The following is a 72,089-nucleotide window of genomic DNA, read 5'->3' on the forward strand; positions in this document are numbered from 1 at the left end:
GGAAGGGACCTTGAGAAGTCATCTAGTCCAGCCCCCTGTGCTTAGGCAGGACCTAACCTAGACCCTACTTGGTAGGTGTTTGTCCAACCTTCTTTTTAAAAACCTGCAATAATGGGGGATTCCACAACCTCCCTTGGAAGCCTATTACAGACCTTAACTAACCTTACAGTTAGAAAGCTTTTCCTAATATTTAACTTAAATCTCTCTTGCTGCAGATTAAGCCCATTACTGCTTGTCCTACCTTCAGTGTACATGGAGAACAACTGACCACCACCCTCTTTATACTTTCCCTTAGTCTGAGGCAGACAGATTAAGAGACTTGCCAAGGGCACACAGGGAGTCAGGGCAGAGGTAGGAAGTAACACAGATCTTCCAAATCCCATCAGTGTATTGACCATAAGTCTCCAGCCCCTGTATTTTAAGATATGTAATAAAAATCTTCAAAGAATACATATGCTGCCTAGGGTACAGGCACAAAATATGGTCAACTGACAAAACTTGCTGTATCCGGTGCATTTTTCTGTATGCTTTAAGTAATTAGAGTGCATCTACTGAGCTATAATTACAGATGAAGAAAAAAATGCAACTTGTCTAAAAAATCATTAGTGAAGCCTTTTCTCTGACTGCTGAATGTTATCTCTTACTGTTTTTCATAGATCTAAGGCTATTGTGATTGTCCAGTCTGACTTCCTGTATAGCACAGGCCATAGAACCTCCCCAAAATAATTCCTACAGCAGATCTTTCAGGGGGGAAAAAATCCAACCTTGACTTAAAATTGTCAGTGATGGAGAATCCACCAAGACACTAGTAAATTATTCCAATGGTTAATTACTTTCACTGTTCAAAATTTACTCCTTACTTCCAGTCTGAATTTGCCTAGCTTCAACTTCCAGCCACTGGATCGCATTATACCTTTCTCTGCTAGATTGAAGAGCCCATTATTAAATATTTTCCCCATGTAGATATTTATAGATTATAATCAAGTCAGCCCTTAACGTTCTTCTTGTTAAGCTAAATAGATTGAGCTCCTTGCATCTTTCACTAGAAGGCATGTTTTCTAATCTTTTAAGCGTTCTTGTGGCTTTTCTCTGAACCCTCTCAACATCCTTCTTGAATTGTGTACAACAGAACAGTATTGCAGCAGCAGTCACACCAATGCTAAACATAGAGGTGAAATAACCTCTCTACTCCTACTTGAGATCCCCCCTTTTCTTGCATCTAAAGATCACATTTGCTCTTTTGGCCATAGTGTTAACCTGGGAGCTTATGTTTAGCTTGTATTCCACCATGATCTCCAAAGCTTTACCAGAGTCACTGCTTTCCAGGAGAGAGATCCCCCACCGTGGACATATGGCCTTCATTCTTTGTTGCTATTTGTATAAACAATTACATTATTCATATTAAAACACAGTATTTGTTTGAACCCAGTTTACCAAGAGATCCAGACCACTGTGCTCTTCATTATTTACCACTCCCCCAGTTTGTGCCATCTGAAAACTTTATCAAGGATGATTTTATGATTTCTTCCATGTCATTGATAAAAATGTTAAATAGTGTAAGGTTAAAGAATCAAACCCTGTGAGACCCACTGGAGGCACACCTTCTCAAGGATGATTTTCCATTTCCATTTTCATTTTGAGACCTATCAGGTGTCCAGTTTGTATTGTGTCCTATGTTAATTTTATATCATTAGTTTTTAAATTAAAACATCATGTGGCATTAAGTCAAACATCTTAGAGAAGTCTAAGTATATTACATCAGCATTATTACCTTTATCCGCCAAACTTGTAATCTCATCAGAAAAAGGTATTAAGTTATGGTGACAGGGTCTATTTTCCATAAAACCATGTTGATTTGCATTAATTATATTACCCTCCTTTAGGTCATTATGAATCAATTCCCACATCAGCTGCTCCATTATCAATGTCAGGCTAATGGGTCTGTAATTACCCAGGTTATCCCATTTACGATTCTTAAAAACTGGCAAAAAATTAGCCTTCTTCCATTCTTCTGGAACTCCTCCAGTGCTCCAAGACTTGTCGAAAATCAACATTAATGATAGTTAGCTTCTTAGCCAGTTCTTTTAAAACTCTTGGATGCAAGTTATCTGGACCTGCTGATCTAAAAATGTCTAACGTTAGTAGATTCTCTTTAACATTATCCAGAGATCCTAGTTTAATAGAAAGAATGTTATCACCATCGTATGATGAGACTGCATCATCTGTTTTTTTCCCAAATACAGAATAAAAATATTTTTGAACACCTCTCTTTTTTGCATTATTATTGATAATTATATCATTTCCATCTAGTAGTGGACTAATCTCATTGTCATGATTCTTTTTGTTTCTAATATATTTTAAAAACTGCTTCTTATTGTCATTAACTTTGTTATTGAACACGTAAGGATATGACAGGGCCCTGTACTCACTCACCTCCAGTCATCAGTGTCCAGGCAGTAAGCAATACAAGTCTAGATGAAGGACACTCAGCCCTCCAGCTGGGTGTGGCTGGAGTTCACCATTCTGGGGTCATTAAAGGTACTCCAGAAAGGGGAGAGGAAGGAAACAAATGAACAGATCACTTGATTAGCTTTTGATAGGTTGTAGTCCCACTCAATATTTGTAGGCAAGTCACTAGAAAGAGTTCCAAGGTAACAGCCCAGAGTCCTGTCCACCTTCCTCTCAGCGGGCTCACACTGGCTGTGAAGCAGCCCCTGTCCTCAGCCATACTTCTCCACAAGAGCTAAGGATTGGAAATCTGTTCTCCTTCCAGGGCTGCTGCTCACTGAACTGGGCTTTGCAACTTTAAGGCCCTTGGTTGAGGCCTGATATGCCTTGCAGATATGGCAGGGTGGGGCTCCTTGAGCCCATAACAGCTCTTTAAACCCTTCTTATCTGGAGTAGAGGTTGAATACTCCATCACACTCCACTAAAGGAGATATATAAATAATGTGCATGAGAGAGAGGCTAGAGAACACCACAAGTGCGGGCTCCAGATGGGGAGGTGCAGTTATCCATCACAAACTTTTGCAATCATTCAGAGTGGAATGATCTGATCTAATTCTGTGAGCTTCTCCTCTTCCATGTCAAGACGTGCTACATAGGTAGCATGCTATGATCCTTGTGGTGAACACAGCTTAGAGATCCTACATTAGAAGTATTATAATGTGTCTATTGTTCATAGCCAGTAAATATGTAATGGGAACAGAAATTGCCCACTATGTGTGTGCAAAATCTTGATCTCAACCCTATTTGCGAATGATCTATACTATGTGAAATTAGTTGATGTATCACCTTGCTTTACAGTTCCAGTTGTATGATATGTGGATTATACGTAAGATCATAACAAAGAAAGAAAAATAAAATAATCATATACGAAAGGCCCCTCTGCCATCTGCCTGCTTATTTATTTTTCCAGTTTTGTTTATCAGAGCTTATATTTCTTTTCACTTTTGGCATTTTATTTACTTGAATTTCAAAGATGTATGGAATAATTTGAAATGTAATATTGACAAAAACAAAATATACTGTCCAAAATGGATGGAAGAGGATGTCTTAAAAGTATCAAAATCATATGTAGATGGTCAATTTTCAGCTTTTGCAGACCTACGCTTTGAGAGGGAATCAGAAAGGACAGAATATATAAAGTTAAGAAATTTATTTCCATGAGAACAATACCCGTGGAACTGTGAGCTTAAAAATATAAGGAACTTGCAATTTCACATTTGTATTGTGTCCCACCTTCCATCCCAAAAAAACTAAAACTCCAGCAAGCATTTGTGTTTGTTTAGGAAAGATGTTTTACAGATGCACATATGTGAACCAAAGGCAGAGTAGGCCTGGTCTTGACAGAATAAGAATGCACCAGGTATTGTCTAACCAAGTAAGAACATTCCTGACGAAAGACGATGGTGCAAATACACACAGATCTCTCAATAACTATCTAAACTCATTCTTAAGAGATGGTACAGGAATACACCGACCCCGTGTAAGATGAGGATAATGGAAACGGATGTTTTGTTTGAACTAGCAGGTACAAGATAATGGTGGTAACTAATAACATCTGGAGTGTAATACATAACTTGTTTGTATCAATGTATAAAAGGAGATGTCATAGGAGGGACATCTTTGTACTTGCAGAGGAGATGGCATCCTGGTGTGCTGACTGAGCAGGTATCATTGTCATGGGCATATATGTGTTATCGTATATGTAACCATTGAGACGTGGCGCTAGTACCATGCTTCATCAACAATAAACCTGCTGGAGCGCCTTTACCACCAAACCGGGCTTGTGGTCTTTCTTTATGAGCAGCATCAAGGTTTGCTGAATTAACATGTTGCACTATCTGTCAGTGCAGCTGACATCGGAGCTCCAAGAACAGCAACACCGGCAGAAGTAACAACTTAGCAGCCTTAACAACTCTCTGCAGCGTTAACCACAGTAGATTGAGAAACTACTTGGTTCTGTTAACAAGAAAGAATTTGGAGTATCTTTGTGGAGGTTGGAGGAAAGTCAAATTGTTTTTAGATAAAAGATCCTATGAAATAATGTCATTCTGCATAGCCTTATTGCAACCTCACCAGAAACACTTCATGTAGTTCTGATCCCTGCAGGTAAAGAAGATTAAATGTTTACTGATCTTTAGAACCTTGTATGAAAACGTATTAGTGAAAAATTGGACACACAAAAATCAGGTTTTGTCACTGCCCTCCAAGCAAGCAGTGGTCCATCCTAAATGACAATAGGCTAAGGTCTGATATGTTCATCTGAAAATCTCCAGTGAAAGCAAACATAGAAATTTGGTGCTAGCTCAGAAAATTCCCCTTAGCTCCCTCATTGGCCTCAATATTTCAAGGGCGGACCCAGGAAGAAAAGCCAACTCCCCAAAAATCTGCAGCAGGGGAAGGATGGTCCCAGCATTTTCTAAACCATCCCTGAATTTTCCTGCTCTAGAGGGAAGGACGTCAGAAAAGACTTCACAGCTTGCATCCCATATTCCGTCCATCACAAAACTACTCATATTGTAGTATTGCCTGTGGCCACCTACATGTAGGGTTTTGACTAATGATGCCACACTCAAGGGCTCAGTGGCTTCACTTCTGCCATGCTCTTATCCTGTCATCTCCCAAAATGATGGTGGAACAATCAGCCTGCAAGGAGCTTTGAACCATGTAGGTTGTCAGAACCCCCTTACGCAGGCTTTCCTTGACCTCCCCATGCAGGTAACCACTGCACAGCTTTTTGGGCCCTATGGTGTGTCTACACAGCTGCTGGGGGTGAGTCTCACAGCCCACATTGACAGACCTGGGGGAGGGGGCTCTCATCAGTGCACTAAAGGTACCAGTGTGGGCAATCGGGCACCGACTGGAGCTTGTCCTCTGAAGCCTAGGGAGGGGGATGGGCTTCAGTGCCTAAGCTCCAGCCTGAGCTGGAACAGCCGCATCACTATTTTTAGCACACTAGCATGAGCCTCCCCTCCCTCCCCCCACCACTAACACCAGTCTGTGGATCTGGGCTGCGAGATTTGCGCCCAACAACTGTGTAGACATACTCTATCCCTATGTGTGCAGAGGGGCAGTGTGGGAAGGCAATATTTGCTTCTTCGTCCACTGCAATGAGAGAGCAATGTCTGGTCCTCTGGTATTAAAATAAACGACTCGCTGTGCAACTCATTCAGTCAAGGACATTCAAATCATATCACATACCACTGCTCACTCTTGTTGTGTCCATTGTACAGGATACAACAGGATTTCAGAATGTTACCAAGCAACGCATTTCTTGGATTATGCTGTTAATAATGAAAGTAAAAAATGGCCTTGCCAAAGCACTGAAAAGTTGAGACAAAGCGCACAGAATGAGAATGGATTTCAGGGTTAACAGAGGCATTATCACATGAGAGAATTATTTATAGACTACAAAATAACGATAATAAATTTGAAGAGATCTGAGGACCATTTGGGGAATTTATCACATCTTGAAAATAGGCCATCTTTGTAAGCAACAAAAGATTAATACAGTCCAACCCTGGCCTCTGCCTCTCTCATTTTTTTCTTCGTGACATTATTATTATTTTGCGCAGAAGGTAGAAAAAAAGACAGAGAGTCAAAATTTAAAGAGTTCATTTTCAATACAAATAGGAAAAAGTAAATAACCATCTGTGTAATACTTCTGTGAAGAATTAGGTCTTGCCTTTAGGTTAATGCAAATGTTTCTGTATTTATGATTTCAACATTTATGACTATCATTTGTTTCACGGGTCTCTTGCTTACGTAATAGAAGCAGTCAAATGAATTAGAACTTACCACAGAGAGCTAATTGTTGGGTGATTAGCCAATGGGTTCCCCACCCCTGCTCTCACTGTGGTTTCTGCTGTGTGGGGAGCATTAGGCTAGAGCGTCATTGATAGAAGCTGCTGAGGGATGCCCTGATGCCCCTCAGCCACATTCTCAGCTAACACCTCTCACATTTGGGGTGTCATAAATTCCAGTGTCCCTCGGGTGGAGGGGAAATGGTGTCATGTGGGCTTTGTACTACTGTGGAATTTCCTTTATACTTCCTCCTTTATACTTCCCTTTCTGCCACCAAGTGAGATAACTTAGCTGACATGACATGAGCAGGCCCAAGTTAAGACAAGACTAGCCTGAACAAGTAAACTGCTGAACATGCCCAAATAAGTAATTGCTGAAACAAGTAACTTTTTTTTGAATATGTAATATATATTGTGACAGGGCCAGACCGCAGGGCTATGAAAGGGTACTGGAAGGCATGTATATTAGCCCCAGGCTCCATAAAGCCCTCTTCCCTGGGTAACCCAGCTGGGGCTAATTGAAGACAGTTGGGCCAATTAGGCCACCTGGAGCCTATCAAAGAAGCTGCCCCGGCAGTTAAAAGCCTCCATTTCAGGCAGGCCAGGTAGGCTGAAAGGGAGTTAACAGCCAGAGGAGAGGAGGCAGAGCAAAGCAAAACAAAGCAAGCAAAGCAGAGCGAAGAGGAGTGAAGTGAAGCGAAGCAAAGCGGAGCGGAGCGGAGAGGAGCTGCCCTGCCCTGCCCTGCCCTGCTGCCACTATAGCTGCAGGGCTTGGGACTATCATCCACGGCCGCTACCATACCGAGACAGAGAGGCTCCAGCCGGGGAAGACACCACAACCCTTCACGCCGGTACGAGGGAGCAGTCTACAGGCCGGGGGGGCCACGGACAGGCGGCCCAGGGAAGGTAGTAGGTCTCCAGGACTAAGCAGGGTGAGACCACTCCTTACAGGGTCCCTGGGTCGGGGGCCCGGGGAAGAGGGCGGGACCGGGTCCCCCCTCCCCCTGCACTCCCCTCCCCGCCGCACCACTGGCACAGCCGCTGAAGCGCAGGATCCACAGGGCAGGACAGGCGCACCCTGCCACACTGGTGTCAGAAGTGGGATTCAGCATGCGCAGCGGCTAGAGAGAGGGAGAAGGAGAGAGAAAAAAAAAAAAAAAAAAAAAAAAAACCCCAGGAGGGTGGGGGACTTTTCCTTTCTTCCCCTCCTCACCACAATGGACGACGTGGTAAAGGCACTCATACAAGCCACGGCGGCCCAGCAGGAGGCCACCCGGGCCCAGATGGCCACCCAGCAAGAATCACTGCGGCTTCAGCAAGAGACTAATCAGTTGTTGATCAGCCAGGCCAACCAGGACCGGGCCCTTTTGCGAGAAGTAGTGGCCCAGCTGAGGACCCTGGCTTCTCAAACCACAGGGCCGGATGGGGCGCGAACACTACGTGCCACCGGCTATCTGCAGAAGATGACTGGGGAGGACGATTTGGAGGCGTACCTCCTTACTTTTGAGCGGGTCGCCGCACGTGAGGCTTGGCCCCAGGCTCAGTGGGCTGGTATTCTCGCCCCCTTCCTGAGTGGAGAAGCCCAGAAGGCCTATTATGACCTACCCGCGGCGGCGGCGGCGGACTATGCCCAGTTAAAAGCAGAAATCCTGGCTCGGTCGGGGGTAACGACAGCCGTGCGGGCCCAGAGGTACCACGACTGGAGATTCCAGGAGGGCAAGGCTCCGCGGTCGCAACTATTTGACCTCGTCCACCTCGCCCAGAAGTGGCTGCAACCAGAGGTCCACCGGCCGGAGAAGGTCCTGGAGATCCTGGTTATCGACCGGTATATGAGGGGGTTGCCGGCCGACCTCCGCGCTTGGGTAGGGCAGAATGACCCCTCATCTTATGACGACTTGGTTGCACTAGTAGAGAGGCAGGTAACGGCCAGGGGTCTCACCCGGCCAGTCGGAGGGGACTTGCCCCGGGTCAGACGACCCGCCCCAGTTCTGGGGGTCCGGACGCCCGAGAACCCGGCAGGGACCAGGTGGAAAGCGAAGGGGACTGAGGGCCCACCGGAGGCCACCAAGGGACGGGGTGATGCGGGCAAGGAGGACAGAGCTAGACCCCCTAGCCCAAAGAACAAAGGGGTGTCTAGAGCCCCCTACCGCTGCTATGCGTGTGGGGAGTGGGGACACATAGCTGCCCAATGTCCCAACACCGAAGAACCCATGCAGTGCAACCTGGGAACCTGGCCGGACTCCTGTAGCCTAATCCACCTCGTAGGGGTTGCCCTAACCCCCCACAGATACACGAGGCCGGTGAAGCTGAACGGAGTCAAGACCCTGGCACTGGTGGATTCTGGGAGTGCCATTACGCTCATCTCGGGAAGATTGGTGAAGCACAGCCAATTAGCACAAGCTAAACGCACGGGGGTGACATGTGTCCATGGGTCCGTAAGCTACTACCCCACCATCCCAGTGAACATTGAAGTTCAGGGGGGTGTCACCAGAGTGACAGCAGGAGTGGTCCCTAGGCTCCCATACCCAGTTCTTATAGGAAGAGACTTTCCGGGCTTTGGGACCCTCCTTCCCCCAGAGGGGCCCGGGGGAGGGGAGGAACCTGAAACCCCCGGGCGGGCCCTCCCCTGTGAGGACCACCCCCCGATGTTCTCTGAGATCGCCCAGGATCTATTTCTAGCCCCAGGGAAGGGCCGAAAGACCCGGGCCGAAAGGAGGGCGGCTAAGGCTTTGGGCACAAGAATCCTGGCCCAGGGGCTAAAGCCCGCCATGGTAGGCAGACAGACCCGGGCGACAGCTAGAGAAACAGCCCAGAGCGAAGAAGGCCCTGAAGCGGACACTGAGCCGAGTCGCACAGAACCGGAAGCTGGGGTAGAAACCGGTCCCTTGGAGCTGGGACAACTAGGAACAGTGCGAGAGAACTTCGGTCGAGACCAGGCCGGTGACCCAAGATATGTCAACGCCAGGACAGAAGTGGCCGAGATCGATGGAGTCCCAGTGGAGGGAAGAGCTCGAGGCCCGGGGCCATACTTTCTGGTAAAGGGGGACCTGCTGTATAGGGCCACGGAGATAAGCGGGGAGCGGGTGTTACAGCTCCTGGTGCCGCGGAAGCATCAAAATGCCGTGCTGAGCTTAGCCCACAGCCACCTCTTTGGGGGGCACTTGGGTGTAGAAAAGACCCTGGCCCGAATCCTGAGGAGGTTCTTTTGGCCAGGTATACACGAGGAAGTTCGGCGCTATTGCGCCACCTGCCCCGAATGCCAATTACACAGCCCCCAGCCTCATTTGCGGGCCCCTTTAGTGCCCCTACCCATCATTGAAATCCCATTCGAGCGTATTGCTATGGACCTAGTGGGGCCCTTGGAGAAAACAGCCAGGGGGCACCAACACATACTCGTTGTCCTCGATTATGCTACCAGGTATCCAGAAGCCGTTCCCTTGCGGAATACCACTTCTAAAGCGATCGCAACAGAGTTAGTGAAGATTTTCGCCCGGGTGGGGCTGCCCAAAGAGATACTAACGGATCAAGGGACCCCATTTATGTCGAAGCTAATGAAGGACTTGTGCACTCTCCTACGGGTGCGGGCCCTACGGACCTCCGTCTATCACCCCCAGACGGATGGTCTGGTGGAGAGGTTTAATAGGACTCTCAAGGCCATGATCAAGAAGGTGGTGAGCCGAGATGGCAAGGACTGGGATACCCTGTTGCCGTACCTTATGTTCGCCATTCGCGAGGTTCCCCAGGCCTCCACGGGGTTCTCCCCCTTTGAACTACTGTACGGGCGTCACCCCCGGGGCATCTTGGACATAGCCAGAGAAACCTGGGAGGAGGAGCCCACCCCGGGAAGGAATGTTATTGATCATGTACTCCAGATGAGGGATCGGATAGCCCGAGTGACCCCCATTGTGCGGGAACATTTAGAGAAAGCCCAGAGGGCCCAACAGGTCCACTATAATCGCCACGCCATGGTTCGACGATTCCAGCCAGGAGACCAGGTGATGATCCTCGTACCTACCGCTGAGAGCAAACTGTTGGCCCAGTGGCAGGGGCCCTATGAGGTGGTCGAGCCTGTGGGAGAGACCAACTATAAAGTACGGCAACCAGGGCGCCGGAAGCAAGAGCAGATCTACCACATTAACTTATTAAAACCATGGAGGGCCCGAGAAGCATGTATGACCTTCACCCAGGAGGTAAGCGCGCCTGAACAAGTGAAGATATCCCCTGATCTAACGCCAAACCAAAAGGCCGAGGCAGCAGAGATGGTAGCCCGGAACCAAGATGTCTTCACGACTAGCCCAGGCCGAACAACGGAGGTCTTTCACCACATCGTCACCAGCCCTGGGGCGAGGGTTACGATGAGACCCTATCGAGTACCCGAGGCCAAAAGAAAGGAGATTAAGGCTGAGGTCAAAAAGATGTTGGAGATGGGGGTCATAGAAGAGTCCCATAGTCAGTGGTGTAGCCCAATTGTGCTAGTACCGAAGCCAGACGGCACTACGAGATTCTGCAACGACTTCCGCCGGCTAAACGAGGTATCTCGGTTCGACGCATACCCCATGCCTCGTATAGATGAGCTTGTGGACCAAGTGGGCAAGGCCCGATTTCTGACTACCCTAGATCTGACCAAGGGATACTGGCAAATCCCACTAGCTACAGAGGCAAAGGAAAAGACGGCATTTTCAACACCAGATGGATTGTTCCAGTATACGGTCCTTCCCTTCGGATTACATGGGGCCCCAGCCACCTTCCAGCGCCTAATGGACAAGCTGTTACGCCCTCATGCTGACTATGCCGCTGCGTATCTGGACGACATAGTCATTCATACCCCAGATTGGGAGACACATCTGAGGAAGGTGGAAGGGGTACTGCACACTTTGAGGCGGGCTGGCCTCACCGCAAATCCCGCCAAGTGTGCCATTGGTCTAGCCGAGGCTAGATACCTCGGATACATCGTAGGGCGGGGCACAGTAAGACCCCAGCTCAACAAACTGGAAGCCATCCAGGATTGGCCTCGGCCCAACCGAAAGAAGCAGGTCCGAGCATTTTTAGGGGTGGTAGGGTACTACCGACGGTTCATCCCCCATTTCGCCTCCAGAGCCAGCCCCCTGACGGACCTTATCAAGGCCCGGGGCCCGGACATGGTACGATGGACCGCAGGGGCAGAGGAAGCCTTCGCAGACTTACGGACGGCCCTCTGCAATAACCCCGTACTCCTTGCTCCTGACTTTACAAAGGAATTTATTCTGCAGACCGACGCCTCAGAAGTGGGGCTGGGGGCGGTCCTGTCGCAGATGGTAGGTGACGAAGAACATCCCATTATGTACCTCAGTAGGAAGCTCCTCCCAAGGGAGCAGAGGTATGCAGTAGTGGAGAGGGAGTGCCTCGCCGTCAAGTGGGCTATGGAGGCACTCCGTTACTACCTGCTGGGACGCCACTTTACGCTGGTGACCGATCACGCGCCCCTCCAGTGGATGCAGCGGAACAGGGAGAAAAATGCGCGGGTGACCCGGTGGTTCTTGTCCCTCCAACCTTTCCGGTTCACCATACAGCACAGGGCAGGACGTCGCCACGGGAATGCTGATGGTCTGTCCCGGGTCCACTGTCTGACGTCCCAAGTTGCCCAAACCTGGGGGCTTGAGCAGGGGGAGGATGTGTGACAGGGCCAGACCGCAGGGCTATGAAAGGGTACTGGAAGGCATGTATATTAGCCCCAGGCTCCATAAAGCCCTCTTCCCTGGGTAACCCAGCTGGGGCTAATTGAAGACAGTTGGGCCAATTAGGCCACCTGGAGCCTATCAAAGAAGCTGCCCCGGCAGTTAAAAGCCTCCATTTCAGGCAGGCCAGGTAGGCTGAAAGGGAGTTAACAGCCAGAGGAGAGGAGGCAGAGCAAAGCAAAACAAAGCAAGCAAAGCAGAGCGAAGAGGAGTGAAGTGAAGCGAAGCAAAGCGGAGCGGAGCGGAGAGGAGCTGCCCTGCCCTGCCCTGCCCTGCTGCCACTATAGCTGCAGGGCTTGGGACTATCATCCACGGCCGCTACCATACCGAGACAGAGAGGCTCCAGCCGGGGAAGACACCACAACCCTTCACGCCGGTACGAGGGAGCAGTCTACAGGCCGGGGGGGCCACGGACAGGCGGCCCAGGGAAGGTAGTAGGTCTCCAGGACTAAGCAGGGTGAGACCACTCCTTACAGGGTCCCTGGGTCGGGGGCCCGGGGAAGAGGGCGGGACCGGGTCCCCCCCCCCCCTGCACTCCCCTCCCCGCCGCACCACTGGCACAGCCGCTGAAGCGCAGGATCCACAGGGCAGGACAGGCGCACCCTGCCACAATATATATATATATTATAGTAAAGAAGGGAGGCTGTAACTAACAAAGCTAACTACTATGAGTATGTTTATAGTAAACGAAGTAGGCAGAAACACCCTGAGCTGATAAGCTTGCCTAACACAATCAGCAAAGCGACTGATCCTTACATGAAAGTATAGATGTTAGTAGGTAGGAAAGATGCATATACACTGTGTAGTGTGTGATATGTACTGGAATTGTGGTATCACCCTGTAGCTAAATCCACTATATTTGGGCTTGGCCAGCATAGGCAAAAAGCTACTATATGCCTAGTAAAGTAACCTGAGTAATGACCAGGAGTTGACCTGAGTTTTTTGGAGCCCAGAGATCTGGATGAAGTTTTCTTCCAGGACTGAACAAAGTGTTATGGAAAAGCCCAGTAGAAAGGTCTCAGAGAGAATCCCAATACCGTTGACCTGAGCCTGGGTTGACATCAGCAGATGAGAGCATAAAGCCAGTCCTCAGTCAATGATCTTCAGTACATTCACCCAACAAGCTCAAAAAGATCATATCAAAACAAAAAACTCTGTTTGCCCCATTCCCACAGTTGCATCACCAAATTTCACACACCTGTCATGCATCTGTACCCTCTCTTGATAAAATATCATACCCATCCATGGTATATCTTGTTATTTTGAACAATTATAGTACTGCCCATTGAGAAACCATTTCCAGAATTACACTCAGACATAGATAGAATTTAGTAGTGGAAAATGCATTCCCCTCCATGAGGATCAGATAGAGTTTTGGATGAAGTTTCATACTGATGAGATTTTTTTTTGACCGAACTACTTTGTCTATCCATATTATTAAAATTAGTTAATTGTTCAAGGTGCTGTAGGGGTATCTAGCCTTTAAAGAACTACATATAAGACACAGTCTCCGCCACAAAAAGCCTATAGTCTAATTTGTTTTTATACTGCAGCCCTATTGGTTAAGAAGCTCCATGTCATACAAGTGACATCCCAGTCACAATTTTAATATGAAAAGTATGAAATGAGGTTTTTTGGTGATATTACAGCAATAAAATATGTTGTATGAGGTCAACCACTACCAAATACCTCACATTTTGCAGCTATTTATATACTTACTGAAGTAGCTATTCTAAGGGACAATTTTAACAAAGGCTCCCAGCTGGTAGCATTATGTACTTTTCCTCTTACACTCATAATATACTGTCACAACAAAATGGCCATTGTCTATGGGCACACAGAATTGCAAGGCAACAGCAGGATTGGAACTGATATTCCCCTGTGCCAAAAGTGTAGGTCCTTACCATTTGAGCCATAGGAGAATCTCTGTTAGGTGTATAGGATCAATAATGTACAGCCAAGTGACTCTTCTATCCAAAAGAGGGCTTCAGTACACAAACATAGTTCATTATAGTAAACATTACATTTTCCCAAGTCCATCTGAATCCATTACTGGAAAAAGATTGAGCTTTTAATCTACTGGTTTCTATGTGGATGGTGTAATTTGAAATCTAAATACCTGTGCTTGTGCAATAGGTTGCTTTTATTAAGTGAGTCAGCGTCCTACTGACCTCAGTGTGTGCTCTCTTCCTCTCTCTTGACACCTTATTTGAACATTCATTTCATTTCAAGAAATAAGAATGCAGTATGCCAATGACTCTATGGGGATTTTGATGGTTGCCTGAGTTTCTTCTCTTGCCTCATAATGTCACTTCTCAACTATGTGTTAACCAACATTCTGTTCATAAAGCAGCAGTGAACAGAAACAATAATAGAAGGGACAATGTGATAGGGGATGAGTAAATAAGTGGAGAATGGATAAAAGACATGAAACAGGGAGGGACAGCTCATGCCAGAAGGGGTGAAATTCTGACTCTATTTCAGCCAAAGGGAGTTTTGCCATTAAATTGCAAAGATTTCATCCTAGGAAAAGGGGCCAGAGTGAGAGGGAGAGAACTACCTGAGGCGATGTGGAGAGTAGGAGAGGAAAGATGCTATAGATTAAAATTGCACTGATTTTGCTCATCATGGGGTGGATTACTGGGATTATTTTAGCCATCTATTACTGGGTTTCATTAAATGTGCCTTTCCCTTCATTGCTGCTTGTGATAGAGTGTCCACTCAGTGGGCAGGCCTGGTTCCCCTACAGGCTATTAAGAAAGTAGCACAGACTTGAAAGTGGATCAAAAGACTGCCAGAGACTGCAAACGGACAGTTTTGCCAGTGGGACTTTGAAATCCCCTGAAGGAGAGGACTATAGTTATTTGGCCAGAAGGCCAAGTCATGAAGAGTGAGCACCCCAAGTCCAGAGAGACTCCATGGGTTGAGCAATGGAAAGAGAGGGCACCAGTCCAGGTGAGAAATTATCCCTTGACTGAGGCATAAGGAGATGCACCAACAGTGAGGGAGCTCTCTTACCCTGCTCTATTTGCTTTGCATAGTGTCACTGAGAATGAATACTCTATGAACAGAATAGAATGGGGAGTAATGTTGGATAAGATTTGGGATATGTTTATTGTCTTCTCTTCCATCGATGATAGCAGTTTGAGAGTCTCCTGGGTAGACTTATATTGATGATGTTGAATATTTTCAGGAAATTAGTCTTCAAATCTGTAAATCCATCACAAATCATTAAAAATTAAAGCAATCAGGACAAGTTCTAGGAGAGCAGATGCAGCTAAAAAAAGAATGAGAGGGCAATTAGGAAAAAAAAAAAGGGAAAATTTCAGTTCTAGTGTTATCACCTAGCTTCTCTTTGTATAAGAACAACCTTGATATTACTAGGGTTTTTATACATAGGTATATACATAGGTGCAGAATTATGTAAATAACAAGTTAAGGAAAACCATTTGCAACAGAATTACCAGTTAAAGGAGGAACAGAGAACCACCAGGAAAGTTAGTGCTGTGGAAGGCCTCTTGGTAACCTGTCCTAATTTGAAAAAGTCACAAAAAGCAAAACAACCAGATCACTGATTCATTCCAGCTGAGGATCTGACCCACACAATCCAAAGAACACATGTGCCAGGTATGCACTGGTGTATGCTACTGATACTCTGGCACAGTCTGCTGCATGCTTGTTATTTTGCTTAAGGTCAGTTGGGAGAAATTCCCTATTTTCATTTTGTACCTTAGAAACTAAGGTCTAAAAGTTTATAGAAATGGGGCAATATTCTTTCCAATAGTTTGCGAGTCTACTAGTGGCCCTTACTGTCTTCTGAGTCGCAGAAGCCATTAGAACCCTGGGCAAGCAGCAGTGTATCTATATAGTTAGTAAACAATTATTAACAACTAAACAATGATTAACAACAACTATGCCTATGTTGTTCCTTCATATTACATATGTTGTAGAAAGTGCAAAAGACAATAGTTCTGTATAGAAAGGAAGATGACCACACTTACACTAAGGTATAACCACTGATGTATCATCACTGTTGCACAATTGTGATAAACCTTATACAAAGTATGCCTTGTAAGGCATCATTGGAAAAGTTATGATCTGTTGAACAATGTTATCCTGTTTATGTGCATGTATTATCATTTTATATGAAGTTATGAATCTTTGCTATGTGTTTGTATCTGAAACATGTTATGTTCCTGGGACACACCCACAAGAGATTTACATCCAACCAATCAGCCAAATTGATGGGCCATGAAGGAAAATCAACTCTTCCAGTGGGCCCCTCCCAAGGATGCCTCAGAAAGCATATGGACAGTGGAGGCCCAGTGACTCAGCAGGCCACAAAGAACATGTGATCTCTGACTCCTTGTATGAGATAGTACCTTTCCATGCACATGGGCTGAGGATATAAATTGAAGACTGTGACATCACCTTCTTACCTTTTTCCTGCTCCACAGCTCTGGACTATGATTTCTAACAAAGGGAAGCTTTGAACAATGGACTGAAGAACCCCCCACCCCCCGCCAATCTTTTGGGTGATACAGAGAGATTTACTACAAGCTAGTATCCTGATCTACAAACTCTGAAATGAACTGTAATGTATGTGATTCATTTTAACCTTTTAATAACTTTCTTCTTGTTTTATATTAATAAACTTTTAGTGTTAGTGGCTATCAGCATGGTTTTTGGGTAAGATCTGAAGTATATTTTGACCTTGGTTCTTTGAAACTGGAAGAACCTACTATTTGTGACTTCTGTGATAAATTATTATTAAAACCAGAAGTCTGGTTTGTCTGGGTAGTGCATGATGGGCTAGAGGGCTGAAGGGGACTATCTGTGGATACCTAAAACCTAATATAATATTTTGGAAACACACATTTGTTACTGGCTTGAAGAAATCTAATTACAGAGTATACTACCAACCTGGGTGTATAAGCCCTATATTCTGGGAGTCTGACCTGAGACTGGCACTCTTAGCTGTGTCCCATGCCAGGCAGCTTGACTAATCCACTAAACTGTGTTGCATGGATAGGCTGATTGGCTAGGATTCAGAGGCTCTCACAGACATTGACAATATATGCCAGTAACTGTTCAAGTACTCTCCTCCCTTATTGCTTTCACTAGTGATGAGAGACACTGGTTAGTTTTATAGGTCATGGAATCTTACAGTGTGAGAGCAGATCAACGGAACAAGGCATCTTTACAGGAACATACAGTAAGGTTTGACTGCAGCCTGAAGGAGGTAATGGTCTGATTGTGAAAAGAATGATCCTCACAAGCCCAGCTCCATTTTAATACCTAAAATGAAAATCAGTATGCCTACTGACGAGTCATTGTTTGGGATGGAGACTGCCAGAATCCTTACACATCCTCAGTTCAAGGTCAGAGAAGATACTGCATACACAATAAATACTTTTGTTATACAATCCTTGTCTAGCCTCCAGCTAACAACTCTACTGGGAATGGGGTGAGGAATGAATTTGTAAAAGGGAAACAAGAGTTCACATGAGGGAAAAATGCTTCTAAGTGTGGGGCCCAATTCAGCTCCTATTAAAGTTCATAATAATACTTCCACTGACTTCAATGTCCTTGTATCCCACAATCATTTTCCACTGTTTTTATATTTGCTTTAGACAGGTGACTTTGAGAGTATTACTTGTTAGCTAAATTAACTATCCCAAGGGGCAGCTTTAGCAACAATTCCCACTGGCAGCTGTGAGTTCTTTTACTCTTGCAACCACATTGTTTGTTTGACATCATAGGACACAAAAAAAAAAAAAAGAGAGAGAGAGAGAGAGAGAGAGAGAGAGAGAGAGAGCGCATTCACCAGGATAGAACTGAATACATCAGGTGAAAAGTATGGATTAAAATAAAAATCCTCACAATAAAGCTTAATGAAGTTTTCCAAATATAGGTCTCATCAGCAGAATACAAAGTATATAAAGTAAAAAGAAAAGTGCAACTGTGGTATATATTGTACATGTAATCAAAGATATTAATGTTTATTGTGTTATCAGTCCTGCATGTTACACTGGAGGTTATCCACCTCTATGTTCACACTCTCTCTCTTCCACACACACACACACACACACACGCACACACACACACACGGTAATAATCAACAGCATTGGGAAATATCTAGAATATTAGGTAGGCTGAGTGTGTTATTAATGCTTTAATACCATGGTGAGTGTGCAGCTGCAGTTTGTATAATTCTGCTCTCCACAAAAATAGTCAAACATATCTTGCAGAAACAATGGTAGTTTGTTTATATTCTTGGTTAATTACCATGTTCATCTGCATAGCAACCAAATTAATGTTTGGAATTATAAAGTCTAACAACGCAATCAAGTTGAAGATCTGCCAATAATCTTCCAGTAAATCTAAAGAAGAATCCCACTGTCTCAGGTTCTATTTTAGTAGGAAAGAATCTCACTTTTAAATGACTCATTTGTATAATATCTTAACCACAAATGTACTTTCCAATCAATACTGTTTGAAATTAACAAACTTTAATACCAGGATTCCTTAACTTTCTTTACCCCTGAGTATATATTTTAATTATTTAACAAGTAGTTACTTCCTGTTTTAATGGGCACTCCAAAGGATGAAAGTTTGGAGAAGCCTAAGTTGACTGACCTTCTGCAGCTGATATTATGAAACTCCTTTACGAGATCAAACTCCAGTTTTCTTGCTGCTTATTCTAATTCCCAAAAGTCAGGTATCACTCCAAGTCAGGAGCAGTCAAAGAACTTGTTAACATTACAGAGTGGAGTCTTGAATGAAAGAGAAGGGTGTAACGGGAGAAAAAGCACAGCTAAAACGTAATGCAACTCTGTTTATCATACAATGCACTGCCAAAACACATTTATCAAAAACAACATGTTGGACACAATTCTCTATTGGCCTCCCATCTCAGCTGGGCTCCCAACTATCTGAATGGAATGTGTAAATTCACAATGTGACTGTTGGCATGCACAAATATGAGTTATACACAGGCAGAATATGAAGGCTGGTTGCCCTGTTTAGGACATTTGAGGTCAAGAAAAATAAACATCATGTTTAAAACCATTTTTTCAACTCAATTTGTACTGAATTTCTCTCAGTTAACCTCTCCTCTTTAAAATAAGATAGATGAAGAGTACATGTAGGTCACAGCTACTGCATGAAAACAGATTATTTCTTAGTTCACACAGGCATCTACTTCCAGAGGGATATTAAAAACAATGTGAATTATTAGTAAATATTAATAATAAATTGAGGAAATATTAATTGGCTCAATTGTTTTTATTGGCATTCATTTAGAAGAGTTATAAAATGTAATGATAGCTGAAACTAAAGACTGTAGGATTTACACCTTACGTGAGTCTATTCATGGCTATAGGTTTTCTGATTTTTCAGAGGTGCTGATATCAATGCAGATGTGGGTGCTCAATACCTTTTAAAAATAGGCACAAGGCCTTTCATGTGGGATACCCAACAACTGGGCAACAAAAATCGCAGACACTTCAGAATATTTTGGCCTTTGTGGCTTGCAAGTTTTGGCAAAGTTGGAGTAGATGGGTTGATGATAATGAAGAGGCTGGTCCACTAGCTATTACTGCAGCTGATTTAGTTGGTGCCTTGGTTTGCTCTGACAATAACGAGTATCTTCAAAGAGTTTTGCTACACCATTTTTTTTATTCATTGCTGATAATTATACAATAGTTTGACTGGCAGCTATATTTTCCCCATGTTGTGTATGAATATTACAAAACTTTAAGTTAGAGCAGCTTTTAAATATGTTTTGTTCCCAACTTGTGTTTCTTCATCAGCCTGTTCATCATAATGTAGATCAACTTTTTTGGTATATGCTTCCAAACCCTTTGTAGAAAATATTATTTATCTTAGGATATGACTTGATTCTGCAGAATCATAAGGTACTTCCAAGGAGCCTCATTGCTTAGCTATTAAGGTATGTCTGCACTATGGAACCCATGGCAGTTTAGCTATGCTGGCATAGCTCCTTAGTGCAGATGCAGCCTACGCCAACAGAAGGAGCTTTTTCATCAGTGTAGGAACACCATTTCTATAATCATCTTTAGCTGTTTTAACAGAAGCACTCTTCCATTGTCATAGCTGCATTTACAATGGGGGATTTTGTCAGCATAACTGCATTAGTCAGGGTGTGGTTTTTCTCATAACTCTGATTGATGTAGCTATGCTAATATAACTTTTAGGTACAGAACAAACCAGAGTCTGACTGCTCTACTTGGTGTACATATTTATATGTTTTTGAGTCCAGCACACTCCACTAAAATGTTGTTGAATATTTTATCTTACTGCTCTGTACACATGCATGACTAAAGATGTCTCATATGGAAATTTCCTAGCACTTGCATATTACATTAGTAGCAAGTGATGTCTCCACATCACCTAATAGAGTGGAAAGCACTAGTGCACTGTAAAATTAGATTTTTTTAAAAGATCAATACCATGCTGATTCCACATAAGATCTAGTAGAAGAATAAATGAAGAATGGGTTTTTGGATATGAAAGTTAACATCCTTGTTGTGAACAGATTAGGTATGTCTACACTGCACACTAAACCTGTCTGTGGAAGGATCTGTGGCACCTGGGCTTGTGGATTTGGTATATCCAAAGCCATGCTTGAGTGCCCAAACTGCGCTGTAAACCTGGGCTTACAACTGTAGGACCCAGAGCTCACAGCCACGCTAACATGTCCAGCCTGCACTCTTAAGACTCACTCATGACTGCTTATGCTGCATGAACACTGCAAAATAACAAGGCTTGGACCCAAGTCACAGCAAGACTTGTGCTCTGACTCACCCCCTTAGCAGGACCCTGGCGTTCAGGTCCTCAGTGCTTGCTGACCTGAGACAGACTGTGTATGTGGATGGGAAGAGGGCTTGGGCTCAAACCTGAGTCAGAGCTCTGGCTTAGGGTGCAGTGCAGACATACCCAGAATGAAGGTGCTTCTGATGCAGGTAAATTGTGTCAGTGTACTTAATATTATACCATTAGTCCTGGTGTTTGGTTTTAATATACCATTTATGTAGCTATGATTGGTGCAAATATGCTTCACAGAAATGTTAAGCCAACGTTTATAGAAGCAGCTAGAAAATGAAATGCCATTATCTTCAGGTCTTTCTCTAACTGGTCTTCAAGTGAAACCATCTGCAAAGAACATATCTCTAATAAAGGCTTTTGTGATGCATACAAATAAGATTAGATTTAGTAGATCACAAACTGCTTGATCTAATTTTAGTGCAAAGAGATATATAGCTAGTGATTGAGAGATGAGTCATCCAACCAAACCACCATGTAGTTGTCACACAATATTGGTCAATTTATCTGGCCATCCAAAACATTTTTTCTGGAACCATCAAAGACCAGAACAACTGACCTGTTTACATCAGGTTTACATATACCACATATGAGTCTTCATTTTGTTCCCTGGGTTTTTAATGCGATTGTCGAGCAAAAATCCTGAGACACTGATATGCTGTGATTGAAAACCACATTGTAACATGGGAGTAAGGTGTCTATATTATGTTCCAGCAATTGGCTGGAAAGCACTTGACTATATTTTTGCCTGCACTTGCAGTAAAGAAATATTTTTGTAAAAATTACTATCATTTGCAGTCTCTTTCACTTCTGGATGGGAACATGTAAGCTGTTGTGCTTCTTTCTTGTCCTAGCTATTATAGAGTAATTAGAATCAGTTAGTATATTAGCCACATGTATAGGTTTCAAAATAATCTTTACTGTTTCTCACTGCTACCAGGGCTTGTGAACCACTTCACAAGTAAGAGGTGTATTGCAATAATTCTGTATCCTTTCACAGGGGAAGTCAGTTCTCTGTGATAATAGATTTATGATTAAGGGTGGCAAAATGTTTAAACTTTTGAAGCTAGATGGAACTTTATCAGTATTAAACAAATTACTTTGATCCAGCCTATACAGAGGTTCATTTATCATCTTTGGCAGACCAAACACATTTTTATGCGCTTCAGAGAACTTTTTCTCATTGTAGTTTGTCTGGTTTTCAGTCCCCCAGTATACCTTGCATATACCTGAATTCAGTTTGAATTCACTTTGAAATTCTCTATTAGAGTTGCATCTTATCTACAGATTTTTGGTCATTCAGGACAGATATGTATGCTTGGTCTAGAGAAGGTGTCTAACGGCCAAATAATTTACAAAAAGTCAATCTTGGCTCTAGTGTTTCTTAAAGCCAAATCTTTCAACTATTGATGGGTATATATGTTCATGAAGTTATAATTCCCAGGTCCCCTTTAACTCTTTTTTTTCTTTCCAAAAAGAAGTGGAGATGGCCTTTTCCCACTAACCCCATTTTAGTGGGGCTGTAAGGTCAATAATAAAACATGAAAGCTCTTGAGCCAATTCTAAATTGAAGTCTGCTCATCTCTTAAACAATATTTGGGTCCTTAATTTTGTTTCTTTGATTCATTGACCACATATTTTGGATTCCCTCCACTCCTATTATAATAGTTGAATTAAACAAGGATTGGACTCTTTCTTATAGGCCTGCTATAGACCATTGTCAAGTTGCAGCTAGCTGGGTTATCCCTAAATAGAGAAATTGGGTTATCCAGAGGTGCTGCCTGTTTCCCGCACTATCCTCTAGTTGACATTCAACACCATCTGAAGAGGATCACCTAGTTGTAATATTTGTGACTATTACCATGTGCAAACAACTAATTGGAACTACTAGCGAATGCTGTGCAATTCCTAGAGGATCAATATTGCAAAGTACTGCAAATTCCAAACTTCAGAGAAAATTTCAATTTAAAATCAGATTTTCAGAGGGAAAAGGGAACAAAAAAATTGAATTGTTTTTTACTGGAAAATTTAGGGTTTTGTGATGAGTTATAGAGTTAGTCAAAATATTTCATCAATAATTTTGACAATGATTCTTTTTTGAAAATTCAAAAACTAGTAACTCTTTTTCTGAAAATTTCCTATAAAATACTATGTTACTATTGTAAAATCATGCATGGACTGCATGCTGCTATTTATATCCAAAGGGACTCCCTCTTCAGCTATGTAATTGTGCCCATTTTTCTATAATACAGTCTAGAAAAAGGATATTAAATATAAAAATGAGAAGCAAAGTGAAGTCAACAACATTTCAAATTAGATTCTTCCATTATCTTTTTTTACCCATAGGGCTGTGGAAAGCAAAATTCTCACTAGGGACTGTGGTGACTGGATGACCCTATTTGGGTTAAAATAAGGTTGGATAGATGCACATCATCCTCACTAGCCCTGAAATTTTTTTTGGAGCCTTCTGTGGTGGGAATGCTCCTTTTAAAAGGGTTCCAGGGGCAGATGTGTCCAGAGAAGTCCCTTTAGAGCCACATTGTCAGGATGTAGCGGTGGGAACATCAGAGTTCCAGAGCTGGAGCAAAGATTGCAGATGGTTATGGCATCCTGGGATCTGCATGCTTATAGGTAGACTCAGAGTTCAGATCTTTTAAAGGAGGGTGAGGTGGGGCCAAACCTGGCTCCTTTGACCCAATGAAGGAACAATATGGGAAAAACTCCAAAAGAAGAACCTCCCATTAGTATTCTTCCCTTAAGCCACCTCCCCTGGATTTTACCAAAGTAAATCCAGCCTTTTGACACTAATTTAAATAAAAATAACAAGGCTGCCAGCAGCACTATTTTGATATTTTTCAGTGTCATATAGAGGTTAATCATTTTTACCAAGTGAAGGTCATATTCTTATGTCAGTTATAGCAGTGTAAATTTGATGTAATTACATGTAGCCATAACCTACCTAGGAGACACTGTAAGTAACAGAGTTTAGCAGAGTCTGGGAATTTGCCACACTGGAACAGGATTGTTGCTTTTGCTAGATCATTGACAATAAAGTGACAGAAGAGAGCTCTCTAGCTGCGTAGGAGAATATCAGGATGGCTTTTCATGTGGGGCAATAAGATTCTGTCTACACTGCTAAAAACTCTGGAGCAGCGAGTCTCCGAGCCTGCATTAACTGCATTAACAGGTTTGTGCTATGGGGCTAAAAATAGCAGTGTAGATGGTGCTGCTTGGTGTCTGACCCACTTCCCTTGTGGGGCTTCAGAGCCTGAGATCCAGTCCAAGCAGAATGTCTGCACTGCAAGCCCCACAGCGCGAGCCCAAGTCAGTTTATCTGGGCTCTGAGACTCGCTGCTAAGGGTCTTTTTCTTTGCAGTGTAGACAGACCCTGAGACTTCTGGTCAAATGTAAGTAATTCCTGTGGTGCTGGAATAATTTGTATAGTGAAGGCGTTGAGAGCCATTGAACCAAACTGTAAACCCTGTATATTATGGAAACCACTTCAAGCCAGGGGATGCGGTAGCACCCCTAATTCCAATACCTGTGAGTAACCCATCTTTGTATGCAAGCTAAAGACTTTTGTGCAATAGCTGATCCACTTGAGGAACTGATATGGGAAAAGATACAATCAGATAATGCACATTTATCTAAGAACATTTACCAACAGTGATAAAAAATTACAGGGTAAACGGATGGAAAAGATTATTTACAGTTTCAGAGCAGTTCAAGAAACAAAGTGAGAATTACCAGAAAAGGGTATGAAAAACGCAGAGGAAATTGTCCTTATTTCACCCCACCCCTTTCACTACCAAGCTACCAAATATCTTTCCAAACCTGATTCTAATTTTGCTGATTTTTCACATATTCTGCACAGGTATTTCCTCTCTGTAGTGTATACATTCCATCAAAACTGTGTACAGTAGCATTAACTCAATGTACACCTTTACACAAGAAAGTTAAGTATGTACATTAAACTGCTGTTACTGTTTTTCTTAGTCCCATCATAACAATAATTACCACCTAATATTTTCAAAGTACTGTATATTAACTAATGAATCCTCTTACTCTCCCTGTGAGATGAGTAAATATTATCATCTCTATTTTACAGATGAGGAATCCAAGACATATATCAAGAGCCAGATTTTGATCTCACATGGTTTTTAAAATGAGATCAATGAAATTACTGCTGAATTACACCAGCATAACTGAAATCAGAATCTGGCCCCAATTGACTTGCACAAAGATACACAGTGAGTCAATGGCAAAACTGGGATTAAGATTCTGACTCCCATTCTGGGCACTCATCCTCTCTGATATGCAAGGCTATCTTAGTCACCATTAAAAGGTTAATTCTAACTAGCAAAATGTCTAAATACAGCATCAGCACTCCCCCCACAACTTCCATCCCATAATGACTAACGAAGCCTAACAGTGAAATAATTGGCGATGAAATACACCTTGCAGGGGAATAAAAAATGTCTTCAGATTTTATAGGCATCTGACAAGTTGCAATAAACAAAAGCGCAAATGTATGATGTTCGATGTTGTATTATAATTAAATGAAGCACAAATAGCTGCCTCGGCTGCAAGCTTAATTCATTTCAAACATTAGCTGCAATTTTTTAGAGCTTTTTGCCTTTTCAGGGTATGTGTACAATGTAGTCTTCCTACTGCAAGTCTGTGGTTTAGTAGCCTGTTTCTCCTCTGCATGCAAGGAATTATTTCTTCCTTGTGCACCTGTGCTTTGAAGAGGGGGCAGAGTCAGCAGAAAAAAAAGTATGCCCTGCAGGTTTAGCTTGTACTTTTGACATTTACACAGTATTCTACTCTAGCATTTATTCCAATATTAAAAAAAAACCAACAAAATCCCCAGCACTGCTTGACACATATACATACCGCTGAAAGATAAAATACTTAAACCCATGCATGTCAGAGGACAACTGTCTGAAATAAATGTTTGAAATATTTTAAATAAGCTATTGATTTTTTTTTCAGTTTAACTTACAACACAGGAGAGCGGGGAAAAGTGGGTAGGCTTCTTTCTGTTCTTTCTTTCTCCAAGGGGTAGGCTTCTTTCTGTTTTGAGTTAGGAAGTATCATAAACCTTCAAGATTTCTTACCCAATGTTTCCTCTACTGTTGTCATTATATCATGCCCATGACATACGCATGGTTAAGTTTTATGCAGCAGAAAGTATATGTTTTTCCATTAGGTGGCTCACATTTGCTTTCCCTGTCATCCTTAAATTGTTACAATTATAGCTTCACATTTTCCATCACGACATAAGGCCATTGATCATCCCGAGGTCAGATTCTACATATGAGCAAAAAGTTGGCAATGGAATGTACCATTGGCAAAATGGAAGGTACAGAATTGGCAATGGAATGTACTTCAGGAATGTACCAGTTCTTTGGCATGGAGTGGCAGAGCAATTCTGAGCCCTGCACTGCAAACATGCATTGGTTCCTAGGGCTCAGTGGGCTGGATCACAAATCGAAAACAAATTAATGATTTATGCCAATCAGCATCAGACTTATGGTTCCCTGTGCTGCCATTGTTGCTTCCCTGTAAACTTATCAGATTTTCACATCCAACTGTATGTTCACCCAACTCTGCCTCATTCCCTCTACATAAAAGAGTAATGAAGGCATTTCTATTTTTGAATCTGGCAGCCCTGATTCACACTGACTCCTGTGTAAAAGTTTCATGGGAAAATCGAAGAGTGGCTGCATAACTCATTTTTTTATGAATATTGCGCTATCTGTGCAATGCATAACTGGCTTATTCTATTGTACAAAAAAGTCATTTATTTATGCAGAGGCAATGCACCTACTTGATTAAGTGCTGCCCCAAATCTATTACCATGAATTATATTTAAATTCGTAGCAGTTTTTTCCCCTCTTCAAGGTAACATGGTTGACTCTATGAATACATAAAAGAAAGACATAAAAGCAGCTTAGTCAGCAATTATTAAGGAAAAAAGGTCTGCTAGCCTCACTCTTTTTAGGCATTTCTAGGCACTTCCAGCTTGTTAGAAGTGAAAAAAGCTCATTAAGCTAAATTTTGTTTCATTTTGAGAGCAGTATAAATCTATTCCCATTATACTATATTTCATAGGGCAGGAAGATATATAAAAAAAGTTATTTGCTGAATCCTTTTATGAGAATACCATTCTCTAGATATCTCAGACTTCAATCAGCAGTACTTAACCTAGTTCTAGATGGTCTTATTGAAACTTACAGCTTCTGGATGATTGGATGTTACTGCAACAAACAGACTCCCCATGAATGCACTGTAAGTACTATATATGCATCCTCAATATAAGGCTGGGCTATGAGGCAACACTTACTTGCAAAGCTCCTGCAGTTTCGTCAATCAAACATCCTCATTTTACCCTAGGTCAGAGGGATAGTCAATGGAGGCCAGGACCCAATTATCAATAGGAGGTGGGAGGAGTGTGTGGCCTAGCCACAGGTATAAATTTAGAGGCCGCCTGAGAGAGCCTTTTCTCAAGTAGAGAAGTTCCATGACAAATTGAGAAAGCACAGAAAATATCATAATACCACTATGTAAATCCATAGTGCACTCACCTCTTGAATACTATGTCCAGTCCATCTCACAAAGGATATAGTGGAACTCAAAAAGGTCCAGGAAAGGGCAAAAAAGATGGTCAAGGCTATGCAAAGCTTGCATATGAGAAGAGACTAAAAAGACTTTGACTGTTCATCTTAGAAAGATGGGGGGAGGAAGGAGGGGGGTATGATAGAGGTTTACAAAATCATGAATGGTATGGAAAAAGTGAGCAGAAAAGTTTTGTCTATCCTTTTACACAATAGAAAAACCAGGGTTCACTGGATGAAATTAATAAGTAGCAGGTTTAATACAAACAAGAGGAAATACTTTTTTCACACAATGCACAACTAACTGAAGAACTCACTGCCGTAGGAAGTTGTGTTGACCAACAGTACACCTGGGTTCAAAAGAAGAACTGGCTAAGTTCATGGAGGATAGGTCCATCAATATCTTTTAGCCAAGAGGTCAGGGATGCAACTCTAAGCCTCTGACTATCAGAAGCTGGGAGTGGATCACTCCATAATTGCCCTGTTCCATACACTCATGCAAAGCTCTGGTATAGGCCACTGTTGGAGACAGGATATTGGGCAAGATGGTCCATGGTCTGACTCAGTATGTCAGCTCTTAAGTTCTTATATATTGGACCCAAAGCCCATTGATAAAAATTGGAATCTTCTTATTGATTTCTCTGGGCTTTGGATCAGGTCCTATATTAAACATACATTAATGACCTGTTTCTGAGGTACTGAACACCTGCTGCTCACACCGAAGCCAATAAAAAGCAGGCAATAAGCCCCTGACTTCCAAGAACAGCCTTATAAAGAAGGTGAATTATTTAAAGCTGAAATGGCTGCTAACATGTAAGCGAAACAATATTTGTAGTCAAATCCACAATTACAGAGGTTTTGCTTATACCAATTCTATATAAATCCTGACTTGTTTTCACTTGCAGGAATGTGGATCAATAGAAAGGCATGTCATGAATCAATATTTTCCATGGAAAAGAGATTCTAAGCAACTGCTTAACCTGTTTTCTCTGAAGGTTGTTCCTCTCAAACCAGTGGTGAACACCAGCAAAGTGAATTGAAACTGCATTAAGAATAAAAAGAACTACTGTTCTTATTGAAAACAAGACCTTAGAGTGACCTCTGGAAATACAATCACTCCAGGTGCAATCAGTTCAAACAACATAAAAAGCCAATGTACATTTTCCATTGAACAAAATTAAGGTTTTAAGTGTCAAGAAAACAACTTTGCTTAGGGATTATTCTGAGAAACAGCAACAGAGAAGAGATCCTCATTAACAATATTGCAGGACGGAACATAAAAAGACTGTCCAGACAGTCAATCTGCAGCTCTGGAGCTGTAAGAATATAATCAGGTCTTTTTATCTTTAATTCTTCCTCACTGTCCTGCCTATTATATTTTGAAATGCAGCTAAAAAGAATTGAAGGTTTGGGGGTTTGAATCAGTAACTCAGATGATTTCTGAATATAAACACTCAATGTATGCTTCTCCGATACATGCTGCCCCAGTCATTTCCTAGAACTGAGTTTGGAAACAGCCCTATTATTGCTCATTTCTCACTGCTAAAACTCAATGAAATTCAATTATCACAAAAACAGTCAGTAGACTTCAATTTTGCATCTCCTGTTACTTTTTAAATTTGGAGTGCCTTCCAATTGCTGTCACAGCTATTGCATTGTCTAAATCAATTGCCATGGCATGCTCACTAAATTGAGAAATGTTGTTGTGAATGCATAAGAAGTCTCAAGTATCAACAGGACCAATTACAAACAGGGAGAAAATAAAAGGTAGGGGAATTTCTCATCTGCTGCAAAACTTTTTATTCCTTTGTCTGATTTCCTTTGAGGATTCACTAAGAGACAAATAATACTTCACCCCTTCTACCATGGCAATACTGCATGTTTGTTTCAAAGCTTCTTAAGCAGGCAAAAATACTTTTAAAAAAGTAATTCAAAGAAAGAGGGCTATACATGCAATTTTCATGGCTCCAGGCCTGAAAAGTTCTCTTCTAAGTGAAAAAATTAACCCTTTTTTTTCAGAGTTTATTTACAAAGACATGTCTTCAGGTCCAGATCGAGCCTGACGCTTATGCAGGTGTGGGGTCGGGAAAGCACAAAGTATAAGGATCAGGAACAAGGGCACTTGCACTCAAGGACTGCTCCCACTCTACAATCCTCAAAGAGGGTGAAAGAGGGCTGGTGAGGGGAGGAGATGGGACAGCAGCTCTGTCCCCACTATACAGCAGCTAGTGAAGCTGTCTGTCCATCTGTGATAGAGTAGAAAGCTACACCTCACAAAAGGCACTGATTCCAAATGCAAGACCCTCAGGAAACAGCCTGGTTCCTAGTGCTCCCTCTGGAATGGAGCAGCTCTGCATTTCCCTGCCTTGGCATAATCTATCCTCTTTTGAGATTAATTTGTTTGATGAATACGTCATGAGGTGTTGTTTCTGTTTCCTGATTGGGTAAGTGTGCATACTATTCTAGAATGAATTCTTTTACAGGTGAATGTAAAATCCACTGTCCACAAAAACCCACATGCAGGACTTTGCTGTTCTCTTTCCAAGAACTAGTGAAACTCAGTTACAGAACTAACTGCAGAAAATGAACAGAAAGGGGGTGCAAACAGGGATGAAATAAATTCATTAAAAAAAAAAAACTATTTGAAGAAAAAATTCTGCATTATTCATTCCCTTGTGTAGAGTTGGCTGAAATTTTACAAATTATTTTTCCAATTTTTTTTTAGATAAATATTTTGTATTAAAATGTTGATGAAAAACCTTCCTGGTATTGGAACAGCCTTTTCTCTGTCTTCCCTCTACTTTTGCACATTCTCTTACTATCTCCCTCCTTCTGTTATTCTCTCGTATTCCTTCCCTATTCTTCCCAAGTTCTTTCATCTTTCTATTTAGGTTTTTAATACCACTAGGAGAAGTATCTGAGTACCATTTTCTTTATTTCTCATCCATGCTGATAATGCTTTCCAGTCACCTCGATCTTCCAATCAATATTATGCTCATACATCTACTGTTACATACATGTTTTTTCAAGCATTTCCCAAAACTGTCCCTTTAGGAAAGGATAAGAGAAAATTTCATATTGCCTCTTTATAAATCCATGGTACTCCCACATCTTGAATACTGCGTGAAGATCTGGCTGCCTCATCTCAAAAAAGATATATCAGAATTAGAAAAGGTACAGTAAAGGGCAACAAAAATTATTGGGGTTATGGAAAAGCTTCCATATGACAAGAGATTAATAAGACTGGGACTTTTCAGCTTGGAAAAAGGATAGCTAAGGTGGGATACGATGGAGGTCTATAAAATCATGACTGGTGTGGAGAAAGTAAATAAGGAATTGTTTTTTACTCCTTCCATAACACAAGAACTAGGAGTCCCCAAATGAAATTAATAAGCAGCAGGTTTAAAATGAACAAAAGGAAATATTTCCTTTTCCACACAACACACAATCAACCTGTTACGGTAATCATTGCCAGAGTATGTTGTGAAGGCCAAGACTATACCAGGGTTAAAAAACACCCCAGATACATTCATGGAGAGAAAGTCCATCGGTGGCTATTAGGCAAATGGGCAGAGACTGTTGTTTGCCAGAAGCTGGGAATGGCCAACGGGATGAATTACTTGATGAATTACCTGTTCTGTTCATTCCTTCTGAAGCACCTGGCATTGGCCGCTGTTGGAAGACAGGATACTGGGCTAAATGGATCATTCTTATGTTATGTTCTTTCCATGTAGCCACAAAAGAAATACACATACTCCTTGTATCAGCCCTGCCATAGACACACAGAGATACTCCGTAAATCTTCCTCCCCAACACATATCTATACATATCATATATAAATCTACCAAGTTCTTGTGTATACAAACACACTTTATACATCTTCTCTGTAGCCCCTTTACCAGTGTTGCGTTCGAGGGTGCTTGAGAGCCCTTTTTAAAAGTTTGAACAAATACAATAAAGGGAGGTTTGGGATGATTGCCTTTCCCTTTCTCTGGATATTGCTAAATTCTTCTCCATCTGTGTATGCATTTCTAATATGCTCACCACCATAGTACGTAGGCACCACCAATAAAATTGGCATAACTTCTGTTTAAGAAGGGCCAGATTCTCTGGCAGAGACTGCTTTTACCGTGGGGTCTCACAAAAATACTTCTGAAGAGCAAAGCTTGTAAAACCCACTTAGATCTACTTTTCACATAACACCAACAAAGAATAAACTGTCCCCACTACAAATAAATAAAATGAATGAGCCCCCACAAACTCCAGTCCCTGAAGACTGAAAGGAAGAGAGAAAGAGGTTAAAGTGTTCCCTTTTTAAAAGGCTGAGGTGTGCAGATACCCAATGACTGCTGCTGTATAAAAATCTAGATAGCTATGAAATAACCAGATTTTGAAATGAAATAACCAAACAGCAGATTTTTTGTGAAAAAACCTCACACATTTGATCCTTCCCCTTCCAATCAAGGATTTCACACCCTCATCTATTTAAAATTATACAATTTGGACACCATGCTGCAGTATCAATATAATCAGCATGTTTTGGGGACAAAGCATAGGCTTTCTCCAACAGAGGTCAGCTTAAACATTCAGTCATGGTGGTGCTTCTTATTTGGTTTTGAGGTTTTCTTGGTTTTTTTTTTTTTTAATTTTTAGGGCCCCAGTCAAGGCCGTAGTCAATATTGGATCCCTATTGTGTTTGGTGGTGAATAAACAAACACTTAGCATGACACAGACCCTGTTTTGAAGATTTTATGACCTATAGAACATATTTAACCACAATGAATAATCCTTTTGATTTCAGTGAAACTACTCAGATCACTACAGTTAAGCTACACAACACAACACTATAGGTAATTGTTGGCAGACTCAGGGCCTATCTTTAAGGTAACAATAACAAGTGGGCAGGAGGGTAAGGCTACCAGGTAATAAGGTTATGTAGGTTAGCGAGTTGGTCAAGTTATATATTTGAAAAATAGCTGTTTGCACATGCTCACTAGAGGCTTCCTACAGCTTTGCAGTTAAATTCCTCAGAGATTCTATCTGCACTGAGCATGCACAAGGCTCAGCAGGATTTTCATTCAGTTGCAGAGGGCTGGGTCAGAGCTGCGCAATGGAACTGAAAGCAGGGCGATTGTCTGTACTGTGCTCTGAGTGATCCCTCCCACAGTGCGGCGCTTCCTGATATAGATGCAGAGGGGATGAGAGCTGGACCTGGGGGTGGTGGGGAGTAAACTGGGACAAAGAGTCTGGAAGAATAAGACTAGGACTGGAGGCTAGCAAGGGAAGCCTGAACAAAGACACTGGGATTGAGAGCCGGGGAATGGGACTGATGGGGTGAGGAGGCTAGAACTGGATACGGAAGGGCTGGGACTGGCTGGGCAAGGAAACTGGTATTTGGAACCAGTAGAGCAGGGGAAAGGAGAATGGGGGTAGGGGAGACAGGGTGTGGAGAAGAACTGGGAACTGATGGGCAAGAAGCCTGAACGAGCAGGGAAACTGAGAAAGTGGTATACTGTGGGTCTCTGGTACCCAAGGGCCAAGCCTGCATTTGTGTCCCCCCAGGCCTCACACACACCCTGCCCCATGCAGGACAGGAGGGTCCCTGACTCCCACCAGACAGCACCACCCCTAGATGCCCCATGGAGGGGGATCTGTACCTGTGGGGGAGACACATCATTTACCTTCTCCTGCTTGGGGAGCTTTCTGGTTCTCATTGTGGTGGCCGCTGCCCTCCCCCTACTCTGCACTTCTCCAGCCCAAGCCCTGCGCCTGGTGCCAACTCAGGTGCAGCGGCCTCACCCTGGCCTGGATGGGGATTCACAGAGTCTGATGCATGTCTACATTCAAGAAGTTGTCTGCAGCACTGGAATTGAGACGTGCCCACTGTGGTAGGAGCTGTTGGACCTTGCCCAGTATGTGCAGCTAAACCTGCACCCAGAGATGTGGTGACCGCTTTAGTGGCTCCGGTTGGGTGTCAGTGAACTCTTGGGGGATGTTCCAAAGTGTAACTCCAAAATCTTCCCATCCCTGACCCTGCTTCGGAGCCTAAATTTATTCATTTCCAGACATCCTCCAAACAGGAAACCTTGATAGTGTGTGGCCAGCCTCAATGCAGTAAAAATACAAGTGTTGCATCAGCACTGTTCCCTTTCTTCAATGGTCAAAATCATCTTCAGGCCAGATCAGCTTGCGCGGGCTTGGGAAGTAGGCTTTGGGGTGATGGCACAGCATCATTGTGACTCCCCTCTTCTCTCTCCACTCACAAAGATAGTTATCAGTGCAAATGAATAAGAATGCATCCAGGCCCACAGGAGTCTTCAGATGGTCTAGTTCATCTTTGACTTCCTTGCTCAATCTTGCTCAGAACTGATACAAGTGGGCTGCCTCATTCTATTCTGTGTCTGCCATTAGCCAATGGAAATGTGTGACAAGCCTTCTGCATGGAGGCTTCAGTCAAGGATGTGCAGTAGGGGGGTCGTCAAAAATTGTGGAGAAGGCCTGAAGGAAAACCTACCAATCTGTCAGCATTGCACTATCTCATTCCAGCAAGGGGGAGGCCCAGTCCAAGGCTTCTCCAGATAACAGGCGGATCACCAATTCCCACTTTGGTCTCATTGGTGGGATAGGTCAAGTGATGGACTAGAAAGAATGAGTGACACTGATTAAAGAATCCCCTGAATTTCTGGCAGTTCCCATTGAAACGTTTGGATAAGGGCATGGTGGAACCCTGTTCCAGTGGCGGGCCAGTGATCTGAGCCTAGAGTGCTGTGTGCCTTGCTTGTAGTTGAGCCACCTGCTCATGGAGGGCTTGGTTTTCCTCCAGAAGCTCAAGTCAGCAGAACATGATTCTCTGCTTGGAAATGAATGACCAGCTCCTGCAAATCTGATGCCCTATGGGGTTCACTGGACAATGGGATGCCCTCTCCCTTGATATCCATACTGGGGCATTGATTGTGGAGGGGCCAGGGACATCTGTGCAAACCGTGATGGCCAGGATGTGGATGGTCAGGGGTCTAATGGTTGGGAGCCAGAATCAGGACTAATGGGTACGTCTGGAGCCCAGGATTAGAGACAATCAGAAACCAGGAAGCAGAGCTGAGGGTCAGAGCCTGGGTTGCAAGTCAGGAACAAAAATGGAGATCTGAAGCCAGGAACCAAAGCATGGTGAAGGAGCAAGGTCTATAGTAGCAGCCAGTTGGGGATCCACCTAGTTGTGCAGACAATTTCCTGGTGTCTCCTCCAGGCTTAAGCAGTGTGCATGGACCAATCAGGGATGCTGGGACCACGGCCAGCCAGACCCTCTGTTTGGCACATCCTGTGATGATTAGACCTACATGTCTTTAAATGTTAGGAAATGCAGAATAATGGTTGCCTGTGCCTCCTTGTGAGTTTGCATTATGATAAATCTTTAATTATATGATCACACACAATTTTTTTGCACAGGATTCATGATTCATTCAGCGCACAGGATGGATATTGTTCATTTAATGATCAGCTATTCAATATTTTGTTTTCTCATTATTGTTTGATGGGTGGTCCCCTGCCTTATTTACTGCACACCCACCTCTGAAGACAGATTGACTAATTTCCACATGGACTTCTCTACAGTGGTCGTCCCTATAGCATCTGCGTGCTTCACAAACAATTTACCTTCACAGCAACCTTCTGAGATGAGGGGGTTTTATTATTCCCATTTTAGAGATGGGGATCTGAGGCTCAGCAATATTAAGCTGAAAAGTATCCACTAATCTGGCCAATTTAAGACACCTGGCTCCTGATTTTTCAGAGTTCTTAGCATTATATAGCACTTTGTATGTTCAAAGTATATCTCCCATTGAGATCAGTCGTACCTATGAGTAGTCAGCACTCTGGTAAATCAGAAAATGAGGAACACGAGTGACCACCTGTGAAAAGTTTGGTTTAATTGACTTACCTAACCTCACACAGGAACTCTATGGCAGAGGCAGGGATGGAATCTAATTCTTCAGGGCATCATTCAGCTAACTTTACCTTTAGACTGTCTTGTCTGTTCCTGCAATCCTCTGCCTCATTCATTACACACCTTCTAGCCCCAGACCCTTTGGGACTTGTCATTGGGCCCCTGCCCTGCAAATCTCTCTGGCCACCCCTGACATGCTATCTAAATTGGCTGAACACCATTCAGCTGGTCCACCTCTGAACCACACTTGGGAGCCATCTATCAGTGCTCATGCTTCATTCACTTCCTCTCCCTCGTGTCCTGCTCCAACACCAAGAGGTGAGACCTGTTGCCACCTAAGGAAAAAGAGGAACCCAGTGGGACAATCTGTACTCCACTCTGTTCCCACTGCCCATCAGGGATATCTGCTGGTGGCTCCTTCATGGAGCCGTAAGTGTGGGAGTGTATCTGGCGTGTATCACGAACTCGCCCAAGACCTAAGGGAGAGCATGGTGCATGTCTACATGGAGTACATCAAGTTGCAGCCCCTCTTCCAGCTCCTTCAAAACCTGTTACTGAGGTTCTGTCTACGCTTTTCCCAATATCTCCTGATCTATACACACCCCATCTGTTGCACCCCAAAGTCATGGGACCTCCTTGTCAACCTCCTCCTGGCGCTGGTCAAGATGGCCATCTATTGTGCCAGGAGGAGGAAGCTTGGACAGGGGGAGGAGAGGGTGCTCTGTGACTGTAGGACCTAGTTCCATTCCCTCGTAAAGTTACATCTCTAAGCAGAGTTCCTCTCGGAGGTGTCCAGTGACTCCCTAGACACCTAAGGAACAGTGGGCGCTGTCAGGAGCTCTCTGCTCAGTGTCCCCTTCTGGTTACCTGATTTTTGTCCTGTGACCTTCACTCCCATCCCTGTATTCTCATGTGTTGTCCACAGTATTAATTTGTGCCCTGGGTCCACTGGTTCCTCCTCCTCAGATGAGAGGGATGGCCGTTAGGTATGGGCGGGCTTAGGCCCACCATCCCCCTGGTTTCACAATAGATACACACCTTCAAACTTCTGCAACAAATGAAGAAAGGGTTCTACAGAGAACAGTCTTCTTCACTACACAACCTTGATTCATCCCCAAAACAAATTCATCCTATGCACTGAATGAGGCAGGGGTCCAATGGTAAAAAAATAGTTTCTGATCATGTAATTAAAGACTATCGTTATGCACATATACAAGGGGGCCAAATTAAAGTCACACAGGCAGCCTTAATTCTGGCCTTTCCTAACTTTTAAGGCTTTTCTCCAACCTTAAAATGTTCTTTTAACATAATTTTGTGTGTTTATATTATGTATATATAATACCTTCTTGTCCCTAGTTCCATTTTAACTGACTTTTTAATTTAGTGAAATTTTAAAAACCTGTTATTTTAAAATAAATAACTTGGCACCCCCTTGTCTATTTCTAAATTTACATGTTTTTGAAATGTCCACATATTTCTGCTTTATAATGTTTTAAATAAAAGAATACACAATAATTTCAACAGATTCCCTGGCTACTCTTTATTTCCCAGCCCATCCCCAGCCATAATCCATTTGCTGCCACTCCACCAATCAAGCCAATCCCCCTTACCCACAATGAAACAACCAGATCAACCAAATCAGCTCTGGGGAATTTGAAGACACTGTATTTGTGAGCCCTGTGCTCAAGCGCATCTGAGAACAGTGGTGAAGGACAACATGAAGCCATTTTTCTTTCATCCAGTCCTAAAGGCAACATAGAGGATGCTTCATCTCCACACACAAATTAGAGCAGCCTATAGGCTCGAATGGTGTTTCCTGCACCTCACATGCCCCTATGATGAGGAAACCTGCATAGCCAGCTCCACATCAGCTAAGGATTTCTTCCATTTAGGGCAGCGTTAAGTCCCCTTTACACTTCTGGATTGATAAAAGTGGACTTAGCATGGGGCAGGATCTGTGCTTTGTGTAGTATAATTCTTATGTGCTGAGTTTGATGAACAGTCCACTGATTTTACAGATACTAAGAAGAATTCAAAGTGACTGCATAGGAATTTAGAAGCAGTTTCCAAAAGCAATGGTAAACCATAGGTTTGAGATTGAATTCTAAGTTATTTCTGAGTGTACTTGTAAATAACCTTAGTGGGTGTCCATGTAATGTCTTGTGTAATCAACTGTGAAGAAGTCTCAAATGTTGTCTTGCAGTCCTTCCAGCCTTACAGAGGCTCAGGTCCAGGACAGTGTTTATAAAGTTTCTAAGCAATCACACTGGGTGACAGTTTTTCCCTGAGAGGCAGGTGGTGTAATGAGCATCTCTAGTTTATCATCTCTCAGAGAGACAAAAGGGCAAGGATTCGGTGACAATGTGTACTACAGAGCTTGTGGCATTTAAAAAGACAGAGATCCTATCTTTTGAGAAGCTAAATATATAAAGCCTGGAGATGCGAATTTTATTAAAGTTTAATTTCAGTATACACCTCTCCAACAACTCCAGATGCATTTTCAATTTAGAATTGAAGTCTCTCACTGTTACCACCAATTGAAAATACTTTTCATCATAAGGGAGAGATGGAAGGTGCAGAATGATGGACAAAAAGAATGTGAAAAACAGGATTATTTTTAACAAATTGCAATTCTTTATGAGCCAATTTCTCAAGGCACATGCATTTGAGAATTTGGCTGTACCCATCCTCTCTCTACTTGATCATGACTCCATGGAATTATAATGAGGAAAAAGCAGAGAGTGTATCTTTGTGCATGCACATGTGCCCTCCTCTTTAAACTACAATGCAAAGGACCCTGCTGCAGCTAAAAGCGTCTGGCGCGAGGATGTCATATTGTGGATTTGTTTGGCTGACTATAATAAAGACAGTGGCTGGTTTTGCTTGGGGGGACAGACAAAAGTTTAATCAGTTCTCAGAATGTCCGGTTAGAGCACTTTCTTTTCTGAAATGATTGTAAAAAAGTTTTAAACTGGTATAGTGTGTACTAAAGCAGTAGGAATTTACAGAGGCATGTGATACCGCATGATTATTGCTGTGAATTAACCATAAATATATATTTGATTGAAGTCATAAACCAGAGTTTGCAACTGAAGGTATGTCTACACTGCAATTAAACATCTGCAGCTGGCCCATGTCAGCTGACTTGGGCTACAGGGATATTTATTTGCAGCATAGCTGTTTGGGCTAGGGCTGGAGCCTGGCCTCTAGGACCCTGCGATGGGGGGAGAGTTCCCGTTGAAGTGATTACTTTAATGCTGTTAGGACTTTATTGTGTTGTGAATGATGCTAGAGCACTAGATATTGGAAAGGCATTTTTTATTATTTTAAATCTAAATAAATAAATAAAGACACTTGCATTGGTGTACTTGTTTCTTCACACCCTAAAGAAACTTTGTCAGAAAAGTAGTTATCAGGTTAGCAGAAAGGTTCTCTCTCTTCTGATGTCATTGTGTAGCTTTTAAAGCTACCACCATATGGTGGGGGAAGATGTGGAAGAGCAGGTAGAATGAGAGGGGCAGACATGAGGGAGATGCACACTGAAGTGACAATTTCTACATCCTTTAAAATGGTACTGTTTATGGTCCTCTCATTGCTAACAAGCACAGAAGAGTGCACAAGGATTCCAGCTGCCCTCTGTGCAGCTGCACAAGAGACTTAGGAGGTTAGGGCTATGTGTGTGTCATCTCATAATATGTGAATTCAGATACCATGGGGTTGGGGCACAGTATAAAAACAGAGAAAACCAGAATCTGGTCCTATGTGCACTGGATCTGTGATAGACTTAAATATTCAGTAAATAACTTATACCTTAAAAGTTAGTGTTAGGGTAAAAGTATATAATGTAAATTCATATAAGTATTTAGGCCTGTGTATTTGCCTGAGATGGGATTCTGGGTCTCTGTGCCTACCTGAAAGTCAAAGTCTCTGAGCTACAGATGTTAGCAAAGACCAAAAACATAGTGTGTTCCTCTTGCCTGTCTGCAATTAGATTTTTTTTTATTATTATTATTATTGTGAAAAGATAAGGGATGCAGTTAAATGTTTCAAGGCATAGTGAAGATGTGATATATGAATGCACAAGTGAGGGCAAGCCCTGTCTCCCTCTTTAAGACAGATGCCAGAGCAAGGCAAAGCAACCGGCTGGGAAAGCAAGGGAGGTGTTAAAAAGAAACAAACATAGGGCCATAAACTGACCATGACCAAGATGTGATATGACTCCCTGCCCCTCCCATGGAGTACAAAAGGGGTTGTACTAAAGTCCCCAAACCCGCCAAATGGAATGTGATCATACATTGGAAGTGGTGGTACCGGGGGGAGAGGGTGGCCTGCAGCTATAATTAAGGCTATCAAGAAGAAGGGAGAGGTGGTTTCGTCAGCGTACAGAATCATGGTCAGGGAAAGAGGGAGTTCTATGGCCATGTAGAACTAGAACTGGGAGAGAAGGAAACTCTATTGGCATATAAAGAAATAAACCTAACTGGTGTGAAGGGCTTGGAGGTATGGTTATGGTTTTAAGCTTGTCAGTGTGACCCTCAATAAACCCTTCACGGAGTGCCTGTAGCTTGGACTCTGAACTGTTGCTGTCGAACTGTGTCTGGGAACTGAGAGGGGACAGGGAAGGGGAGCCCTAACAGTTAACATCTAGTATGCTATTCTTTTTTTGTGCAGTATCACTCATGTTTTGCTTCAGTTATATATAAGGACAAATCAAAAAAAAAAAAAAAATGTCAGCGGGTTTGTGTTTTGGAGCTTTTTCTAAAAAAGCAGCAGCACTTCTTTGGGTTGCAGATTAACAACGATGTTAACATTATTATTGTTTCTTATGTGTTGATGGTGTGCTCAGTGCTGGACATAACACAGAAGGGCCCTGCTGGAGATTACTGTCTGAATGGAAGGGTGCAATAATGCTGGTACAAACTAGTCTGGCTGACCAAAGGCAGATTATCTGAGAGCACCGTAATATTTTAAAACAGGGAGAATGCCTAATGCACATGCTTTAACACCGGTCAGTTTGGCCGAAGAAGTTTGGCAGAGGAACTCTGAAGCAAATCCAGCTTCAAGTGTAGCAGGTGCAGAGGACTCCTTTGCAGCTGAAAAGAAACCCAGAGGGTTACACAGGATCTGCCCTCCCCTGCAATGGAAGGCACCATGCTACTGCTGCAGCTCTGTACATGTAGAAGAAACAGAGCATGCATCGGCAAGGGGAGGGGTTGGAATACTGGATCCATTGCTATGTGAATCCTTTCCCCATCCACTCCTGTATGTGGTGAGGGTATCCAAGTAGGAGACCTACATTGGCTAGTCTAACCATTAGACTAGAGTACCCTCTACAGAATTACTCTCTATGCCCCACCCACATTTCTCCCCTGGGCCTGCCCAGCTATTCAGGTTAGCTATTGGGGATTGGATTTTGCATAGTTCCTACATTGTATTTTAAATGTAAAACCCCTCAAGCAGTGGATGATGCCCAGTTCTTTCAGAGACTCCAAACAAGAACTTAAATGTCACTATTTACAATGGGGCTTTCCTGGGAAATAGTCTTATCCATCCAGATTATGTCATAAAAATATATGGCTGGCACAGACCTCAAGAGGTCAGTAATCCAATACCCTGTTCTGAGGCATAATCAAGTAGACCCAGACCATCCCTGACAGGTGTTTGTCTAACCTGTTCTTAAAAACCTACAGAGACAGAGATTCCACAATCTCCCTTGGTATCTTATTCCAGTGCTTAACTAGCTATATAGTTAGAACCTTTTCCCTAATGCATAGCCTACAGCGCCCTTCCTGCAGCCTAAGCTAATTACTTCTTGCCCTACCTTCAGTGATCATGGAGAACAATCAATTGCCATCCTTTTCATAACAGTTCTTTACATATTGCAGGACTGTTCTCAGGTCTCCCCTCCGTCTTCTTTTCTCAAGACTAAACATGCTCAGGGCTTTTTTTACTTTTAACCTTTTCTTCTAAGTCAGGTATTCTAAATTTTTTACAAATAGTTCTAACTACTAGTATTTCTAAGGTTCTCTTAGTGTGGATTAATTTTATCAGTAGAGGATAATGGCATTTGGTTTATGTGTTGTCTTGAGGGTCCCTGTAATAGCGAGGACACTGCTGATCCATGTAGCTGTCCTGGAGCAAAACTACTCAGTTACTCAGCTGTTTTCTGGAATTGAGTAGAATCATGAGATATCTCAATACTGTATATTTTAGCTGCAGTCAGCAGCTAAAAGCCTTTGTTTATTTTTCCTACCATGATGAGTACAGAAAATCTATTTTAACTCTTTTTTATATCTTAATCTTCCTGGAATTCATGATTGATGCCATGGGTCTAATACTTACTGTTGTAAAGGTAATCCATAGCACTGATGTCAGGAAGTGAAGTCTGCACCCCCTCCCTTTCGCCCCCCATCCAGCTATGGTAATCAGCAAAGCTTCCACAGTTTCTGAGAGCTGATCTCTGTTTTCTTTACTTAAGGGTCATCCAGAGGTGATTATTCAGATACAAACAAAACGTTCTGAATTGAAAGCAGAAGTCTTTCATTCCCCTCCACTCCCCATGTCTAGTTCTAATGTGAAGGAGAAGAAATCTTCTGAGGTTCAGCTCTCTTTTAGTTTTTCCCACTTCCCAGTTTCTAAAGACGGATGCCCTATATGAGGCTGGGTAACCTTTTATCAAGAAATAATAAAAACTATGAGATACACTCTAGTGTCTGCTCAGTACAACTGGAAATCTCTCAACAGATCTCTGGTGTCTGACCTTATCCATGGTCAGTGAAGCATTAAGACAAGGAATATATATCCTTAATTCCCAACACATTGTTATGACAGAGATTTTTGTAGCTGATGCTTTGTCCAAGAGCAAAGGCCTGTAGGACCCACCCTCCTGGAACGTGGATTTTTAATTGAAATGTGTCCCTCTGTGCCAGCTTTCAGAATCACAAAACTTTGAAACTGTTCACAGTCCCCTTGCATTTTGAATACTCTTGTTTCATCTCAGAGTTCTAGGAAGTGCTGGCAAAGATAATGAAGGGAAATCCAGAGAGATGCGTTGCTGATCCATGGTTACACTCCACAATTCTTAATAGACTTCCCTGCACTACTGGAGAAGCTGAATACAGTGACCTAAATGCCAAGTCAGAAGAAGGTCAACTATGCTGTGAAAGAATCTCTGATCACCAGATGTTCTCCTTGGAAATCACTGTAGAACAGACTGTAGTGCTCCTGTTCTCTGCTTGAGAAAACTGCAGCCAATGTGTACAGTATTTGTAAGCCTTGATTTGTAAGCATGTTCAAGCCAGAAGTGAAATCCCCCCGTTCAGCCGATAACTTCAGCTGTCAGGCTAATCAGTTAACTCCCTGCCATACTAAAACTGTGCAATTTGCATTGGCTTCTGTTTTTTCCTGGAGTAAGAAGTACCAGGGTATTGGCATGCCAGTCAGGCTGCCTCTATCTAAACCTATAAACCAAAAGATGGCTCCTTTGGGATCTTGTTAAATCTTTTGGCTTTAATTTACAGTTCCTCTTATTGCAGCATGTCTTTAGTTGTTAAACTATGTATGTTAACATTGTCTTGATCCACCTGGGTGTCATAACTGACTCAAAAACCAATAAACCAATAAACCCTGGATCAGGGAAAATCCAGAGGACCCCTCCCATCAGGGAGAATTAAACTCAGATCATAAAATAGAGCTGCCTAACAGGATTCAAACAACAGTACAAACAGAAGTTTGCGACCAAAGAACAAATAATTCCAATGAATAATATGTTCAATGAATTTAGCTGTGGATCAATAGGGAATATTTATAACTGAGCTGTTGCTTAGTTTTAAGAGGTCAGTGAAGTCACAGAGTGTTAGTGCTGTTCCCTGACTGCATATTCATGTACTTCTGCCAAAATACTTCTGCTTGCAAAGGGAAATGGAAGTTTTTGCAAATACTTGTTTGCGAATGTTAACATTTTTTTTTTCTGTGAATGTTTGTGGCAGTAAAGCGTGGTTCCTTAAATTCATGAGAAATATGCACCACAAAAAAAAATGTTTTGTGGATTCTTTTGCATTTTTTCCCCACCTGGAGAGGTGAAGAAACAAATTGACAGAGCCAGATGGGTACCCAGAAGTCACCTACCACAGGACAGACCCAACAAAGAAAACAACAGAACACCACTGTCCATCACTTACAGCCCCCAGATAAAATCTCTCCAACACATCATTAAGGATCTACAACCTATCCTAGCAGATGATCCCTCACTTGCTCAAGCCATGGGAGGCAGACCTATCCTTGCTTACAGACAGCCCCCCAGCCTGAAGCAAATACTCACCAGCAAATGTACACCATACAACAAGAACACTAACCCAGGAACCTATCCCTGCAACAAACCCCGTTGCCAGCTCTGCCCGCACATCGACTCTAGTGACACCATCACAGGTCCTAACCGCATCAGCCCCACCATCAGGAGCTCATTCACCTGCACATCTACTGATGTAATATATGCCATCATGTGCCAGCAATGCCCCTCTGCCATGTACATTGGCCAAACCAGACTGTCACTACGCAAAAGAATAAATGGACACAAATCAGACATAAAAAATGATAACATCCATAAACCAGTCGAAGAGCACTTCAATCTCCCAGGACACTCTGTAGCTGACTTGAAAGTTGCCATACTTCTACAAAAAAACTTCAAAAACAGACTTCAGCAAGAAACTGCAAAGCTGGAACTCATATGCAAACTTGACACAATCAAACTGGGTCTAAATAGGGACTTAAAATGGTTATCTCATTACAAGAAGTAATTGTCATTGTTCACACATTCTCACCTTCTAATCAATGATTGTGAATAGGCCACATCTACTCTAACTGAATGGACTTTGCTAACATCTACCCTTCCCCCTTGTTGTTCCTTCCCCTTGGATGTATATATATACCCTCTATCTGATTTCTATTTCTTGCATCTGATGAAGCGGGTTGCAGCCCACAAAAGCTTATGCCTGCAGAAATTAAATTTGTTAGTCTTTAAAGTGCTACAGGATTCTCGTTGTTTTTACCTGTCACACTGCATATCAAAACACTTGGAGTATGTGCACAGTGGTAAATGCTAGTTTAGAAGTGGGGCCCAGTCACTAAGGGAGCAGATGCATTTGCAGAAGTCAGTAGGGAGCATGACATTAGGCAGTAAAGCCTTTGGTGTAGGGACCATTTTTTTTGTTGTTGTTCTGAGTGTAGCCCCTCCCCTGAGGCAAAACTGGGTGCTTGCTAACTGGAAATCAGAGGCCCCTTCTCCCCCCTCCTCACATGGGTTGGATCCTGGGTTCTTTATTGCAGTGCCTAATGCTTCATCCAAGGTGACTCTTCTCTGTGCCAGGGACACAAGGAAAATAATTAAATTCTACTACTCTATTCACAAGGAATATAACCCAGTACACAACCACCACAAAACAAGCTCCAACCAATGACATTGCATGCTCAGAAAGAACAATATAACACATGGGATTTTGTTGAGGATAGGAAACAAAAGCTCTAGGGAAGGAAAGGATTATTATTAGCTAAAATACTAAATCATCAACAACATAACACCTTCCCCCACCTCCCTGCATTCACCACTGCACACAACCCCCTAGCACCCTTCCAGGCAAATGGGACACTGAGGATAAGTTCTGTGATGAGTGCTGCAGGTCTGTGAGCACTGTCCGGCTTAAACAAAAAGTGAGGAGTTCCCTTACAGTGTCTTCACCTGGGTGGGGCAGGGTCATCTCCTGGCACCCTAGTCTTCAGTCCTGTGCAGGTCTCATCTGGTTATAGGTAGCCAGCACCAGGTTGGTTCACTGCCTTCCTGATTGTTGGTCTCTGCAGGGCTAGAACTCCCCAACCATGTATTAAATCCCACAGCAACTCAAAGTCTCCCTTTGTGGAGTGGGAGATGATTAAAGATTCCTCAAGTTGTGCTGCTCCTTTCTCAGCTCCAAACTCAGTCACTATTCAAACAGCCCCAAAGTGAAATCAAAACTAACCCCTTTGTCTCTGAGGCAGCCTGCCCCCTTGAACTGAGGCGTCCTGTCTCCTCACTGACCCAGCAAACCGTCTGTAGAAATTGCTCTGTCCAAAGCTTCCCACTGGCTTTTGTAGGAGTTTCTAGTCTATTCTGTCCCCACTCTGAACTCTAAGCAGGCCAGGAAGTGGTGTTCAGAGTGGGCAGGTCATTAGTCTGGTTTTAAACTGAACAGTCCCTTTTTGGGAGTTTTGTCCCCCATCTGGTACTGAGACAAAACCAGACATGATTTGTCTGGTATTGGATGGAGGGTGCCATTTTGAAAAGCACACCACTGTGTCCCTGCTGGCATGATCCTAGAGGCTCAGTCCAGAGTTCCAGGAGCTAGCAAACTCCAAAGGTGGATTACACATGTTTGTACAGTGCCTAGTGCAATGGAGTCATGACCCATGACTGGGATTCCTAGTTGTTACCACAGTACAGATAATATGGTGCAGATTATTTGTAATCCATGGGTCTGGGGAGTGGACTTTCACTGAGTCTTACTGAAGTCACTCCATTGTGTGAAAATGGAATGATGCAATGTTCAGCTACTCAAAGACATTATGTCTTTATTTCACAAGTGATTTTAAATGAAAACAAATTATTTTTGATTCTAAGAACAGGTGATCTTATTTGATGGAAATAAAGATACATTCTGTCAATCCAATTCATACACCCACTAACATGCAGCTGTATACACATGGGGATCATTTTCTGTCATTCTCAAGCAAACGTATTTAATTTTCTTGCTTGTTCAAACAAAGAAATGCTTCTAGTTGTCTTTCCCTCTCCTTCCTTGCAGCAAGAAGACAGCTGTAGAATATCTGGCTCTGAGGCCTAATCTATACTAGAAAAGGCTTGCTAATATCGCAAACCTTTTCTAGTGTAAACTTAGCCTATGCCAGTACTGCTATACCAGCAGACCCTGTGGAGGTAGTTTATACCAACAGAAGAGAGCTTTTGCCAGTATAAAACTTATAGACTATTTTGTTCAGGAACTGGTATACTTGCAAAAGCATTTTTTGTCAGTATAGAAATGTTGAAAAAAACCAAAAAACTGATGTTGCTATACTGGGAAAAGTTTCTAGTTTACATCTAAACTGAGTCAGAAGCTGATGCAGAAGTAACATCTTCTGACTTCAGGTACTGCCCTAGATGTTTTCTTGGGTGATTTATCTCTTTATGCTGATTCTTTGATATAGACTTTTAACTCTGGCTCTTTGATAAATCATTCTGATTTCCATGTTTGAAGACCAATTTTAGATTTATGTTCTTATTCTATATTTTAAATTCTTTTCTGATGCCATCTTCTTGGACAATCACTCTTTATCCAAGCTGTTTTGTTTGCAAGAGCAACATTTCATCTACCTTTTTGGCTCCACAGATTGAGAATAAAAGGACTAGAAGAATCATCATTTTTAGTGTATGTGACCTGCTTAACTTATATTATATCTGAAAATACTTCTGTATCCACAAGGAGTCATCATGGTCTACATAAAACAGCACAAGGTTAGGAGTCAAACACAATGTTCTGATAACATGGATTCTGATACAACTTGCTGTGTGTCTTTGGGCAAGTCTCAAACTCTGTGCCTCAGTTTTCCCATCTGCAAAATGGGGGTAATAATATTTACTTTCATACCATACAGGGAAATTGTGAGGATTACATTCAGTAGTTAACATTTATAGAAAGCTTTAAATATTTAGAACTCTGCACAGTGTAAGTGTCACCAGTAAGTTTTACTATTATATGTTTTTGTTCCTTGGTGAGATTTTTTAAAATTCACATTCTAGGCATCCTATACTTTATGGCATCTGGTTCAAAAAACAATAAATTAAATTATATTTATGTATAGGGCACATCAAAAATATTATAAGTAAAAAATCAGAATTATCCAGCCACCATTATTTGTATTTACTTTCCCCTTTAACTGTGTTTCCATTCCCCTCACATAAACAGGAATCCTTATTCTTAAAATCTCTTTTGCCCTCACAAATGTCCTTATAAGTCCTGATGTAATTAGGATAAATATTTTCTACATAATTCACAGTTAGCAGAAATCATTTGTTCCAAGAAACTAAAAGCTCTTCTTCAGGCTCTGTTCTCTTTTCCTTTTGATATTCAGTTTAGAGCTAGCATGCCTCAGCAATAGATTTTACCAGCCTTAAGTAACCTCTTCAACTTAAGGCACTATAGACCATTTAATAAAGTGCATTTATTTAGTGCTAAATAAAAAAAAGAAGTTATATAAAGATAGAAGTTTGTAACATCAGAAAAGAAACACCAAGAAAGCTGTGCCTTTGCATGCTGATTCAGTCAGGAAACACAGCTTTGTCTTTATTGCCCCTAGAATAACATAGGTTATTCTTCAACTTCCTTTTTCATGTTCCCTCTATATTTTACACTTCTTAATAAGGGATGGATGATTACTATGTACTGTAAAGAAGACGTACATTAATAAATCATAGTGGTACTGATAGGAGTAAACTGTGTAACATGTACTGCAATACTTACACCATTGCACATTTCTTCCCTCCTATCAGCTGACTTATATGCATGTGTTTTATACTACATAACTGTCCCTTCGTTAGGTCAACCTTTCCTTTCCATAACCTAGGCCCTTTTGTGTTCCTTTTCTCATATATAATTGACCTGTTTTTTTTGTTTTGTTTTTTTGTTTTACACAAAAATTTGTCACAACATTCATACAACCCTCTTCTCCCTCCCAATCCCCCCTCCCCAAACAACTTCAGAAAATGTATATCCAGAAAATATAGGTAACCAATTGAACAAACAGAAGTCAGACATTCAAGTACCTCAGAGTTGTGCCACTACATGCTTCTACTTCCCAGTCATACTCCTTTCAGCTATCTAAGATACTTCTATGACCCCATTACTATAGCACCTGAGTACCTCATAATCTTCAGTGTATTTATCCTCACACCCCTGTAAGGTATTATTACAGAGGGAAATTTGAGGACCGGAGAGGTTAAGGGACTTGTCCAAGGTCATACAGAAAGTTTGTGATGGAGAAGAAACTTGAACTCAGGCCTCCTGAGGCCTAGCCTAGTGCTCTAATCATTGGATCATTTGTCCTTTATATTCCAACTTCCTGGAATTTTTAAATCACCCATCAAGATAAGAACCAATTTCAAAATATAAGAATTTCCAGCTGGACAGAAATTCCATTTTGCAATGAGGTCTAATGCACAGTAGAGGAAGTCCTTTCCCACAGGCCACATTAAAGCTGCAGTAGGCCATCCAACCCTAAGTCAGCCCGTTTATAGAATAGAGGGACAGGAGGATCCAAACAGCAGTAGATTTATTATTATCTAGCCCTGCATGCAGGCTTCTATGGTTGATCTAGTGTAGATATTTGGATTTAAAATACTTGTATGCATTATTGTAGTATCTGAGCACCTCACAATCTTTAATGTATTTATCCCTTACAACAACCCTGTGAGACAGGGAAGCACTATTATCCCCAGTTTACAGATAGGGAACTGAGGAACTGACAGACTTGCTCAAGATTTCACAGGAAGTCTGGCAGAGCACAGAACTGAATCCCAGCTTTCTAAGTCCCAGGCTAGCACCGTAAGCACTGGACCATCATTTCTCTGCATATCTGAGTATCATGTTGCACAGGGGTGGCGGCCAACCTCAGGAGATCAAAAACCATGAGCCAGACTCCCCCAAATCATGAGATTTAAAAAAAAATAAAATAAAAAATCAAAAGGCAGACTAAAAAACATCATTTAACTCTCCTTGATTCCTCTGTCAATGTGTGAGCATAAGAGAATTTGGGGTTAAAACACAACCTTTTATGAACACAAAGATGCCTGCCTCTCCCTGGCTGTTCAGAGACTTCCCTTTCCCTCTTCTCACTCATATGGGAACTGCCATTTATTTCCTGTTCCCATCTTGACCCAGCAGGAACATTTCTCATTTTGCTCCTCTAGGACTTCTTCTCTGTCCAAGTCCCAGCAGCACCACTTTCCCACCTCCCTGCTCCCCTGTGTCTCTCAGCTCAAGGGCCAAACATGAAGGCTGGGCTGGCAGGATAGGTCATGTATGCAGTCTTGTCTGCAGCCTCAAGGTTCTCGCACCAAGCTCCATCCCCATGTTCAGCCCTGAAAATAGTAAGGTTGGAGGAGTTTCTTGTGTCCTCACGACAGCTTCTCCTGCAAGGTCCAAAATCCTGTGACTCACAAATTGATTGTGAGAGTTGGCAAAATTACAACATTATCTTCCCCTTGTTACTCAGGGAGAAGTCCCCGTACACACCATTGCTTCCAGGCTGGGGGAGCTGTCATTTTATCCCTCCATCGCTCATCCCCTTCATTATCTTCTTCACCTTCCTCAGCCTTCCTCTTGCCCTTGACATCCCCTGTACCATGTTCTCCTGCAACCCCTCAGGCTGCCTCCTGGTTCCTCTCATTCTCTCCATCCATCTTTCACAGTATCCCTGACGCTCTTCACAGTCCCTGTGACCCTGTGCCCTGAACCCACAACCATTTTGCCTGTCTGCATGATTCACCTCACTGAAAACAGTGCAATTAGGCAGCCAACTATATTAGGGGCAGCCTCACTTCCACAATCAGATAGACTGTGGGGAAATGAGGGCCATTGTGCTGGCTTCAGCCCCATTGACTGAAACAGGAGATGGTGGCAATTTTGAATAAGGAAAATATTGTCAGTTAGCAGCCTTTCATCACATTTTCCATGAGACACCTAAAAATATCCCCAAAATCACTGGAGTTATGATATGTTTGTGAGAGATGACAGTACTGGGGCGCCCTTTCATTTGCCTCTTCCCTTCTGCCCTGCCATAGAGTTAGGGCCAGGATTTGCCCTACAGTGTTCTGGCAGAAAACGACTGATATAGAACTCAGTAATTTCATGTATGCAATGTCGATGTAGCTATGTTGGTCCCAGGATATTAGAGAGACAAGCTGGACGAGGTAATATCTTTTATTGGACTAACTATTACCTCTCCCACCTTGTCTCTCTAATTAATTTCATAACATACATGTGATACTAGAAGGAAACAATTCTCTTAATGAAGAGTTAAACCAGTGCACATGCTTCTAGACTGAAAAGGCAAGTTGTTTCAGCTAGGGGAGTATTTAAGGTAATGGAGACACATTGTCTTTCAGGGGCATCCCATTTTGCAGTCTGCTGAATACCATCAAACCAGTGATAGGCCTCCTATGGTTTGCAGCCTAGCCTTAATCAAGACACAGCAGGAACACACAGCTGGGGAGGGAGGGGGGGAGGAACAGTGAGCTATTCATTGTCACCATTGCCTTTTTGTATAATAAGGCAACCCTAGAGAAAAGAAGTTGTAGTCACAGCAGAGGGTGAGGGGAGGAGAGTTTACCCAATTCACTGGCTTCTGAACCCATGCTCTTCTTAAGTATCAATCATTTAAACCCAGAGCTGGTTGAGAGAGGTAGAAGTGCTGAGTCTGTGTGTGAATGGGATCGCTGACAGTACAGACAATTTTGTCCTAACAAGGGCCTTCTACAGTGAATAACTAAGACTAAGCTGGACTGTTTTTGCTGTCTAACAATGACTTCTGTTTAAAACTATGTTGTACAGAAACTGCATATATTGTAAAAAAGTACAAGAATAATTAATCAATCATTTATGTCCACTGTTGGTTTCCTAAAGAAGGAACACCCCATTCTCTGAGTCTAAATCTTAATGTCTTGGCAGCTGACTCAAATATGATGTCAGAAATAGAAGATATTTCCAGAAAGATGTTGAGTTGGAAGTTTGTTTGGTTTTTTTGTTCCTGCTTGAACACAAATGAACAAATAAGTGGTGGCTTTTATAAAGGCAAAACTTAAAGCAGATCAACATGAGATGAGGACAAGCCACGTAGCTGTCCAAAAAAGGAATTTAAAACCAGACTTGAAACTGCCTCAGAGGGTATAAAAGCTTATCGAAAAAGGATAAAGGAAAATCAGCAACAGATGAAAGATAGTCTGAAAGCACAGCTCAAACCTGGTTAGTCAGTCAGAAGTGACAAGAAGTACAAGACAACAAGACCCGAACATTCCAAAGGGATATGCAAACAGTTAAAAAAGGCTCAGACTGGTTTAGTAATATGAATGAGAGGGAACAATACATTTGGTTGACAATGTTATGCAGAATATTAAAAAATAATTCCAAAAATCGTTGGCCATGCTGGATCTAAAATTAACAGATATACTTCGTGAATGGGTGACAGCTACTCTGAACAGTTCAAAGAAAAGGGGGAGATCTTGTTTTTCTGAATAAACTATTAGAAATCTTTAATTTTTTCCATTATTTTATTTCATTTGACATACACCCTCAGCTCACATGGTGAAACATTTGGAGGTTACAATAGAAATACTTTAGTGCTTACTTAGACTAAGCCACAGATCTCGCTGACATTTTTTTTAAAAAGTGTGTTGTAGAAAACTCTGTTGTCCTGGTCAGTCTTTCACAAGAATATTATCTTAATTCCATAAGATTTGTCTAGGCTATAGTCAAACTTAATTGAATTAAGTTTAATATCTTTGAGGTAAAAAATGCAATTGTGTATGTGTTATTGGATGCAACTCCTCTAGAAGGAAGGGAATGCTAATGTAGTTTCTCTGGTTATCAGTCTTGAAGCCTCCTATCTGGATAGATATATACTAGTTCAAGGTAGATTCTCAAGGGACCAAAAGACAAAACAAGGATTTGTGGATAAATAGTCTGGTTTGAAACAGGCTCTGAACCTTTTTCCTGATCCAGCCAGTGGACAGGACCCATGCTCCACGGAGAACTGGGCCTACTGAGACCCCATAAGACTGTGTGCTTGTTCTGAGCTGAAGCTATGATTAACTTGAAAACACAAAGAAACCCTTTGGGTGCCGTGTTGAAGGATTAGTCCTGCCAGAGCCCATGTTATGGTTGGGGTGAACTCTGGTAAGCTTATTAGCATGTGTGTAGGTTCTTGTATTGTTTTTAATGTTTTCTCTGTAGTGCTTTTACCTTAAGAAAATAGGTCTGCATTAAAAGAACTATATGGTTTCTATAACTGTGGGCAGTCACATTGTTAACCATCTCTTAAGAGAAAGCAAGCAGATGTCCTTGGGCAGCCTGCCTCTATTGGGAATACCACCAGGAAACTCACTCCCATCTGGCCAGGGTGACTCGTGTCTCTGCCCAAAAAGAAAACAATTGGAGAGCCAGAAGTCTGAGAGTGGGTGCCCTTGTTATACCACTGAGGCAAAATATGGGTGCCATAAACTGTGACAGTTCTCTTTCATATTAAAAACAAGTTTCAGTGCCAAGTCTGTGTATGAGCTATTATTTAATGCAGAATAGATACAGTTTTTAAACATACACTATCTAGTAAATATTAAGTTACTAGACATGGGTCTGAATTATGGCCATAAAGGCTAGCTTGCACTTTTAAGACATTCATCTGGATTGGGGGTTATGTGCAATCATTCCATGCCGGAGGATCTCAAGTAATAGGAACACTGTGCTAACCTTCAGCATATGGCAGCCTCCTTCCCCGGTGCCCTTCTGAGCATGGTATGTATGATTATCCTTAGCCTTGTGCAGAATGCTAGTGAAAGAAAGGCTATTTAGAACCCTCATGTTCCCCTTCACTCCCATTGGCTGGAATTCATCAGGGGAAGCGGATGTTCACATGGTACAGGAGATGATGCAGTTTGCATACCACTTGAGATCTCCTGGCATGAGATGACTCTCCATAACCCCACATACAGAACTTTGCCTTTACAGCACAACCTAGCCTTTAGGGTATTAGTCTAAGCCCATCTCTAATAAACACTCACAGTACAGAGGTAATTTAGGTAACCCTGAATACTCACATATGGGCAAAGGATTTAGCTCTAAATCTGAAGATGCATAGTTTGGGGGGTTGCTTGACATATGAACATGCATCTATATCAGTGTGTGTAAATGGATCCTAGAATGGGCTCATTTGTAGCATATGACTACCCAGTTAAGTAGATGAAATCTAGCTCTGGTTAAAAATGTGTGGAATGAGCTTATTTCTTTACTGTAAGATACCAGGATACTGTCAGTATTTCGGGCTCTATGTAACACCAACATTCATTCTATTACACACTGCAGGACTAAATCAGATAGAGTTTTTCCTCATAACTTCCTTGTGTGAATCTCAGCAGGAAGAACAGCGTAATGGAAATAAAGTGACATCCTTCATGACACAGATACATTTTGAGACTTGTTACGGTCAGCCCTAAAAGGTAATGCAAAGATTAATACAATGGGTTGCTGCATGAAATGTATTCTAAAAAGGTTAAGTTCTTCTTGTGCAGAACGTATCTTTAAAAAATATGCCATCAAACAACTTTTTTTTAAATCCCTGTGGAGTTTCTTTTAACTGAAACAGAGGCTTGGGGAGTTTTCTCTGAACCATTATCTCTTGTGCTGTCTGCTAGGCTGCATGACGTAACTGGCATGACATGTTGTCTGGAGGATAGTTGTGTGACTTGTGCTGCCATAATGGATCATGATATGCAGTCAGATTGTTGAACCCGTTTGAAAAGATAAGTGTACCATGTTCTTTGAACTGTCTTAGTTGGGTTTGTCCCAGTTAACATCAGACACCAAATAAGATTTTAGCAAGCAATGCAAGTAAACTGAAACTTATGAATGCTTTAAAAACTGCATTTTAGTTACTCCGGAGCATGTTTCAAACACTTAAGGTAATCCCTGGATGGTATCACTTTCCCTGTATTTGCTTTCAACCTGTCTGTTTTCTGAAGTCATTTCAGATATTTGGATTACACAGCATTAATCCAGACGTGTCATTTAACATCAAACCCTACCTTGGTAAAATAGTAATTAAGAAAGACGACACTATTTTGTCATCCTCAGCTTGTCTACAAGACAAATGAGAGTCTTGACTATTACTTATTATGTTGTTCAATAAGTAAAAATTTCAGTGATATGAACAAGAGCCACTTTGTAATTTGTAAATCTACAAGAAAAAAAGGAGGAGATTCTATTAGGAAAGTTCAAAAAAAGGATATTTTATTGAAGGTAAAGCATATAGTGTAGTATATCTGATGTTTTTCTTAATGAGTTAACTGTTTTGTCACTGAAGTACTTTATGATTTTTGTAATTTACACAATACAGTATTAATATTGTAATTAAATTAGTATCAATACAGGATTAGTTTTACCTATGGTCTCAAAGCACATTTTAAATGGTTATAAAACAAATATATTTTATATACCTGTCAAGACTGCAGGGCAAACTGCACTTCAGACCCCTTTTAGTTCTCTCACTTAATGTCCCAGCTATTCTTATCTTAACTCCCTTGAAGTTGTTTACACCTAGTGTCTTATCTCTGTCATTGGTTTTTTTTTTTTCTCCCTAACAGCCTCGTTTGACTAAACCACACGCAGACAGACCAGCTAATATCAAGTAAGTAAACTGAAGTACATATAATATTCATAAAAAGTACAGACATGGCCCACATTCTCCAAAATGTCATACAACTAGCTAATGGAACTCTGCCCCAATATATTTGGGAAAATATCTAAGCAGGATTTAAAAAAGTCATAAAGCCTAATTCTGCCTTAGATTCCAATGACGCTACTTAAGGAGGAACTACTGAACATGAATAAGAGTGATAGAATCTCACACACAGGCATTTGTATGAACTATAAGAACCGCACAGGGTGGAAAAGGTAATATCTTTCATTGTGCCAACTTCTGTTGGAGTAAGAAGCTTTTGATCTTACACAGAGCTCTTTTTCTAGTCTGGCTACAACACTGCAAGAACTGCACCCACATTTACATTAGATAACAGAAATTTATAATAGATGTCTTGCCTCAAGAGGTACATGAGTCACTAAATATCTGCAATTCGGAAGAAGTTTCCCATAATTGTCCATTATGGAGGTTTTACATCTTTCTCCTAGCAGTATAGTACTGGCCACTGTTGGGGAAGGATAATGAACTGGATAAACCAATGGCTTCATCAGGTATGGCAACCCTTGTAGACCTATGCACAGATGTTTGGGAAGCTTCTTTTAAACTGTATATTTTAGGCAAAATGTTTCAAGTATACTGTATCACTAATGGTTCAGAAAATACCTGTTCAGGTTCTAGGACATGGTTCTGCTTATACATTCGCTTACAAAACAAACACATTACTTCAGGGTGACTGGGTTGACTTTTCAAGTCTAACAAGACTAGGTTGACAGAAATCCAACTAACTGAAGATGAGATGGCAAACGAAGATACCCTTTAAGTTGTTCTAATTTCTATTATTAACAACATGCAGTAGGATTCCTGGTCAAAAGAGAAATCAAAAGGCCTCACACGCCTGTCACAGTTCAGGGCAACTGTGCCTATATCTCCCCTTAGTGGGCCAAGAAGGGCACCCATTCTCAAGCTTCAGTTTGCCAACTGTTACTTCTCTTCCTTCTGACAGGGTATTTTCAGGCTGCACAGTCCCCTGCCTTCACTGTGTTACCCCCTGCACAGAGAGGCAGCCCAAGGACACCTGCTTGCTTTCTCTTCAGTAACAGAGAACAGGTGTAATTGCTACAGTTATAAAGGTACCACACAGCACTTTCTATACAAGTCTACTTTATCCTTAAGGTAAAAAGCATTACAGAGAAAAATATATACAAAGCAATAAAAGAACCTACATGTATGCTAATAAGATTACTAGAGTTAACCCAAACGTCGATGGATTCTAGCAGGAGTAGTCATTCAAACCCCCACCCAATAGGATTTCCCTGTGGTTACAAGTTCATCATAGCCTCAGGTCAGAGCTAGCACCTCTTTCTATGAGACTTTAGTAGTCCCAATCATTCTAACCCTACCCTAAGGATTGGAGCCCCTCCCTGGGCCAGAAATCTTGCCTGTTTGATGAATCAGGAAGGCAGTCATGAGTCAGATTAAAAGCAAGAAATATCCAGATATGCTTTCTCACCCACACAAGGGATCAACTGGAAAACCCCATATGGGAAAGGACAATTCCTGCTAGTACAAGGAGTCAGGATCAGGACCTCTCTTCATTTTCGAGATTTGTTATTGTTACAGTTTTCTTCCGATGTTAGCTTTAGATGTCACTACCATGAATGGAACCACAATTACAGGCCTCTAGTAGAAAGTCCATCTGAGAATGTAGCTTGCCAGATGCCCTGAAATGCCTGGTTCACTGGGATATGGGAAAAGGGCTCAACCACTTTTCCCCAAAACATCCCCAAGCAGCATGCATAGGAGGGCTCAGCAAAGCTACTACCTTCCCTTTGTAAGCACTGCTTCTCATGCTCCAGGGTCAGTCTCTTTAGAGTGCTCACTGTTAGATATCTCTGGGCTGCACATCTCATTCTTTTCCCACTTACCCGGTGAGTAATTCATTAAAAATTAATAGTGCATTAACATGTCTTTTGAGGATTAAAGTTAGTATCTGAAAATAAAAAAAATGAAATAAAGCTGCACAAAAACCTGCAAACTAGGCACGATAGAATTATCAGAGTTAAAAGCAACAATAGTCTGCCATTATGGAAGTCTAGATGAGAACAGATACTTGCCTACTTAGGCAAAACAAAAATATATCCCTGATCAGCCTAGTCCATTCAAATCAGGTATAGCTACCAAGATATGTTTGATGATCAAGCCCTTCAGTATACTTTCTTTAAAAAAAGGAAAATGTCTTTTTTAATGAAAACCAGTTAATAGCCTAGAATTCCTACATCAGGAATTCTGAAAGTTTGCTGGATGTAAGTAGTACTAGATTGCACATCTTTGGAAACTCAGATGTACAAAATAGTACAAGACTCAAGAAATAAAGTGCATTTTGTTACCATCTCTGGCAAAAAATGTCTTTACTGTTCTGAAATAAACAACTGTTTCTCAGAGAATTTTGATCAGGATTCTGCTCCCATTGAAATTCTAATTAGCCTCAGATTCCTCATATGTAGTCTTAACTGAGTCATCTATTTATAATGGTTTGTTTTCTCAGATTAGCACAGGTCGTGTGAAAATACTGCAACTACACAAAAGCTACTTGGGTTTGCACACATGCACACGCACACACACACAAATAGAAACAGCCGTATTTAATTATAACTTTTCTAGGGGCTGCAAAGCTTTCACCAAACTGGACAGTGAAACATTTTATGTTACCTGGAGAACCATTTCTATCCAGAGGCTGGGTTTCACTGGCTTGTTTCTAATTTGGTTGAGGTGAATTTGTAGAAGCTTGTAAGTCATATGGAAGATCTTCTGGGAACTTAATTGGCTGAACCTGCCTCATATGACTGAGGAGGCCAACCACAATACCACCTGTGAAAGAAAGGGGGGGGGAGAAAGAGAGAATGAACTAACACAACCTAATCTAGAGTTAAGGCACAGCTCAGGAAGAAGGGGAAGGATAGATCATGGTGTAGCAGGAACTCCAGAAGGAATTCAGCTGACCCAACCAAAATTCCTCCTCTGGAGTAAACAGTTTAGTTGCTCCACACTCACTCTGCCCAACCTTTTCCACAATAAACATGCACGCACAGGCCCTGCACACAGCCAGCTCTCGCTTGGCCTCATGCTAGCTGCTAGGGCAACACTGACATTAGTCACAGCAGCACTGCATGATGCTAATCTGCACAGACAGTTTCAATAGGGAAAAACACCCTTTCGTGTCCCCACAGAACCAGCCACAGGCTAGCCCTGTGTGTTTAGTTGAGCTCTGCAAGTTTATTTTGTGAGTAAAGACCCCTTATATACATTTTCATAAAGCCACTCACCTTACAGAATGGTTAAGCTGGGTAGAGGGGCAGAAGGAAGCTTGAGTCTTCTGCAGAAATCTCACTAATATTAATACATCTCTAGGTGAAACTTAGAACTAGTTTATTTCCCACATTTCAGTTTTACAGCAAGGCCACATGCAAGCATGGCAGCAGATAAACTGAGGAATGGAAAAATGTTAGGTGTCTGGGATTGTTACTGTTTATATCTGTTCTATCTCACCTAGGAAAATAGGAGAGAGCAGCAACAGAGACAGCCCTACATACCAATAAAACCCCAAAACAAAACCCAGAGCTTTCCTCAGAATCAGCAGGCCTTATTCTGTTGCTTTTTCAGCCAGTGCAGTCATTTACACCAGTGCAAAATAAATGTAAAATACTATCATTCTGTTTTACACCTGTGTAAGTGCACAAGTGAAAATGATTACGCAAGTGAAAGGCACTGGAGATGAATCAGGCTTGCTCTTCTGGTTATGTGACTAGAAGGAGCCCCGGGCCCACCCAAGTCAATCACAGGCCCTGCCAGAAAATGACTTCTGGCTACGCCCCTATTTTTAATTATACTTTCAAGTGTCAGACAGCATCTGTGTTAAAATCTAAACTGCATGATTCCATCGACCTAGCTGTCATCAGGTAGGGACGTGGTGTTTCTACAGCCATAGAAAAGCCCCTTCCATTACTGTAGGCTGCATTTGCTCTATGATGTTATGCTGGCATTCCTATGGCACCATAGCTATGCCACTATAGTCCTCATTGTGTATGCAATGGGATAGTTTTCTCCTCCTCTAAATATAATTTTATCTGAAACAGAATTATGTTTGTGATGAAGACCAGGATCACATCAATTAATCTGGGAGACTGCTTCATGATGGATTAGCCCAGGGAAGGTTTTCTAGAAATGCTACATTTCACACTGTTAAATTTTGATCAAACTTATTGACTTTGATTTTTCTTTGTTTTTTGCAGGGTATCTGTTAAATAAGCTAAACTAGTGTCCTTCATTGCACACAGACTCCTAGTGCAAGCTTTATTTTGCATAGTACCATGCAAAAAAAAAAAGATTAACCGTTGTGCTCTTTCTAGGTTATCTGAACCTATACAACCAATACAAAGAAATGATAGTAATGCAGTAAGATCTGCCTTCTGTACCTATTTGAATGATATCATGGAACAATGGAATTGTAGACTAAGACTTATTTAGGTGAAGTGTCTAAAGGCCTAAAGATCCAGGAATGGGCAGATCATTATTAATTATTTCTATTGCAGTAGTGTCCAGAGTCCCCAGTCAAAGAACTGGGGGTTAAATGTGACAGCTACTTGCACACATCTCACTACAGGATCAAGAGCTTAGGTCTCAAAACAGCCCAAGAGCCTCACAAAAAGGCATGTTATAACAATTTTCTACAAGTAAGAAAAAAATACTAGTACACATCCATGGTATTTTTAAAGTTGTTGGTTCATCAAAAAAGGAGTGATTACTTTTCCAAAAAATGGGAAAAAGAATCATAGAATAAGAGTAAAGCACACACACAATTCAGCCTTCAAGGGCAACCAGAGGTTTAACTATAAATACAAAATTCACCCCCTGCCTTGTGAATTTCACATTTGCTCTCTGAATCTGTTTTCCATCGTCACACCTTTTTTCATTTGACGCTGCCTACCTCATCCAGCAAGGACACTATTTTTAATATCTAGAAGCTAAATAGAAAAAGATTCCATCACTTTAAATTGACTTCTATAAAGTAATTTGACAACTGCAAACCAGAAGAAATCAATTCTTGATCTTTGGTTGTTTTGGATCTGAAGCCATTTAAAAATAATCCTTGACTATTGTTCAATACTATTTCCATCCACACTTATAACTGGAATTTCAGCTTTATAGCACTCTGTACTTGAGGGCTACAATGAAAATAATGTGATACAGCTAGGGGAAAGCGAAGAAGAAAAAAAAAAAAAAGCAAATCTCTTATAACAATCCATGACTGCAACCATGCACAGAAACTACAGTTGTCTGTTAATCCCATTGTACATGCAGCATGGAAAAATAGAGCTGTCCTAAATACACAAGTCCCTTGTACTTCAGCTAAAAGAGACTCTTCATTAGCTGTTGGAAGATTTGAGTTTATGGGAAAAGTTTTCTTCTGGAGGAAGTGGACAGAACTCCATTGCAGTCAGCAAAACTGAACTAGGCCAAGCAACACCATTAGAAAATTTAGAGCCATATTCCCTTCTAGCTCTGCCACTACATGGCAACATAATTACAAACAATAAAGACTTGAGCAGTCTAATATATTCCATGTAGTAGTAGGCAATGATTAGATTAGATTGATAGATAGATAGATAGATATTCACACACACACATTTTTTTATGTATGTCTTTGTAGAAAAGAGTGACTCTCCAGCCATTGCATGCCCTCTTATGGGAAGGGTGTAGGAGGCTCTCTTTCTCCAGCATCCTCTGTTTGTCAGATGCTCTGGCCATTCAGTGGGCTATGTCTTTTCATGACTCAATCCTCCAGCCAGGTCACTTTAAAGTCTCATTCCTTCCAATGGAACAGACAGTCCAATAAATTGTACTCCAACCATCTCATACCAAGTCTTTGATCTGAGTTTTTCCACCCCTAGCCTCCAGGGTCTTCACACCATCTTTCTCTGTGGGCCTGTAGGGGAACCCATGTCTCCCCTCTTCTCTGGGTTCCAGCCCAGGGACCCAGTAGTAGGCAGAGAAGGTTTGTCTATACAAACCCCCCACAGCTTCCTGCTTCCTCCCTGTGCTTTCTCCTACCTCAATCTGTCTACCCACTTTTACCACAACCCCTTCCAAGGCCCGCTGTACTCATGTTCTTCTCATGCTCCAGAACCTCTCAAAGATCACATTTTTAAGACAGAGGCTTACAGGACTTTTCCCAAAGCATTCCCCCCAAACAAATTTCAAATGAAAATATAAACCTAAATCACTGCTGCCCTCCTCAGGCTTGAAACTTCTATCCCTCTTAAGTGTCTCTGTGCTTCATTCCTCAGCTGAATGCTTGCTTCCCTGGAGTTTTCTTACCCCTATCTTGAGACCTACCACAAGACCTAACACTTCTCTTGTGAATTTCCTCAATTCTCTTTCTGACTAACTTTCTGAGACCCTTCCTTTAGAACAAAAGGGCTCTCTTTCTTTCCCAGATGAACTCTCTCTTTCTTTGTGAAGCTTCCTGACTCTTTCCCAACTGTGTCCAACAATTGCAATTAAGCCACCCAATCAGAATCATCTGGGGAAATAGTTGCTGCACCACAGGTAAAGCTAAGCCCAATTCCTCCTAAGGAGCCAGCCGGCCTGTGGCAGTCTTCAATTATATCCTTGGTAATCGTTCTCATGTGATTGTACTGACTGCCACTATGCAGCCTTTTTTCACTGTGGTGAATCAGCTGCCCCCAAAAATACAAATTTTGTCAAAAATATGCTTTTGTGTCTGTAATAGAAATCTGATGTTTCCTACCTCATAGCTTCATCGGATAGTTTATAAACTATCAGCCCTCCATGCAAATGTATTACCATGTGCTTTTTTCTTATTTAACCACATCTGTGATTTCCCACCCAGCATGTGACATGCAAGTAGTAACATGCAGCAGGAAGCTGAAGCTGCTGCTGCTGCTGCTTAGGCTGCTCATTACCTTACCTGTAGATTCATGGCAGCAGTGTCAGATAGTTTGAAAAAAAAAGCAACCATAGCCACAGTTCACTCTAGCTCACCTTGCTGCTGCTTGAATACTTTGTATGAACATTATATACGCTTGACTGTTTTGTTATTTTTTTTTTCTTTTTCCCAGGGGTTGAGAAATTTACATTTTTGGCACCAGTCAAGCAAGGCACTTGAGCACATGCCTAATTTAAACTATGTGAGAAGTATCATTGACTTCAATAAGACAGCTCATGTGCTTAAAATTAAGTAAGTGCTTGCATGCTTTTCTGGACAGGGGCCTTTCTAAAGATTTGAAGTGAAATTTGAGCCTTGATTGGTTTCCATTGTGGCTCATGTGGGAGATTTTTTTTAAATGTAAAAATTTCTTTTTTGGTGACATACATTGCATTGGCATATCCATCCTAATGATTAGAATTTCCAGTCTTCTGAAAAGACCAAGTCCAAGGAGACGGCTCATTAAATAAATATATTATCCCCAAACTTCTCATGTAACATAAGGAGCCAAGGGAGACTGTGATTATAGCTACTCTCATGTCATGGTACCCCTGATCAGAGTCCATCTTGCAGATAGAATAATAGAGGTATGTGATTCAGGTTTCTCTTCAAAACAACTCTCTGTCTATTATGGGATTAGAACTAAAATTTATACCTTGTATGTCAAACTGGATGCTATAACTGGTTGAATTTCCTAATTAGAAATTAGGAGGAGGAGATGGGAAAAAACAGGGAGAGACAGAGCAAGTTTCTGAAATGGAAAAGCAGGAATGAGTCCTTATAAAGACTAGTTCATTCTGTATAGAAAGATAAATACCATAGAACACCATATAAAAACAAGTATTTTACATTGGGTTTTCCTTTAATAACAGCTGAGGCAACCTTTTCAAAATTGTTTTCTTCTGATTCTCTTCATATTTTTAACTCTCCTGTTTTGGTCCCAAAGGAATTTTGAATACCTAATAAAGACACTATTTATGTGCCCTCAATTATATCTGCTCAACCACTTTTTACTGTTATTGTTTCTTTTAACCCATCTATTGATCAGGAGAGGCTGGTGAGATGTGTATGGAAATAGAATCTTCTTTATAAAGAGCAAAGGATAAATACTTTTAATGATGGGGCTGAGGTTAGCCAAGCTTGTTCAAAGACATTACTTTTATTTCGCCTACTGATTTGATCTCCCTGGGCTTTCCCATTTATTTTCTGCAAAATTGCAGCTTTGCAAAAAATGAAAAGTGTATATATTTTCTTATGATGAAGATACAAAGTTCTTTTCAGCCTCCCATATCTATAATAAAGAATATAACTCTGACACTGAATTAATTTACTCTGTGTTGCTTAATTTTTGAAGTATCATCTTCAGATCAACTATCATCTTCAATTTTTCACATTATGCAAAATGACTAATACTTTGGGTGTATTATTAAAGGTTTATTAAACACAGACAGTGAACCATCAATAATTATATATAATTTTATTTTTAGAAGTTCAACTACTATTTGGTCACAGTTTTCCCCAAAGGTATATAGAAGTCCTTTTTTCTGCAGGGAGGGGGGAGGATGCAGAAGATTTTCAAAGATGATTGGGATTTCTGAATAGAAGTATTTCATGCATTATCCTGATTTTTTTTTTTTTGCCATTGTTATGATTTTTAATATTTTTTTTAAAAAAGCAAACAACAAACCAGGACCAGGAGACAATGGCAGAGTCTCTTAAAACTGAACACTTGGGGTGGGATTCTGGGCCACATTTCTAAAAAAAAAGTCCCAACATGGTACTTGCAGCTAGGATTGAGGTGGTGCTAACATGCTTTAAGACATTTTCACAGACCTGGGTTGCTCCAGAGCCTGAAATCTCCTGCAGCATAGTTTAGAGAGCCTGTACCTAGATGCCTATGGGTAGTAGTGCTGCACAGAATCTCTGTGCTGTCCCTCACACCCCACGGCCAGCCTAGACACACCCCTTATTCCAGGGCCTCCTTGGAGGACAGTTTGTGATTGTCCTTCTCTGTTCCTGCACTGGGAGAATTATATTCTGGCCAGATCTGAGGCTTTTAGAGTCCTGTCATGCCATTCCAGTCCTTTTGTCTGGCATAAAGGGGATGGAATGGGGACAAAAATGTTAACCTTTATTTTTAAATTGATAGAAATGTGAAATGAAGGGCAGAAAAAAGACAGGAGGAAAAATGTGTTTCCTCCTTAAACGTTCTAATCTCTTGAAAGTGGAGAGGGGAGGTTTGCTACTCTGTCATGCTCCCCAAATTTCACTCTGCATGTACCAGTGATAAGTTTTCACCATCCCAGTTTCCATCTGGAATTCACAATGGCTTATCTGAGAAGAGGATGTGCACCCAAAACCATTATATGACAAGCAAGATTTAGTACTGTGGACCAGATCTTGAGCCGGTGTAAAATTACCCAAGTTAAGCCTTGAAAAAGGCTTATATATATTATAATAACAAAGCTAATGGAGCTTCTTGTAATTCTAAAGCCAGAACTATACTTGAAAACTATACTTAAAAAAAATAAAATGAATAAAGCAAGCCATGAATACTAAAGGATGAAGATCCAAAGTGCACTTAGATTTCATCCTGTCTGTTTTTTCCTTCTTTGAAGGACAGCTCTCTCAATCACAGTACTTTTCTTTTCTATATTTTAATGGTCATATAAACTTGCATTGACTTCACAGATGAACTCCATGTGAATTGGGCACTATATCTGAATTTGGCTTCATTGCATCTTTCTTTTATACAGGACTGTATCCCAAAATTCTCCTCAGTATTAAAATGACAGGACATTTACCACATAAATGACAAGAGAACATTATATAAAGACCTTGTTTGCTGAAAAAAAGATCTGTGATAAGACCAACAAAGTAGATGAAAGTAGCTAAATAGTACAGTCAAAAGGAAGAATTGCACATTTTCAGCTGAGATTTAAAATCAGTTGGAGTGTAAATGAGACAAAGATATGGAGACAAGCAGTTCCAGACAGCAGAAACTACAAAGGTGACCGCTCTTATACCAGCAATGGTGAGACTGTATGCAATGACCAAGTGGATGAATGCCGTAGAAGAAGAGAAAGAGAGAAAAGGTCCATGATATCAACGGGAACACTCTGAGAAGAGAGGAAAAATTCCACAGAGATTTTGACAGTACAAAGACTGGCTCTTTTGGAATTCAAGTAACACTCCCTGTCACTAAAAAGCTGTAATTAATACCTGATTTTTGGCCCCTTTAAGTCAATAATAAAACTCCTGTTTACTTCAGTGGGATCAGGCTCAGATCTTGGGTGTGTGTCGGTCTTTTAGCATTTCTAAAGCACTTACTACCATAGCATCTATGTTGTGTACACAAATTAAACACACATTGAGAGCTTCCTGAGGAGGAAGTCAGTCCTCTTTTTCTATTCTGGATGCAATGCAGGACTAATTAGAAGGCAATATCTGCTCTTGGACCTGCTGTATATTAAACTCGGTGGCTGTTACCATTGCACGTGCTATGACATTTTCCTGAATTCTGATTCTCTGGTAAATTCTATAATATGATGAAGACTCTTGTAGTGTCACCTGAAAATGGTGATGAGCTTCTTTTGCGAGGATGTTCCCAGTTAGTCTTGGGGCTGCTGTTGAAAAGGCTCTGTTTTTTACAGTCTTTATTATTTCACATACACATAGTTCACACTGTTGCTCTCATGAGTGGTTCTGAGGAAAAATAAATATTTTAGGTAGCATGGGCCTAACCCACAGAGCTTTGAATATCTGTACCCAGAACCCTGGTCTAGATGCAGAAGTGTGCAGGGAGCCATGAATATCGTAGAGCACTAGCTTCATATGTTCTCTCATGCCTTTTTCACTTAGGAGACAAGTCAATATGCTGTAAACGATGAATGTGTGAACTAATTACAGGTTTGTATCTGAAAAGAAATTGCTCATCTATTCCCATCTGGTAATTTCACTGACTATTGTTTGGTATCCTAGCATAGTGGTGGTATCCAGAAAAATGATAGCCCATTTAGCTGTGGTGTTAGGGTGAAATTTTCAAAGGCACTTCAGGGAATTAAATGTTGACTCCCACAGGCTTCTTTGAAAAAATCTCACCCCTAGTTTCAGGCCTATAAAATTTCTAGAAGCACAATGGAGCTGTCCCAAGAAAAGTCTCAATATTGTGTGACAAAATAAAATACTAATCTGTCAGTTTCACTTTGCGTAGTGAATTTGCTTTACAGACCTAGTTTCCATAGATTTCAATTGCATTTTTTAGTTTCTTATGATCTTTGCACCACCTTACATTTATAGGGTCATGCCCATCCCTGTGAAATTTAATTGGCTTCAATAATCCTATGCCAAGAATTATTTTGGCCCATAATAGAATCTCATGGAATCTGCAGTAGTTTATTCATGAGTTCACTATGCTGCTATTAACATGTTAAAATAAATGCTGCACATGTCTGTTTTTAATAACAAAAATGTTGTCCATTTGTCAGAATATTTATTTATTCAGCTACAGAACATGAGATACCTTACTGCACTTCAGGTTACTACTGCATGTATCACTTCATTTTTTAAAATTAAGCAATTCTCTTCATAGGTTGAACATAAATTTTATAACTAAATCCAGATTACTAAATACTTAGCTATAGGGGCAAAATATCTGAACAGATTGAAACCAGTTTTTTTGTTGAAAAAAAAATCTGAAAACTATACCAAGTTTGATCTGAGAACTCTAACAAATTACATAGTGCAATCCCAAAACTCAGTAAATGAAGGAAAAAAAATTCCATTTACATAAATTCATAGATTATAAAGACAAACGGAACCATTGTGATAATCTAATCTGACCTCCAGGTTTTAGGATTTTCTTGAATTAATAACTTTTTGAACTAGAGCATATCTTTTAAAAGACATTAAGTCTAGATTTAAGGATTACCAAGGGATTCCCCATCAATGTCAATTTGTTCCAATAGTTACCCTCACTTAAAAATTTGAATTTGTCTAACTTCAGTTTCCAACAATTGGATCTTGTTATATCTTTGTCTGCTAGACTGAAGAGCCCTCTTATCAAATTTCAGTTCCCCGTCTACGTAGTGATAGACCATGATTAGGTCATTCCTTAACCTTCTCTTTCATAAAGTGAGTAGATGGAGCTCTTTGAGTCTATCACCATTAGGCATATTTTCCCAATCCTTTAGTCAATTTCTGAACCCTCTCCAGCTTTTCAACTGCCTTCTTGAATTGTGGACCTCAAAACTGGACACAGTATTCCAATCGCAGTCTCACAAGTGCCAAATACAAAAGGTAATATAACCTCTGTACTCCTACTCTATATTCCCCTGCTTATACATACAAAGATCACATTAACTCTTTTGGCCATAGCATTACACTGGAAACTCATGCTCAGCTGGTTATCCACCATAAATTGCACATATTTTTCAGAATCACTGCTTCCTAGGATAGAGTGTCAAATCCTGTAAGTACGGCCTGCATTCTTTGTGTCTAATTGTATGACTTTCAATATGGCAAATGTAAAGGCATATTGATTGTGTGGACATTAGGTTCATAATATAGATGGATCAACAGAGCTGCTATTATTTTTAACTCTCAAAGAGCAGTGGATTGCATTTTGTCTGAAAGACAACAAAATTATATTACATTAAAGGTTTCCAGACCAGCTTGATTAATAGCCAGTTGAATGTCAACTATGCACTAACATCATCAAGAATTTTTCCATCTTACTTCAGTTGGATGGGCTAATTCATAAGAATTTTGTATCTGAACATAAAATGCATTTCCTGGAACTCTGAATCCATTCACTCTTTTGTTTGCTGTCACTTGTGTATTCATATGTATTCCTGTCTATAGTGTTTATGACTTTCTCGATTTTTTACAGTCTGCCAGAGGTGGACAGACTTGTTCAGTATTATAAGATGCTATATCAAACACAGTATCCATAAAAAAAATCAATCATTCATAAAAAATTAATACAAAAGACAAATTAGCAATCCAGAAACAGGGATTTTTAAATCATTAAGGCAAAGAAACAGCAAATTATGTATGAGTACTGACAGTACAAACTTTTAAGTGCATCTGATGGCATTGTAAAATATTGATAGGACTATAGATTTAGGTTGTATATTTGAGAACTCTTGAAGTCTTACAGGAACAGACCAATTTCAAGTCCATAGTTTCTTTTGTGGTGGCTAAGATAATGGACTGGAAGAAGAAAGGTCTGCATTTTTTAAAAAACTTATTTTAATATAGTCAGGTGTATAGTACAGAGAATACAAGTTTTATGAGCATGTACCAATCAACTCCAGTAAAGAGCAGAGCATCTGTATTCTGCACCCAGTGAAGCTTTCAAGTTGTTCTCAATGGGAACTCCAAATACAGCATGTTTCTGTGATCCATCCTGGAGAGGAATGGGCTATCATGGAAAGTTCTATATCAGCAACTTGCTAGTAGACCACAGATTAAAAAATAAAAATGAGAAAAACCATGGCTGCTGTTTGTGAGTCTAAGAACAGTCAGTGGTCCAAATGGAGCTGTTGGTAGATTTATGTCTGTTTTTAACTGTAGATGCTATGAGAGGTTTTTGTATGTTAACCCAATAGTCAGCCTGTCTCTGGTATTTTAATGTTTTGAAGTCCCAAAAATCACAGTTTTCAGCCAATGCATGAAGAGCTCTTATAAAATATGCAACATGTTCCTCTGGTTCTTGAATTCTCTCATGACAACACAATCTTTTATCAACCACATTTCTCTGAGGTATAAAGTATGCATATCAAAAATAGCCAGAACCCTTTCATAGTTACATTGTGATTGTCTTCAGTAAAGTCAAAGGACTTAAAGATATGCTTTGCTTGCTCCACTGTAGCATAAATTAAAGATACCTGAATATCACCAGTTTCCTCGTGGAGTTTTGTAGCAATTTGAAACCTTGCAAAATACTTCTTCCAGTCTTTTCATTGAGAAGGTTTATCAAATCTGAAGTTCTCTGGGGCAATGACGAATGGCATGTCGATGAGATCAATCCTACAACCTTTGTGGCTTTGTTCCTTCTATTTGCAACATTTATTGCTATGTTCCTTCTGTTTCTGCTCTCCTCTAACATTAGTTAGGCTACCTTTACATTTAACAGCATGTCATGTACCTGATATGGATTGACTACAAAGTTTCCTTCCCAGAGTGATTCACAAGATATGTTCACTATAAGATCCTTTAATGCCCTGCCAGGAATGGCATTTGTGATCCTAAGGTAGGTATGTTATATACAACACTACCTAGTAGCTGAATTGTACAATACAGTTTAGCATTCAATTATAGAAGCCTAATGGCAGTCCTCTTTTTCTCTCCAAGAGAAACTACTTATTTAAAAGTAGTTTATTTTGAAAATATAAATACAAGGAAAAATGGAAACAAATCCTACAGGCTCTACTTCACTAGTGAATGAAGTAGGTGTGATTCTGAAGATTCTGTGTGTCAGGTCTCACTTCTCTAAACTCTGACCTTTACATTAGTGAACAGTGCAAATCATAACCTAAGACAGTCGTAGAACTATGTGGCTCAGCAAATTGCATTTACTGTTTGACCTTCAGATGTTCTTTGGATGCAGTAAGCAAATTTTACTTTCTCTGTGGCATAATTACCAATATATATTACATTATCCATTAAAAGGCACGATAATTGAAATAAACGGGAGTTTTTCTACTGACTTCAGTGGGTTCTGTATCAGGCTTGTGTAGCACTTTGCACAAGGACTTCAAACATAAAAACATATCCTTGTATATTAATCAATGTATGTAACCCACATATGAGCTGCCCTCTCTAAAAATCCTTTTTGTGATGTTTTCCAATCTTCTGAAGTTCTCTCAGTCTCAACTAACAGTTGGCCTTTCCTTTCTTTGGGTCTTAATGTTGTCTCAGATCTCCAGAGCCTTCTCTCTAAGCTATAGAGGCATTTCTGACTTGGAACAACTTTTTCATGGCCTGTGACTCTCAGCTTTACTTATAAAGTGCATTTTACTATGCTGACACATGTATAAAACTGACCTTCTGTTTCCCCAGTTAATGGCTTGAAACTTTATCATTTTTTCTCACCTCTCATGTGACTGTATCCAGTATCTGTTGGCAAAAAAAATATTCATTCTTGTGTAGTGACATGTTTACATATACATCAGCTAAAGTAGATTTTTGTCTTCTTACAAAGAGAGGAAAAGACCAAACATTTTAGTCATTTGATTTACAGACTAAACTTTTTGCATCATACTAATTAGTGCAGATGTTGCTGGTAACATCTAACCAAATTCACAAAGCTTTTATAGTTCACTTTGTGTGAAATTAGTCTCCATGTCGATAGCCAGTACTAGGCCTTTTTACAACACTTATTTCCCACTGAAGCCCTCAAAATGGGGACTTAAGGGGTGCACATAGGCATTGCATTATCTGTTGGTAGGGGGCTCATTTCATGCAAAATAAACAGTAAAAGCTTTGTGAACTTGGTGTAACAAAATTCACTATCTCAGAGCACATCCAGACATCAAAACCCAGCATCTCAGCTCTTCTGCCTCAGTTTCCCCATAACAATCTTCAGAGTATTCCCACTATACAAGTTATTTGACTCTCCAGCCAAGCCATTTTAAAGCATTCATAACCCTTCTGGGGTAATGGAGTCTCTTAGTCCAAGACTAAAACAAGAGAGTCTTCAGCCCCATGGGCTAGCCTTCTTCCCCACCCTTTTGTGCAGGCTCCCAGCATCAACACCTTGTCTCACTATCTAACCACCAAGTCCTGGGCTCCAGTCAACACAGCCATCTGGGTCAGGTCTACCCTCTACCATAGGTTTTGGCTAGCCGCAGTGCTCAAATAGCTCCTAGATTGAACCTGGCTTCTTACATCACATTAGAGCAACATGTCTGCTCTCCTCACCAGATAGCCCTCAATTGCTGGGCTTTCCTCTTCAGAAAGGAATTAAGATTAATAAATCTGTTTTACCTGGACTCCTCTTCGAACTCAGTCTCTATAGCTGAAAATTGCCCTCTGCAGACACTTTACCCTAACCCAAGCTCTGCAGAGTCATTTTCCCACTCTTCTGACAGAGTGATGTCTTCCAAGGCTTTTTCTCCTCTCTGGCTGCCCTCTCTCCTCAGGGATAACCAAAGGACTCTCTCCTCCTCCTGGTTCTTTTCCCCTGCCTGCAGAGGATTCTGACAGCTTTCCTCACAGAACTCCCTCCTTGCTTCTTCTTCCTCCTTTTAAGTCCCAGACCCTGCACAGGTAAAGCAGGCTTATTGAATAGGACTGACTGGCCCAAGGCTACCCTGTTATAGTTGGTTAGAAGTTACCAGCAACATCTGCACTAACTAGTATGCTGCAAGATTTTTTTTTAACTTTTACATAGGCCTTGTGCATCGGGGGAATTTCTCCCGTAAACGTTTCACATCCATATCTACATATACAGCATTACATACATCAGAACAGCCATAGAGTCTTATAACCATAAGTCTTATCTGCTCATTTCTCTCTGAAATTTTCCATCACACACTAAAACACACATGGCATACTTCCTTGGAGGTACCCCTTGTGGGACATACTGCACCTCCATGTACACCCCTATGGTGTAATTGTGTATCATTCATGTTCAGTCTTATAGTGTAACTGTTTACTGTTTAATGCAAAGCATGACACGTAAGATGTTTCTGGAATGCTCATGATGTTCTGAACATTATTGTTATAGTAATATCTTTGTTTCAATGTCATATGTATGGTTATGAAGCTTCTCTATGTAATAGTCCCAAACATGAGTCTCATGGCTTGAGACTGATTTACAGAGCTGAGGAGAAATTTGCACCTCACTAAGGCATGCATAAAACAAACCCAGCTCATCCAGCAACAAAGGACTAGCCTGAGCATCAACAAAGGAACCACGATAAGGGGATGTCTGTTAACTCAGGACATGGATAAAGCCATACAAGGACATTGTTTGTCACCTGACCTGACCCTGACATTTTGCTGTTCTCTCTCTCTTCCACCTCCATCTACAAACACTGCCAAGCAACTGAAATGCTGATCACAAGAGGAGGGCCAGGCTGGAGGCCAGTCAGCCAGCCTGTGATGAGAATCATCTGAGTTTGCAAGATTACTGAAAGTGTTAAACTTAGTTTGGAATAT

The 72,089-nt window shown here is 41.4% G+C and overlaps 1 protein-coding gene and 1 long non-coding RNA gene across 2 annotated transcripts; one reads left to right on the forward strand and one right to left on the reverse strand.

Moving 5' to 3' along the window:
- Positions 1 to 7,525: 7,525 nt before the first annotated feature.
- Positions 7,526 to 11,965, forward strand: LOC137159971 (uncharacterized). Its single transcript, XM_067558431.1, has 3 exons — positions 7,526 to 7,829; positions 8,988 to 11,362; positions 11,558 to 11,965. The coding sequence occupies exons 1-3, from the start codon at positions 7,526 to 7,528 to the stop codon at positions 11,963 to 11,965; spliced, it is 3,087 nt and encodes a 1,028-aa protein (XP_067414532.1).
- Positions 11,966 to 15,128: 3,163 nt separating this feature from the next.
- On the reverse strand, positions 15,129 to 58,556 carry LOC137159979 (uncharacterized). Its single transcript, XR_010921770.1, has 3 exons — positions 58,240 to 58,556; positions 57,626 to 57,784; positions 15,129 to 15,299 (listed from the first exon to the last, which is right to left on the reverse strand). It is a non-coding gene; the product is annotated as an uncharacterized lncRNA (long non-coding RNA).
- Between the last annotated feature and the right edge of the window lie 13,533 nt (positions 58,557 to 72,089).

Source organism: Emydura macquarii, unplaced genomic scaffold (genome assembly GCF_026122565.2).
Source record: "Emydura macquarii macquarii isolate MOO-44397 ecotype Brisbane River unplaced genomic scaffold, CSIRO-AGI_Emac_v2 contig_2063, whole genome shotgun sequence".
Lineage (NCBI taxonomy): Eukaryota > Metazoa > Chordata > Testudines > Chelidae > Emydura > Emydura macquarii.

Coding starts and splice junctions, on each gene's coding strand:
- LOC137159971 (XM_067558431.1), top strand. CDS start 7,526: ATGGACGACGTGGTAAAGGCACTCATACAAGCCACGGCGGCCCAGCAG. Junction 7,830..8,987: donor TTTTGAGCGGGTCGCCGCAC/GTGAGGCTTGGC, acceptor ATCTATTTCTAG/CCCCAGGGAAGGGCCGAAAG. Junction 11,363..11,557: donor TCCGAGCATTTTTAGGGGTG/GTAGGGTACTAC, acceptor TTTATTCTGCAG/ACCGACGCCTCAGAAGTGGG.